This window comes from Eleutherodactylus coqui, unplaced genomic scaffold (genome assembly GCF_035609145.1).
Source record: "Eleutherodactylus coqui strain aEleCoq1 unplaced genomic scaffold, aEleCoq1.hap1 HAP1_SCAFFOLD_196, whole genome shotgun sequence".
NCBI lineage: Eukaryota > Metazoa > Chordata > Amphibia > Anura > Eleutherodactylidae > Eleutherodactylus > Eleutherodactylus coqui.
This window is the reverse complement of record NW_027101943.1, coordinates 58,003-128,860: the sequence shown is the minus strand read 5'-3', so window position 1 is coordinate 128,860 and position 70,858 is coordinate 58,003. Positions and strand designations below refer to the sequence as shown.

Sequence of the window (70,858 nt, the reverse complement as noted above, 5' to 3'; positions counted from 1 at the left end):
CTATACATTGCCCTCTATTGTCAGCATGCTGTTATCCTGACCCCCAAGTGTCAATGCATAATGCATCCCAAGTGGCAGCTTGCCCACCCATATCACGTCTTGTATCCAAGCTAGAGGCGATACAACAGGGTCTGTTTCACATTTTGTATCCAAGCTAGAGGTAGTACAACTTTAACTTTTTTCCTTCTGCTTTGCTCAGATTCATTCAAATACTGTGGGTCAAAATACGCAGCACAGCCCTAGAGGAATTCGTTAAGGGGTCTAGTTTTTTAAACAGGGTCATTTGTGGGGGTTCTCCAAAGCGCTCAAGGGCTCCACAAGTGAGCAATGGGACCTAACACACTTTCATGCAAAATAACTGTTCATGAAGCCACCGGCTGCTCCTTTCGGTTTGGGCCCCATTGTGCATACGGACACAAGATTAGGGCCACAATGGGTATATCTCTGAACACGGGACATACGGGGGGTCTCCATTTTGGGGTGCCAATCCTCATCTTCATGTGCAATATAGAAAAAAATCCCATCATTAAAATTAAAATGACATATTTGCAAAAATATGAAATTTAATTTCTTCCCCTCCAAATTGCATTAATTCTTGACAAAAACTGTGGGGTAAAAATCCTCCTGACCCCCTCAGTGAATACATTAAGGGGTGTAGTTTATACCCATGAGACTTTGCAATCTTGGCTTGGTGCAGGAAAAGAAAGTGTTCCTCAAAATGTTAAAAATCAATGTAAAATTTGTACGTCTCCAAAATATGAACCCCCAGCGATCCGCTGTAATCCAAAGAAGATCTGGCAGTAAGGCTAATGTCACACAGCGAGTGCGATACCAGGCCGTGAATCGCGGCCCGTTTTCGCGCTCGCTAACGTACGATTTTTCTGTGGATGTGAGTCATTTTTGTAATAAAACTGCCTCCCCTCCCTCCCGCTGCGGCTGTCCGCACCTAGCACGCGGTGCGATGCTGCCGCCAGCCCCATTAAAACAATGGGTGATGCAAGGCCCCGCCCAAAGATAGAACGAGCCGCGGGAAAATATTTATATTTATATTATACTATTATACTATCACATACAGGACACGATCAATGCATGCAACCCGATACCAACAAAAGCAAAATGGTGGATCATGTGAGTGGGAACCGCATACAGCGGCTCCCGGTGACAGCTCCCTGCTCTCGGCTACTCATTCTAGTCGAGAGCAGGGAATTTTTAAATTTCCCGGGCCTCCCGGCTCTCTGCGCATGCGCGTGACGTAATGCGTCTGACGCGCAGACGCCGGCGGCAGTGCCGGGGAGAAGACAGAAGGATCCGGACGCTGCGGAGGACCGGAAGTGAGTACTCTCAGCTCCCCTTACGGATCGAATCAGTATGGGGAGCTGAAACTTTAATTGTTTTTAACTTTCCATTGAGTTTAACGCGATCGCGTGACCGGGGGTGGGGTCCCGCGGCCCGGGATGACAGCTCCATGCTGTCGGCTACCTCCGGTAACCGGCAGCATGGAGCTATCACGTCCTGAGCCTGCAGGGCTGTCATTCCTAGAGGATGCATAAAACTACGTCCTCTAGGAATAAAGCCCAGCCGGCCAGGACGTAGAATCCAGATGGGGCCGTCGTTAAGGGGTTAAAGAGCCGATTCCATGGGAAAAACGCATTTTCCGTCAGCTCTGTACAGGTAAGCGGAAACATTTGTCCATTTTCATCAACAAATATTTAATTGATTTTCTAAATTATTGATTTGACAAAGTATATAAAATGCAAATCACAATAATAAAGTATATAATAAAACAAAAGAACTGTTGTGATGAGTCTATGGATGAACCTCGCCTTGTTTCTCAGTGGTAACGGGTCTAAATCATATTCCACATTATTTGAAAGATGCAAAATTGGCCAATCGTTACATTTCGTATTATTCGGTTTGCATAATTTAATTCTTAACCCCTTAGTGACTAGCCCATAGTGTTTTTACGTCCTGCCCAAGTGGGCCTTAATCCCTGAGGACGTAAAAACATGTGTCTGGGTGGATGACAGTGATCATGTAAAGTTAAAAAAAAAGTGTGAAAAAGTAAAAAAAAAAAAAAAAGTTAAAGTTTTAAAAAAGTTTAAAAAGCGTACGTTTCATCTCCCCTCACGGATCATATCCGTGAGGGTGGATGAAAGTACGCACGTAAGGCCCCCAGATTTATCCGCGGACCTTACCCCAGCTTCTGCGCACACGCCTGTCGCCAAAATGGCGGACGCATGCGCAAAAGCTGTGGATTGCCAGGATAATTTAAAATCTCCCTGCTCCTGGCTACAAAACTGAGGCAAGAACCTGGAGATTTCACGGGGGGCCCCGGTGAGTGGTTCCTGATCCCGTGTTCGCCGTTATACAATGGATAATGGCGATCACGTAAAAGTTTTTTTTTAAAAATTGAAGTTTCATCTCCCCCTCACCGATGCGATCGGTGAGAGATGAAACTTTTTACCGGAGGCCTCCGTATTTGCACCCCAACGCGATCCTCATCCGTGAACTTACCCGGATTCTGCACATGCGACCGCTGGCAAAACACCGGACACATGCGCAGGAGTCGGGGAGTCCAGGAAACGTAAAATCTCCTTGCTCCCTGGAGAGCCTGGAGCAGTGACCTTGTTGAGCGGTCCCCGGTCACGTGATAAAAAGGTAGAGATCTACCTTAGGCCGGTCTCACATGACCGGATAGGAATTACGGATTCCGCATGCGTCTGATCCGCGGTAATAAGCAGATCAATCGCATTGGATTACACAATTCCGCTCACATTAGTGGGTTGGAATTATGTAATCCACTCGCAGAAAAGAGAACGCAGCAAGTTCTATTTTACCGCGGATATCCGCAGCATAGAGCCTATTGTGCTCCGTGGTCGCGGATATACCCGCAGCCCATACGCAACGACGTTGTAAAGAGAATTCTGAAGGCACCCATTGAAACAAATATGTTTGTGTGAAGCGGCCCTTACTGTACTTTTGTTAGCATGAATCAAGCACATTTGCAAGCGCAAAAAAACACGCAACCATGCCGCCATTTATTGAAATGGGCAATTAGTGTAATTAGAATAATACATGTTCTTCCCCTGCAGAAATGCATGAGAAAATAAAGGGGACTGCTTTTTTTTTGGACAAAATGCGCATGCAAAATACACTTATGTGAAGGAACTCGCTGCAATCAGCGGGTTCTACTGACGTGTATTTAGCATGTATATTTTTCATGAGTAATATGCTGCGCAAATACATCTGTGTGAATCTGGCCAAAGAGCCCACGGTGGTATGCGTAAAACGCTGCGTCTCTGCGGTGAGAACACAATTGTGGACGTGAGCCCTAAGGCTGGAGCTCTATGGAGTCTTTCACCATGCCATGGGTCATGTGACCAAAGATCGCTGTGCAGCCCTGTGAACTTGCATTCTCAAATATATCAATGGGGTCGCGCAAGTTCCCACAACCTATAGATTGCTAAAACCTCACCGAGGTTGGATTTTTGCAATATATTGGTCGCAGCTACTTGTGAGTTGTATCGCAACTCCATTGTCTTCAGTAAGGCCAGCTGCACACAACCACTTCACATTCCGAATGCGGGATACCACAGCGGAATCTGGTCGTTACCCCAGCCGGCGACCCTGCGTTCCTGCAGAATCTGTAATGCGGATGACCGCGAGTGTGAAGGAAGTAGCAGTAGTATGTATCTTTCAATGCATGTGATTTGCTGCAGATCCTCCGTGTGGACGACAACTGCGGATTGAACAATAGGAAACCGGTGGTGTGAAGCCGGCCCGAGAGTGTGAGGTCGCAGGGCTATACAGCAATCTTGGTCGCGTAGCACTAGTCTCATTGCATGACTACGACTCCGCCGTTCATGGGAGCTCAGTGCTTGACCATCTCCGTCAGCTCGACAGAAGTGAATGGAGAAGTAGTCACACGTTTAAAGAAATCTCATCCATGTAATGTTGTCTCTATTGTATATATTGTTATTATGCTGTCTCCATATGTGTATATGTCTGTCTGTGTGTCTGTGTGTCTGTGTGTATTTTTTTTTTTCTTTTTCTTTCCTGAGGAAGCGAAGCATGCCTTGAGGCTTGTGTTCTGGATGTTTTAAAACTCTGCTAAAACCACTGATTACCAATGATCTATTGGTGGGCAATTAAAAAAAAAACAGTAATGGAGCTAAAAGTGATGTAGAAGTAGTAGCCGTGAAAAGGAGTGGAGGTTGGAGGGGTCTGTAGAGGGCCCCAAGCTAAACTTATGCACCCGAGCCCATGAGCCTCTATCTACGCCCCTGCTCTGGGTAATATGCAAATAAGGGAGCTGGCATGAATCCTCCTTAGGGAGAGCAACTACAAACTGAGTAAGCAGATGCACCTGGCCATGCACGCTCCTCTGGGTAATATGCAAATAAGGGAGCTGGCATAAATCCTCCTTAGGGAGAGCAAGTACAAATTGAGTAAGTAGACGCACCTGGCTGTGCACGCTCCTCTGGGTAATATGCAAATGAAGGAGCTGGCATGAATCCTCCTTAGGGAGAGCACCTACAAACTGAGTAAGGAGACGAACCTGGCCATGCACGCTCCTCTGGGTAATATGCAAATAAGGGAACTGGCATGAATCCTCCTTAGGGAGAGCATATACAAATTGAGTAAGTAGATGCACCTGGCCATGCACGCTCCTCTGGGTAATATGCAAATAAGGAAGCTGGCATGAATCCTCCTTAGGGAGAGCAAGTACAAATTGAGTAAGTAGACGCACCTGGCCGTGCACGCTCCTCTGGGTAATATGCAAATGAAGGAGCTGGCATGAATCCTCCTTAGGGAGAGCACCTACAAACTGAGTAAGGAGACGAACCTGGCCATGCACGCTCCTCTGGGTAATATACAAATAAGGGAACTGTCATGAATCCCCCTAACGGAGAGCAACTGCAAACTGAGTAAGTAGACGCACCTGGCCATGCACGCTCCTCTGGGTAATATGCAAATGAGGGAGCTGGCTGCGTAATTGCGCAGGAGAGGAACACACCCAGAACTCGTTAGACTAATTTCAATAGCTGGGATCAGCGGTGGGTATCTTTCTGAATGCACAAAAGCCAGCAAAATATCTGCAGATGCGAATACACATACGCGGGCAAGCGCAATATCGCTACAAGAAAATCAGACTGATATCGCACTCATAAAGCTGCTTTCATACAAATGTTTTCTCGCAGATAAATGTCGCCCACAAATCGTCGCCATGTAAAGCATTGGACTCCAATGCATTCATTCACACGGGCGATTATTACCCCCCCTCCCCTCCCGCACAGCATCAAAATATGAGCCATGACCTATTTTTTGACAAAAACCGCAGAGAGGGGGAGGGAGTTTACCGGCACTTGTTGCAGAAGACAGCGGGCTTCTATTTAGCTATTAAGGCTTAACAAAAGCCATTCTGCCGACCGCGGCAGCGGAGTCCATTCACGCGATGCAGCCCTGTGAATGGACGAGACAGCGCTAATTCCAAAAGGGATTAGATTGCAGCAATGCTGCGCTGCCGCAATTCTTCCACGCGATGCCTTTGCGTGTGAATGCAACGCTTGTATGAAAGAGGCCTAAAGCTGCGGGGTTTTTTTCTCCCCCCTTCCCCCAATGCACAGAATTAGGGGCTTATTCACACGGGCATATTTTTCATCAGTATTTTGTGAGCCAAAACCAGAAGTGTAGAGAAAGTCTAATTGGGAAGATTTTCATTTCTTCCGTATTTTGCGCCCGTTCCTGGTTTGGCTCACAAAATACTGATGTATAATTCGTCATGTGAATAAGGCCTAAGGCTTATTCAGACTGGCACAGGCGAAACTACGCTCGGCAGCACGGGCAAATCATGCGCAGAAATCACAGGCAGGAAAGGAGGTGGTGAAAACGAAACCACTGAAATCCCATAGAGATCCGCGGTTTCGTTTTTTTTCCCTTTTTATATGCTTGTGATTATAAGGGGACTAAAGTACATTCGTGTGAAGGAGCCCTCGGCGCAATTTTATGCATATGAGAGCGCATTTGCTTACCCCCTTAGACTCTAATGGAATATCGGGAGCGCAAATGCACGTAAAAATCATTGCGGTTTCTGCGACCGCTTTTCTGCTAAATTTAGCACGCCGTGTGAAAGAGGCCCTAGGGCTTCGGCAGACGAATGTACACGCCAAGACTATTGTCGCAGTGGAGCGTATTTGTGCAGAAACAAGGTTTACAGTAATCGGGTTGCGCTTGAAATGCCAGTTCACACGCGCGTTCACCCCTTTCCGTGGCATACAGTGGCGATGGTCATCTTCTGCCTGCGACGGCCGCCGGGTCACAACCCTTGCCTGTCATTTTTGTATGTAAAACGCAGAAAGATGAGGTGAGAAACACCCTTAGGGTCAGGGGCGTACCTAAAGGCTCAAGGGCCCGGGTGCAAAAGTTCAGCTCAGGGCCCCCCCTTCCCTTTCTCACCGCTTACCCATACCTAAATCATGCTGCATACAGCTGCAAAACGAATTTCCATACATGAATTAGCCCTATTAACGCGTTTCCTGCACTAGATGGAAATCACACGCCTGCGGGAGCCATCCCCACGGGAGACCCGCGCCTGAATGGAGCATGTCCGGATTTTTTCCTGCACACGGGACCCGCGCCTGCAGGAAAAAATGACATCCGCAGATATTTTACTACCTGCGGGTGTCTAATGCATCCCTATGGGGCGCGGATCCGCGTGCAGGAAAACCGCTGCGGATTTAAAATCCGAATTTGCCCGTGGACATGAGGCCTAAGGCGGATTTTAACTCTTCTCCTGCCCGCGGATCCGCATCCCCTAGGGATGCATTGATCTCCCGCGGGTAGATAAATACCCGCGGATGGTCAATAAAAGTGATTTTTTAAAAAATTGAGCATGAAAAAATCTGGACCGTGCTCCATTTTCATGCGGGAGACCAAAATCGGAATTTACTCACCTGCTCCAGATCTTCCCTTCGCCGCGGCTGGCTGTATAACATATCCAGTCGTGTGAGACCGGCCTTCGGTAGATCACTACCTTTTTATCACGTGACCAGGGACAGCTCAACGAGACCACCGATTACTGCTCCAGGCTCTCGGTGACCTTTGTTAGCCGGGAGCACAGAGATTTAAAATTTTCCGGGCTCCCCAGCTGCTGCGCATGTGTCTGGCATTTTAAGGCAGGTTCATGCGCAGAAGCCGGAGAAGGTCCACGGAGGAGGATCACATCGAGGTTCAAATACGGAGGCCTCCGGTAAGAATTTTCATCTCCTCTCACCGATCAAAGAGGGGAGGTTAAACTTCAACTTTTTCTTAACTTTTACATGATCGCCGTTATCCAACCGAGGATAAGGATCCCATCGGGGGACATCGCCGGAGGCCTTAGGGAAGAATTTTCACCTTCCCTTACGGATTGGATTCGTGACAGGAGGTGAAGCTGTAACTCTTTTACTTTTACATGATCGCCGTTATCCATTGGCTAATGGCAATCACGTGACTGGGGACCACGTACTGCGGCCCACCATGAAATCTCCAGGCTCTCGGCTATGTTTGGTAGCCAGGAGCAGGGATATCTTAAATTACTCAGGCAATCTTCGGCTCTTGCATCGGCCAACGTTGACGACGGGCGCGTGCGCAGAAGCCGAGGTGAGGTCCAAGGGTAAATCCGGGGGCCTTAGGTATGTAATTGTATCTCCCCTCACGAATATGAGCGAAGATTACATTTTACCATTTTTTAACTTTCTGTTTACTTTTAAGGGTGACTGGTGGTCGTGCCAACAGCAGGGAGCATCCTATGGGATGCGGATCCGCGGGCAGGAGAAGAGTTAAAATCCGCCTTAGGCCTCATGTCCACGGGCAAATGCGGATTTTAAATCTGCAGCGTTTTTCCTGCACGCGGATCCGCGCCCCATAGGGATGCATTAGACACCCGCAGGTAGTAAAATATCTGCGGATGTCATTTTTTCCTGCAGGCGCGGGTCCCGTGTGCAGGAAAAAATCCGGCCATGCTCCATTCAGGCGCGGGTCTCCCGCGGGGATGGCTCCCGCAGGCTTCTATTGAGGCCTATGGAAGCCGTCCGGATCCGCAGGAGACCCGCGCCTGAATTAAACTCACCTGCTCCGGGCAATGCAGGTCTTCCTTCCTTCGCGGCCGGAAACTTCTTTCTTCGGCCCGGCGGATGTGACCGGCGCATGCGAACGGCACGCAGCCGACATGCCAAGCACATCCGCTGGGCTGAAGAAAGAAGTTCCGTTCGTGATGGAAGGAAGACACGCACGGACCGCTGCAGGTGAGTTTATTCCTATTTCTTAGCATCATGTCCGCGGGGCAGGCGGGACCAGCTACGGATTCTCCATGGAGAATCCGTAGCGGGCCTGATTTTCCCCGTGGCCCTGGGGCCTTAGGCCTCATGTCCACGGGGAAAATCATGCCCGCCGCAGATTCTTCATGCAGAATCCCGCAGCGGCTCCCTCCTTTCCCGCGGTCATGACGCTGCGCTATTTGCAATGGGAAGAGGTGGGGGCGGGGCTAAGTTCCGAGAATTAGCCCCGCCCCCGTCCCACCTCTCCCCATTACAAATAGTGCAGAGGGGCGGAGAGGAGGCAGAGAGGGGGACAGGAGCTCAGTTCCTGCTCCTGGCTCTTCCCCCCCCCCCTTCCCCTGCACACGAGGACAACGTATATCTGTGCATGGGGGAAGAGGGGAGAAAAAAAAACCCGCAGCTTTATGCCTCTTTCATACAAGCGTTGCATTCACCCGCACCCGGCTTAGGTAGTTAACCATGTGCTGCCTGCTTCCTGGAGGAGAACCCCTCTGTCTGCTGGGAGTCCCCCAAACTATTGCAGATTTACATGCAGTTCAACCAACATCCCTCCATCTGTAACCTGCATTCGCCCGCAGTTAACTCCTTCATGACTGACCTGGTTTAAGCACTAATGAGCATAGGCCAGTGATGGCGAACCTTTTAGAGATCGAGTGCCCAAACCGCAACCTAAAACCCACTTATTTATCACAAAGTGCCAACACGTCGGGGGCGGGGTTTATCACGGCGTATGATTTTACCCCCGTCGTTCCAAAAAGGACCAGCCGCTTCAAAATTGACAGCATGCAGATTTTGACTGCTTTTAGATGCGGAAATGTTGCAGAACGTCCTCAGCGGAAATTTCTGTGGAAAATTCTGCAGCATTTCCGCATCCAAAAAGTAGTCAAAATTTGCACCCTATTTTGAAACAGCCCTGCCCATTTCCGCCACATGTAAACATACCCCAGCGGTAATAGTGACCCACCCCCAGCAGCCCCAGCAGTAATAGTGACCCTTGCATCACAGCGGCCCCAGCGGTAATAGTGACCTCCCACAGCGATAATAGTGACCCCGACCACACAGCAGCCCCAGCGGTAATAGTGACCCCCACCCTACAGCTGCCCCAGCGGTAATAGTGACCCCCCACAGCGATAATAGTGACCTCCACCACACAATAGCCCCAGCGGTAATAGTGACCCCCCACAGCGATAATAGTGAGCCCCACCACACAGCAGCCCCAGCGGTAATAGTGACCCCCACCCCCCAGCGGTAATAGTGACCCCTCCCCCCCCAGCACCCCCAGCGATAATAGGGAACCCCCACCCAGCAGTAATAGTGACCCCCACATCACAGCGGCCCCAGCGGTAATAGTGACCCCCACAGCGGCGATAGTGACCCCCCCCAGCGGGCCCCCAGTGCATTAGGGACACCCCCCAGCGGGCCCCCAGTGGAACAATGACACCCCCCAGCGCAACAATGACACCCCCCAGCGGCCCCCCAGTGCAACAATGACACCCCCCAGCGGCCGCCCAGTGCAACAATGACACCCCCCAGCGGCCCCCCAGTGCAACAATGACACCCCCCAGCGGCCCCCCAGTGCAACAATGACAACCCACAGCGGCCCCCCAGTGCAACAATGACACCCCACAGCGGCCCCCCAGTGCAACAATGACACCCCACAGCGGCCCCCCAGTGCAACAATGACACCCCACAGTGGCCCCAAAGTGCAGTAGTGACACCCCACAGCGGCCCCCCAGTGCAGTAGCGACACCCCACAGCGGCCCCCCCAGTGCAGTAGCGACACCCGCCAGCGGCCCCCCGAGTGCAGTAGCGACACCCGCCAGCGGCCCCCCAGTGCAGTAGCGACACCCGCCAGTGGCCCCCCAGTGCAATAGTGACACCCCCCCAGCGGCCCCCCAGTGCAATAGCGACACCCCCCCCCCAGCGGCCCCCCAGTGCAATAGCGACACCCCCCCCCAGCGCAATAGCGACACCCCCCCCCAGCGGCCCCCCAGTGCAATAGTGACACCCCCCCCAGCGCAATAGTGACACCCCCCCCAGCGGCCCCCCAGTGCAATAGTGACACCCCCCCCCACCTCGCAGCGGCCCCCCAGTGCAATAGTGACACCCTCCCCCAGCGGCCCTCCACTGCAATAGTGACACACCCTCCCCCAGCGGCCCCCCACTGCAATAGTGACACCCCCCCCAGCGCAATAGTGTCACCCCCCCCCCCCAGCGGCCCCCCAGTGCAATAGTGACACCCTCCCCCAGCGGCCCCCCACTGCAATAGTGACACACCCTCCCCCAGCGGCCCCCCACTGCAATAGTGACACACACCCCCCCAGCGCTATAGTGTCACCCCCCCAGCGGCCCCCCAGTCCAATAGTGACACCCTCCCCCAGCGGCCCCCCACTGCAATAGTGACACCCCCCCCCAGCGGCCCCCCAGCGCAATATTGACACCCCCCCAGCGGCTCCCCAGTGCAATAGTGACGGCTCCCCAGTGCAATAGTGACACCCCCCCAGTGCAATAGTGACACCCCCCCCCCCAGTGCATATACCCGGCCCTTGAGCTGAGGGGGCCCGGGGGATCGACGCTGTCGGCCGCATGATGGCTGAGGAGAGAGGAGAGAGAAGAGAGGAGAGAGAAGAGAGGAGAGAGAAGAGAGGAGAGAGAAGAGAGGAGAGAGAAGAGAGACGGGAGGCAGCGCCGCAGGTCCGCAAGAGCAGAGGGGAGGGCTGTTACACGTGGAGCCGGCAGCTAATTACAGGCTGCAGACTCCCACGGCGCGGCCCTCCAACTGATAGACTGCAGCTGTGACCACTCACAGCTGCAGTCTATCAGTCTCTGCCGGCTAGCGATTACCAGGGGGAGGGGCTACTGCGGCTCTACTCACCTCCGGAGCGCTGTATGCACAGGACCTGTGGCTGCAGATCACATGACCAGGCTCTGGTCATGTGATCAAAAGACGGGGAACTTTCCATTACAGGCTGCCCAGAGACTGCTGCAGAGGTGAGTAGAGAAGGAATTATAATTATATATGTATAGCTGGTATAAGTTATATCAGCTGTATATATATAATTATACACAGGTTACACACACACACACACACACACACACACACACACACACACACACACATATAAACATATACACATACACATACACATACACACACACACACACACACGGCTCTCACCCTGCAGCTGCTCCTCCTCAGCCATGCTCTCCTTGCTGCAGAGATCATGTTCTCTGCACTCCCCTTCCCTCCTCCGCAGCTGTTGTCAGTCTGCTATCGGCACTCCTCTATTACTGTCTGCATTAGACAGAACAAGCCGAGAGCAGACTGCCTACTGACAGCAGCACAGAGGAGTGAGGGAAGTTACTGCATAGGCGGCGGGCCGGATTCGGCCCGCGGGCATTGTTTGACACCTGTGCTCTAGATCATACAAACTTCTAGGCTGTGGGAGTTGCCGTCCTAAATGCGCAGACCGGTGCCAGCGGCCGGCGAGTGACGTTTCTGTGCGGGGCTCTGCGATCCCCGCACAGAAATAGAGCATGCCGCGGTTTGTTTTCCACGTGTGATTTCGCGCGGACAAACCGCGGCCGTCTGCCTAGGATTGCGTTTTCTAACGCAATCCTATGGCAGCTTCCATGGGTGGAAATTCTGTGGGAAATCCGGCAGCGGAATTTCCGCCCGTGTGCATGGGGCCTAAGGCTGCTCTAAGACGTGCATTCAGAAAACACAGCTTAAAATCGTGGGTTTTTTACCTCAATTTTTAGCAGCACTTTTGAACGCATGGTAAAGCGGTTTTAATGCACCCCACAATTGTGATGGGTGGGGAGGTGCGTTAGAAAACGCAAATACAGGACAGAGTGCTTAAAAATCACCGCTTCCGAGCTCACGTCTGAGTAATCGCATTCAAATCAATGGAAGCAGTATACCGCAATAAAAAGCACCAAGGGGCTAGATCATGTTTGTAAATTAGCACGGTTTAGGTATAGGTACGGGTACAGATGGAGGGGGGCCCAGCTGAACTTTTGCACCCGGGCCCCTTAGGCTTTATGAGCAACCAGTTTTTCAGTCTTTATTTTTGTGCATTCCTGGGATCACTTTGTTTTTTAAAATCTCCCATGTAATCCTATGGAGGCTGCGTTTTATCGCATCACAAGGCGACAAATATGCGCTGCAATGTTAACATTGGAAAGTCCTACCGACTTGCGCGTTAAACAAAAACATGCGGTTTTTAATGTGCGCGGCAGCGATGCGATTTAATCCTCTAAAAAAAAGCATCGCTGGTGATGGTCACGGCCGTATATTGGGACAAAACTAAGCCTAAGATTTCTGTGGTTTCGTTTTCACCAGCAGTATTCTCTCCCGTTAATACTTGACCGAGAAAATATAGGACCTCCCCTATGAATACTATGTGCGTGAAAGATCAGGCGGCCGCCATATTACCACCATTTATTTTGTTTCTTACAGTTGCTCCTACAGCGGTGTGTGTGTGTTTGTTTATGTATGTGTATATATTTTACACACATACACACATCGCAATGCATTGTTCTTACAAGGCGCACTGCACTGCCAGACACACTCGCATATTTGCCATGCGAGATATTGGTTTGAGTTTCTCGGGCTGATAAAGTGCTCACTTGTGTAAAATCAGCCACAGAGAATGAATTTAACATCACCAAAGACATAAAGCTATACATTGCCCTCTATTGTCAGCATGCTGTTATCCTGACCCCCAAGTGTCAATGCATAATGCATCCCAAGTGGCAGCTTGCCCACCCATATCACGTCTTGTATCCAAGCTAGAGGCGATACAACAGGGTCTGTTTCACATTTTGTATCCAAGCTAGAGGTAGTACAACTTTAACTTTTTTCCTTCTGCTTTGCTCAGATTCATTCAAATACTGTGGGTCAAAATACGCAGCACAGCCCTAGAGGAATTCGTTAAGGGGTCTAGTTTTTTAAACAGGGTCATTTGTGGGGGTTCTCCAAAGTGCTCAAGGGCTCCACAAGTGAGCAATGGGACCTAAAACACTTTCATGCAAAATAACTGTTCACAAAGCCACCGGCTGCTCCTTTCGGTTTGGGCCCCATTGTGCATACGGACACAAGATTAGGGCCACAATGGGTATATCTCTGAACACGGGACATACAGGGGGTCTCCATTTTGGGGTGCCAATCCTCATCTTCATGTGCAATATAGAAAAAAAGCCCATCATTAAAATTAAAATGACATATTTGCAAAAATATGAAATTTAATTTCTTCCCCTCCAAATTGCATTAATTCTTGACAAAACCTGTGGGGTAAAAATCCTCCTGACCCCCTCAGTGAATACATTAAGGGGTGTAGTTTATAAAATGGGGTCATTTGTGGGGGGATCTATCATTTGGACACCCATGAGACTTTGCAATCTTGGCTTGGTGCAGGAAAAAAAAGTGTTCCTCAAAATGTTAAAAATCAATGTAAAATTTGTACGTCTCCTAAATTGTTAAAAAAAACCTGAAGTTTTTCTAATGTGCGTCCAGAATAAAGTAAACAGATGGAAATATATATCTTATCAAAGATTTGTACAGTATGTTTGCACATGTTTGAGATATTGTGGCTGAAAATAAATTACATTTTTATAAATTTTTTCTCAATTTTGACGCTTTTAATAAATATACACTAATTTTATCAGACTATTTTCACCACCTAAATGAAGTACAACATGTGGCAAAAAAACAATATCAGAATCACTTGGATATGCAGAGCCTTTAGGCCTCATGTCCACGGGGAAAAGAAGAATTAAAATCCGCAGCGGATCACCCGCACGCGGATCCGCACCCCATAGGGATGCATTGACCACCCGCGGGTAGATAAATACCCGCGGATGGTCAATAAAAGTGAATTAAGAAAAATGTGGAGCATGAAAAAAAAAATGGACATGCTCCATTTAGGTGCGGGTCTCCCGCAGGCTTCTATTGAAGCCTATGGAAGCCGTCCGGATCCGCGGGAGACCTAAAATAAGAATAACTTACCCGTAGCGGACCGGGCAGATCTTCTCTTCTTTGCGGCCCGATCTTCTTTCTTCGGCCCGGCAGATGTGCCCGGCGCACGCACGCGGCACGCCTATAACAGTTTGTCTCCTCACCAACCATATGTATCAGTGTTATGGTGGATGGTCTATATTGCATCTATTACTCCTAGTTCTAGCTGGTTGTCATCCCTTTGATGACTGTCAGGATCCAACAACCCCCCCCCCTCCCACCCATCAGGATCCACCAGCCCCCCCACCCATCAGGATCCAACAGCGCCCCACCCATCAGGATCCAGCGGCCCCCCACCCATCAGGATCCAGCGGCCCCCCACCCATCAGGATCCAGCGGCCCCCCACCCATCCTTCCACAAGACTAGATTGGAGCGGCTCCTCTCTTCAGTAGCTCCACTCTAGCCACTTCACTGATCTGCTAGCTAGAATGTATTGGCTGGCGGTAGGATCTCCCAGCAGCCAATACACTCCAGACGCACCATCCAATCAGTGAGCGGGGGCGGGGCTAGTGAGCGGCAGCTCTGGGGAGGACGCAGCAGTTCTGAACTCACGATATTTTTGTGTCTTAGTGAACTGAATATGGCCACCACCACAACTTGCCTCCAGCTTTCCTAGTCTTCTGCACAACATCATTACATGTCTACACCACTTTGTTTTCAGAAGCCGAGGCAAGTGGTGTGACGACTACCGAGCGAGGCTCTGTTCGTGTCAGCGGTAGGGGGCTCCATGATGGTCATCAGGTTACCAACAGTTCTGTCACCCAGCTTTCCTAGTCCCTGAATGGCCAGTCAGCCTCCTTTTGTCATATCACTGTAGGGCAGTGACTCCCACCTCCAGTCCTCGGGACCCCACAGGTCATGTTTTCAGGACTTCCTCAGTGTTGTACAGGTGATGTAATTATCATCGGTACCTCAGACATTGCCACAGGTGTTCTTACTATACGAGATCCTGTACATGACCTGTTGGGGGCGCTGAGGGGCGGAGGTGGGGAGCACTGCTCTAGAGGGTTCTAGGAAAGCTGGGAGATCCATTGTGTTGGCATTAGGTTAGCTGAACCCCCAGCGATCCGCTGTAATCCAAGGAAGATCTGGCAGTAAGGCTAATGTCACACAGTGAGTGCGATACCAGGCCGTGAATCGCGGCCCGTTTTCGCGCTCGCTAACGTACGATTTTTCTGTGGATGTGAGTCATTTTTGTAATAAAACTGCCTCCCCTCCCTCCCGCTGCGGCTGTCCGCTCCTAGCACGCGGTGCGATGCTGCCGCCAGCCCCATTAAAACAATGGGTGATGCAAGGCCCCGCCCAAAGATAGAACGAGCCGCGGTTCATATACGTGCAATATTTGCTCTGCCACGTGAAAAAGGCCGAAGTGTTCAATTCCCCTGCAACGCCCCCGCAGGAGAAATTAAGTATTACGCCGTCCTTCTGCCATATGATGAACAGACATGTTGGCTGCACCATATGGTAAACTGGAGTCGGGTAATAGTGAAACGCTCAAACGTGGGAATACAACCGTTTATGTTCCATCTGAATATTGGCGCATTTACGGTTGGCGTTCGGAGGCAGAACACGTCTTAAGCAGGATTTTCACACAATGAACACAGAAACAGCAAACCTGCTGTGAAGTCGAGGAGCGTCCGACACGTTCGCAGCAATACTTACAAATCTGCCGCAGGACACCGACAGCGGAGATTATTAGCACCACGTGGTCCAGCAAGCTACAAACATGGCCTAAATGTTAGGAGGCTCGTATATATTAGGGAGTCCCCTAATACTCAGGCCGCGTTTACATGAGCGACAAAGTCACACTGCGACAAATCACGTGTTTGTTCGGCCTATGCTTTCCAATGGGGCAATTCACATGTTTTGGAGGGTGCGACATCCCGATATGCCCGCGACTCGTGAGGTTTCGTGGCCCATGTTATCCTATGGAGCCTTCCTCTCTGTTGCATCGCATGAAAGCGTAATTTTTGTGCGGTGCGATGCAACTTTGACAGGAGGAAATCCTATCATCACAGCCATAACCTAAGGCCTATATATATACACACACATCACCTAGGAGCGCTGCCCGGCGCTGCTGCAGCTTCCTCCCAGTATATATATATATATATATATATATATATATATATATATATATATATATATACACACACACACACTGGGAGCTGTCCAAATCCGCAGCTATGGTTGTGGTTTACACGGAGAGACGACAAGGAGCCGTTCATGTTTAGCCCATGTAAAGGACGCCATCAGCCAACAAATGAGCATTTCCTCGTTAGTCCGCTCATCGCTGCCATGTTCACACGAGGTAATGAGCGGGCACCAGTCAGTGGCCACGAACCTTCGGCCACTGCAGATATTGGCGCGGACTTCCCTTTTACGGGAACCCGTGGCCAGCTGTTAGCCCAGTAAACCAATCCCACGGGTACAATGGTGTCGCATCTGTAAGAAGTCCCCGCGCCGCACGCAAATGGCGCAGAGCGGTGCAGTTGGGGCCGCACCGTCTCCGCTAGGTGCTGTTATACACCCGCCCCTCCAGCCTCCTGTGCGACGACAGCCACGCATGAAGACTTGGCCTGCGCTGTGCAGCTGCTTCTGTTGTGCACATAAACCTCTCCATTTATGACCCCACCAGTCCCAGCGAAGACTAGAGAGCCCCCCCCCAATTACCCACAATGCCCCAGCGGAGACTATGGCCCCGCCCATTACCCACAATGCCCTGGTTAAAGCAGCTGTAAACACTAATGCCCACTAGAGATATGATGGCCTCACCTGCTGGATGTGCAGCTCTGCCTGCAGGAACTGAAGCCCGGCCACCGCACCCACCCCAGAAGACATGGAGTTCAGAACTGCTGCGTCCTCCCCAGAGCTGCCGCTCACTAGCCCTGCTCCCCGCTCACTGATTGGATGGTGCGTCTGGAGTGTAGTGGCTGCTGGGAGATCCTACCACTAGCCAATACATTCTATCCAGCAGATCAGTGAAGTGGCTAGAGTGGAGCTACTGAAGAGAGGAGCATTTTAGTATTCCCTAAAATAACGTAAACTGCGTTTTATGTCCGACGGCGGGGGTAATTACAGAGGCTGGTTGGGATGGGCACATGGGGCAAGAAAACCAGGTTTCCCCCCTCCTCTAATGCTTTTTGGGGTATTTCTTGACCTCAGCGACGGGTATGGGTTGTAAAAAGTGGCGCTCTGTGAAGCTGGCCATTCAGGAACTAGGAAAGCTGGGTGACAGAACATGTTGGTAACCTGATGACCATCATGGAGCTCCCTACCAGTGACACGAACAGAGCCTCGCTCGGTAGTCGTCACCCCACTTGCCTCGGCTCCTGAAAACAAAGTGGTGTAGACATGTAATGATGTTGTGCAGAAGACTAGGAAAGCTGGAGGCAAGTTGTGGTGGCGGCCATATTCAGTTCACTTAGATACAAAAATATCGGATTAGTCATCTTAGTGACTTGGCGGAAGATGATGATTGGGATTTGTTCCCGCCAGGAACTTTTGTTCTAAAAGGAAGAATCCCATGGCCCCTTCAGCAGCACTCTGCGCTCTCACACTAACCTGCTATAGTGTGAGTGCAGAGCGCTGCTGAAGGGGCAGCTTTAAAATCCACCCCACAGGTCAATTTAAACTGTAGATTGTTTTTCCGCATTATATGGATGAGATTTCTTTAAACGTGTGACTACTTCTCCATTCACTTCTGTGGAGCTGACGGAGATGGTCAAGCACAGAGCTCCCATGAACGGCGGAGTCGTAGTCATGCAATGAGACTAGTGCTACGCGACCAAGATTGCTGTATAGCCCTGCGACCTCACACTCTCGGGCCGGCTTCACACCACCGGTTTCCTATTGTTCAATCCGCAGTCGTCGTCCACACGGAGGATCCGCAGCAAATCACACGCATTGAAAGATACATACTACTGCTACTTCGTTCACTCTCGCGGTCATCCGCATTGCAGATTCTGCAGGAACGCAGGGTCACCGTCTGGGTTAACGGCCAGATTCCGCAGTGGTATCCCGCATTCGGAATGTGAAGCGGTCGTGTGCAACCAGCCTTACTGAAGACAATGGAGTTGCGATACAACTCACAAGTAGCTGCGACCAATATATTGCAAAAATCCAACCTCGTAGCGGAAGATAGCGTGAAAAAACGCTTCCCCGCCTACCGCCGCGCGTCATATGACGCGGCCGGCGCGTCACGTGACACGGCCGGCCGCGTCATGTGACGCGGTGGGCGTGTCACATGACGCGACGGCGGTGGGCAGGGAAGCGTCTTCACGCGATCTTCCGCTGGTAAGTATGGGGTCTCTGGGGGGCGCCGTGACGGGCTTCTCTGCGTAATATTACGCGGCGGAGCCCGTCACGCTCGTGGGAAGGAGGCCTTAGGGGCCTCGTTGCTCTTTCTAATGGGCAAGGATTGGCTTTGTTTAGTGCTTTGAGAAAGGGATGAGAAGAGGTTCAGGTCCTGGTTATCTCTGTTTTGGCCACTAGATGGTGCTGTGGTGCATTGATATTTGAATTGCACTATACTTTAATGGAGCCTGCTGTCGGTCTGAGAGCTCCGGGGAGAGGACCTCCGTTCCCCCGCTGCACGTCAGAAATAGTGAGTACTGCTTTAAACTTTGCCTGGTGTTGATGTGCTGGGAGGATCACAGTATCCTCTCTTTTTTACTTTTCTGCTCTGGTCTGGCTAGTATGCCAAGCAGCCTGCTCGACTCAGGGGGGAGGGGGGGCGAGATGGCCGCTGCCTCACAGGGAGCTAGAGACTAGGTGCAGATCTTCCGGTGTGCCCGCCCGTGCTGATTGTCGGCTCTGGGGAGCAGGAGGGGGAAAACCACCAGCGTGGGGATTAGTCCAGCGGGGGATCACCCTGATGATTGTATGTGCCGCCGAGTTGCAGGTTGGTGGCCACGGCGGTATATTCAGAGGGAGGGAGCCGCGGCTGTGTATTTGCAAGGCGCTGCGGTGAGAGCGCGGGCACTGAGGGTGACAGAGCCTCCCCTCCAAGTCGGCAGGGGTTACCTTGTGCCATAGTCCTCTGCTTGGGGCTCCGTGAGCGGTCCTCGCCGGGTGTTTCTGAGCGCGGTACTTGTCGGGTTAGGGCGCGGGCCGCTGTGCAGGGCCGCGGCTCTTCGGCTTCTTTTTGGCGGCTGGAGATCACCAGGTGAGCCTTGTCCGGGCCGGTTGTGGGTTCTGGTGGGTCCCCAGGTGCTGTGCTCTTGTCTGCCTCTGTTTGGGTCACTGATTTGACCCAGAAAAGGGCTGAAAAGGGAGATTCTGTGGAGGAGCAAAACAGCGTGCGACCTCTCTCCTTGCTTGCTAAGCCACGCCCCGGGCCATAGTGTTTTTACGTCCTCCCGAAGTGGGCTTTATTCTCTGAGGAAGTAAAAACATGTGTCCTGCAGAGAATAAAGCCCCTCGGGCACCTGGACGTGACAGCTCCATGCTGTCGGTGTCCGCAGCATGGAGCTGTCATCCCGGGCTGTTCGGACCCCCCCACCCCCGACATTGCGATCGGCGCTATGCAATGGATATGGATGCATTAGACACCTGCAGGTAGTAAAATACCTGCGGATGTCATTTTTCCCTGCAGGCGCGGGTCCCGCGTGCAGGAAAAAATCCGGACATGCTCCATTCAGGCGCGGGTCTCCCGCGGGGACGGCTCACCCTGGTTGAGAAGGCGTTGGGCGGGGCTATGCAAAGGTCTTCCGGCTCCCTCAGTGCATTGTGGGTGTGCCCGGAGTGCTGGCTGAGCGTGTTGCATCTGATACGTCCCCTATCTGGGGATCATATATTAAATGGATTTTTAGAACAGGGAGCTGGAAAAAGTGCTTGCTCTGTCCACTCCGCACATTGACCTGGTATTGCAGTACCTCCAGTACTGGTGCACCCCCTTTCCTACAGCAGTTTCCAAAAGCAGGAAAAAAAACTGATGAGCAAGAGGTGCAGCGCAGCTGCGGCTGCTAACAACCAAGCACTTAGATTTAGGCCTCATGTCCACGTGATACATGGCGGAAGTATCGCATGATACTTGTGCGACGGCTCGTGTTTTTGCGTGATGTCCTGTAGTTTTTATTTGTACCATTTTGGAGTTTATAAGACTTTATCGCTGTTTATTATAACTTTTTTTGGAGATAGGAATCGGTTACGTGCACACTTCCCATAGACTTGTACAGGGACCCTTGGTGCGCAAATGTGCACAAAAATAGAGCATGGTGAGGTTTTGCACGCATGCGAAATGTGTGAGTAAAGAGAATTCTGAAGGCATCCATTGAAACAAATATGTTTGTGTGAAGGGGCCCTTACTGTACTTTTGTTAGCACGAATCAAGCACATTTGCAAGCGCAAAAAAACACGCAACCATGCCGCCATTTATTGAAATGGGCTCTCTTGGAGCGTTAAGGATATGGGGGCGTGGTCAGACCATGATATTGTTCCAATATCCGCCTGTAAAACCCCCTCGAGGCCTGCCCGCGGCAGCAGGAACATATCTATCCTAGAATAAGATGCATGTGGCGCGGAGAGAAACGTGTAGTCCCTCTATGATCCATGCATGCACCTCCACACGTCGTATAATTCTTCTGAGTGTATGATTGGGACAATGGGTGACATGCCCCTGCCGCTCGCGGTGGAGTCCAAGGTAGGGTCCACCACTGAGTTTAGATCTCCTCCGATCACCAAATTCCCCTCTCGAATTTTAGCCACTTCGGAAAGAACATGTTTGAAGAATTTGGCCTGCCTTTTAAATGGGAAGTAGACATTTACTAGAGTGTAGGTGGTGGCGTTAATTACGCAGACTAATATTAGAAATCGCCCGCCTGGGTCCACGTATACGTTTTTTTGGGAAAATGTAACGTTCCGGCTAATGGCTATCATTACGCCTTTCTTTTTTTTCCCTTCATTTGATGCCAGGAAAATGTTTGGAAATTTAGGGTGGTTGCAGGGGGGGTGTTTATCTCTCAGGAAGTGTGTCTCTTGGGCGAGGAAGATGTCTGAGTGGGACTTAAGAGCCTGTCTCCAAAGCATGCTACGTTTATAGGGGCTGTTCAGGCCTTTTACATTTAGGGATGTGATGCTAATGGGCATAACTGGTAGGTGGTTTATACGCTGGGGAGTCGTTGTGTTTTTTCATATTAAGTATGGTGGGGGGGGGTAGGGAAGTGGCCTCCTACTGAACCTTTTATAACTATATTTGACATAAGGAAAAAAAACATCATTAACAGTTAACAAAATCAAAATATTGTTCATCCAGCGCCTATCTGCACTGGATGAATGAACCTTAGGTAGGGGTGGCATTTTAAACCATCCACTTTAGGCTCCGTAAAGGAGAAATATAACTATGGGTTCAAGACCCTTTACAACATCAATTTATGCGTGTCTGCCATGCTTATCTGATGTTTTCCAGTCTTGTTCGATTCTTGTAGGAGATTCTACCGCCGTCCTCAGAGGTTTCTGAAGGATAGGGATCCCCCATTGTTTCAGGAACGAGACGCCTTCTTCTGGTGAGGTGGCAACCTGGATGGTTCCATTTTTTGAGATCAGTAGTTTGGTTGGGAATCCCCATCTATACTTGATGTGCGCCTCTCGTAGTGCTGCTGTAACTTCTGTAAACTTTCTCCGAGACTGCAGAGTGGCGGCTGAAAGATCTGGAAATATTTGTATGTCTTCATATGGAGTCGGTAGTGTGCCTCTACGCCTTCCAACTGCCAAGACTTCCTCTTTTATTTTATGGAAGTGTATTCTTGCTAAGATTTCTCTGGGGGCTGACTCAGGGACAGAGCGTGCTTTTGGAATTCTGTGGGCTCTGTCAACTGCATATTCGATCTCGGGAAGGTCCGGGAGGAGCGTTTGGAGTAATTTGAGTATATATTGTGGAATGTCAGGGGGGGTCACAGTCTCTGGAACTCCCCTAAATTTGAGATTGTTTCTTCTGGATCGGTCTTCCAAGTCTATGACCTTCTCTCTCAAATATGCGACTTCTTCCATACTGCCATGCGCATCTACCAACTCGTTGTGGGCTTTGGTAAATTCTCCCATTTTCCGTTCAAGGTGGTCAGTTCTGGTAGCTAGGTGGTCGATGTTAGATTGTAATTGACCAGAGAGGCTCTGTATATCTTTAGAAATGTCCTTTTGCAGCGAGATTAGCATAGTCTTCAGAGCGTTTATAGTTAAGGGGCTTTCAGAGTCGGGATAAGCTTGGAGATTGTTGATAGGATCTGTCTGCGGGGGAGTTTCTTGTGGATTGTTATTTTGGCTCTTTTTTGCCGCCGGTCCTTTTGGGGAGGGGGAGGCTGGTAGGGGGTCCTGAACATTCCTTTTCCCTCCGCTTCCAGGGGAGGTGTTGGGATTGGCTGGGGTAGGCGGGAGAGATCCTGTGGAGGAGTATGGAGACAGAGCCGCAGGGCTGTGGGTGTTGGGTATTTCTTCGGTTACGGGGATGTTTGAATGAGATGTGGCGGGTTTGTTTTTGTTGCTCTGTGTGCCAGGCGGGAAGTACTCTGAGAGTCTCCTGGGGGCCGTTGCTTTAATATGTCGCTTAACCATCCTGAATAGTTAATTCTTGGATATGCGCTGTGGATTGGTCGCTATTTGTTGTATAGTGGTCTACTGGGTGGCGTATTCTTTATGGAGGCGTTGGAAGGCGTAGTTGTTTGTTAAAAGTTCCTTTAGAAGCTCATTGATGTTGAGTGGTCCTGTTATGTGTTGCTGAGGAGCCTCATGTGGCGGGTGGAGTTAGAACATAGAGTCCTGCTATTCCATCTTGAGTGCCTTAGGTAGCGCTCCTGTAGAGTTTTGAAGATTTGTTAAGTGTGGCTTTGCCTGATAAGAGTCCTTTCTTTTTTTAGAACTATCAGTATTTGCTGAGAAGAAAGTGTTTGGGATTGAGGAGTCCGCTGGGTCGCACCGGGAATTTGATATTTGCGTCTGCGAGGCGCGCGATGTATTGCTTCCTTGGGTGTTGCGGGGGCTGGGACTTGCTTCCAGGCTATTTTGTAATGCTGAGGAGGCTATATAGTGTTTTTCTGTCAGTACCCTTTGGCACAGGGTCTGTCTTTGTGGGTTGCTGACAGTTTCTATATAGCAGTCTGGCTATGCAGATATTCCTCCACAGATCACTTGGCAGTAAGGTGGGGAGGTATTCTCCTTGTAGTTAACTGTGGGTCCCTCTTCTCAACACACTTAGGCCTCATGTCCACGGGGAAAATCAGATCCGCTGCAGATTCTCCATGTAGAATCTGCAGCGGGTCCCTCCTGCCCCGCGGACATGAGCGCTGAAAATGGGAATAAATGAGAATAAACTCACCTCCCATCCGCTCCGTTTCTTCTCTTCGCGGCGGCGTCATCTTCTCTCGTCGCGGCCGGATCTTCATTCTTCGGCTCGGCGGATGTGCATGATGACGTCGGTGACGTGCCTCGCGCATGCGCCGGGCCGAAGCAAAATGATCCGGCCGCGACTGAGAGAAGATGGCGCGGCGCCGAAGAGAAGAACCGGAGCGTGTAAGTAAAATATGATTTTTGTGTCCCGCGGATCCGGACGGCTTCCATAGGCTTCAATAGAAGCCCGCGGGAGCCGTCCCCGCGGGAGACCCGCATGAAAATGGAGCATGGTCCAGATTTTTTTCATGCTCCATTTTTTTTAAAATCACTTTTATTGACGATCCGCGGGTATTTATCTACCCGCGGGTGGTCAATGCATCCCTATGGGGTGCGGATCCGCGCGCGGGAGAAGAGTTAAAATCCGCTGCGGATTTTAATTCTTATTTTCCCCGTGGACATGAGGCCTTAGGCCTCCTTCCCACGAACGGATTTACGCCGCGTAAATCCGCGGCAAAAATCCGCTGCGTTGCCCCATGCTATTAGGTTCTATTGAACCTAATAGCACAATGCACACGATGCGTAATTCCACCGCGGAATTACGCACCGTGAAATCTCCCGTTGTCACCCGCAGCATGTTCTATTTGCTGCGGGTGTACGCGCTGACGGCTTCCGTTCACGCTATCTCCCGCTGCAACCAGCGGAAGATAGCGTGAAAAAACGCTTCCCCGCCTACCGCCGCGCGTCATGTGACGCGGTGGGCGTGTCACATGACGCGACGGCGGTGTGCAGGGAAGTGTCTTCACGCGATCTTCCGCTGGTAAGTATGGGGTCTCTGGGGGGCGCCGTGACGGGCTTCACTGCGTAATATTACGCGGCGGAGCCCGTCACGCTCGTGGGAAGGAGGCCTTAGGGGCCTCGTTGCTCTTTCTAATGGGCAAGGATTGGCTTTGTTTAGTGCTTTGAGAAAGGGATGAGAAGAGGTTCAGGTCCTGGTTATCTCTGTTTTGGCCACTAGATGGTGCTGTGGTGCATTGATATTTGAATTGCACTATACTTTAATGGAGCCTGCTGTCGGTCTGAGAGCTCCGGGGAGAGGACCTCCGTTCCCCCGCTGCACGTCAGAAATAGTGAGTACTGCTTTAAACTTTGCCTGGTGTTGATGTGCTGGGAGGATCACAGTATCCTCTCTTTTTTACTTTTCTGCTCTGGTCTGGCTAGTATGCCAAGCAGCCTGCTCGACTCAGGGGGGAGAGGGGGAGGGGGGGGCGAGATGGCCGCTGCCTCACAGGGAGCTAGAGACTAGGTGCAGATCTTCCGGTGTGCCCGCCCGTGCTGATTGTCGGCTCTGGGGAGCAGGAGGGGGAAAACCACCAGCGTGGGGATTAGTCCAGTGGGGGATCACCCTGATGATTGTATGTGCCGCCGAGTTGCAGGTTGGTGGCCACGGCGGTATATTCAGAGGGAGGGAACCGCGGCTGTGTATTTGCAAGGCGCTGTGGTGAGAGCGCGGGCACTGAGGGTGACAGAGCCTCCCCTCCAAGTCGGCAGGGGTTACCTTGTGCCATAGTCCTCTGCTTGGGGCTCCGTGAGCGGTCCTCGCCGGGTGTTTCTGAGCGCGGTACTTGTCGGGTTAGGGCGCGGGCCGCTGTGCAGGGCCACGGCTCTTCGGCTTCTTTTTGGCGGCTGGAGATCACCAGGTGAGCCTTGTCCGGGCCGGTTGTGGGTTCTGGTGGGTCCCCAGGTGCTGTGCTCTTGTCTGCCTCTGTTTGGGTCACTGATTTGACCCAGAAAAGGGCTGAAAAGGGAGATTCTGTGGAGGAGCAAAACAGCGTGCGACCTCTCTCCTTGCTTGCTAAGCCACGCCCCGGGCCATAGTGTTTTTACGTCCTCCCGAAGTGGGCTTTATTCTCTGAGGAAGTAAAAACATGTGTCCTGCAGAGAATAAAGCCCCTCGGGCTCTGGACGTGACAGCTCCATGCTGTCGGTGTCCGCAGCATGGAGCTGTCATCCCGGGCTGTTCGGACCCCCCCACCCCCGACATTGCGATCGGCGCTATGCAATGGATATGGATGCATTAGACACCTGCAGGTAGTAAAATACCTGCGGATGTCATTTTTCCCTGCAGGCGCGGGTCCCGCGTGCAGGAAAAAATCCGGACATGCTCCATTCAGGCGCGGGTCTCCCGCGGGGACGGCTCACCCTGGTTGAGAAGGCGTTGGGCGGGGCTATGCAAAGGTCTTCCGGCTCCCTCAGTGCATTGTGGGTGTGCCCGGAGTGCTGGCTGAGCGTGTTGCATCTGATACGTCCCCTATCTGGGGATCATATATTAAATGGATTTTTAGAACAGGGAGCTGGAAAAAGTGCTTGCTCTGTCCACTCCGCACATTGACCTGGTATTGCAGTACCTCCAGTACTGGTGCACCCCCTTTCCTACAGCAGTTTCCAAAAGCAGGAAAAAAAACTGATGAGCAAGAGGTGCAGCGCAGCTGCGGCTGCTAACAACCAAGCACTTAGATTTAGGCCTCATGTCCACGTGATACATGGCGGAAGTATCGCATGATACTTGTGCGACGGCTCGTGTTTTTGCGTGATGTCCTGTAGTTTTTATTTGTACCATTTTGGAGTTTATAAGACTTTATCGCTGTTTATTATAACTTTTTTTGGAGATAGGAATCGGTTACGTGCACACTTCCCATAGACTTGTACAGGGACCCTTGGTGCGCAAATGTGCACAAAAATAGAGCATGGTGAGGTTTTGCACGCATGCGAAATGTGTGAGTAAAGAGAATTCTGAAGGCATCCATTGAAACAAATATGTTTGTGTGAAGCGGCCCTTACTGTACTTTTGTTAGCACGAATCAAGCACATTTGCAAGCGCAAAAAAACACGCAACCATGCCGCCATTTATTGAAATGGGCTCTCTTGGAGCGTTAAGGATATGGGGGCGTGGTCAGACCATGATATTGTTCCAATATCCGCCTGTAAAACCCCCTCGAGGCCTGCCCGCGGCAGCAGGAACATATCTATCCTAGAATAAGATGCATGTGGCGCGGAGAGAAACGTGTAGTCCCTCTACGATCCATGCATGCACCTCCACACGTCGTATAATTCTTCTGAGTGTATGATTGGGACAATGGGTGACATGCCCCTGCCGCTCGCGGTGGAGTCCAAGGTAGGGTCCACCACTGAGTTTAGATCTCCTCCGATCACCAAATTCCCCTCTCGAATTTTAGCCACTTCGGAAAGAACATGTTTGAAGAATTTGGCCTGCCTTTTAAATGGGAAGTAGACATTTACTAGAGTGTAGGTGGTGGCGTTAATTACGCAGACTAATATTAGAAATCGCCCGCCTGGGTCCACGTATACGTTTTTTTGGGAAAATGTAACGTTCCGGCTAATGGCTATCATTACGCCTTTCTTTTTTTCCCCTTCATTTGATGCCAGGAAAATGTTTGGAAATTTAGGGTGGTTGCAGGGGGGGTGTTTATCTCTCAGGAAGTGTGTCTCTTGGGCGAGGAAGATGTCTGAGTGGGACTTAAGAGCCTGTCTCCAAAGCATGCTACGTTTATAGGGGCTGTTCAGGCCTTTTACATTTAGGGATGTGATGCTAATGGGCATAACTGGTAGGTGGTTTATACGCTGGGGAGTCGTTGTGTTTTTTCATATTAAGTATGGTGGGGGGGGGGGTAGGGAAGTGGCCTCCTACTGAACCTTTTATAACTATATTTGACATAAGGAAAAAAAACATCATTAACAGTTAACAAAATCAAAATATAGTTCATCCAGCGCCTATCTGCACTGGATGAATGAACCTTAGGTAGGGGTGGCATTTTAAACCATCCACTTTAGGCTCCGTAAAGGAGAAATATAACTATGGGTTCAAGACCCTTTACAACATCAATTTATGCGTGTCTGCCATGCTTATCTGATGTTTTCCAGTCTTGTTCGATTCTTGTAGGAGATTCTACCGCTGTCCTCAGAGGCTTCTGAAGGATAGGGATCCCCCATTGTTTCAGGAACGAGACGCCTTCTTCTGGCGAGGTGGCAACCTGGATGGTTCCATTTTTTGAGATCAGTAGTTTGGTTGGGAATCCCCATCTATACTTGATGTGCGCCTCTCGTAGTGCTGCTGTAACTTCTGTAAACTTTCTCCGAGACTGCAGAGTGGCGGCTGAAAGATCTGGAAATATTTGTATGTCTTCATATGGAGTCGGTAGTGTGCCTCTACGCCTTCCAACTGCCAAGACTTCCTCTTTTATTTTATGGAAGTGTATTCTTGCTAAGATTTCTCTGGGGGCTGACTCAGGGACAGAGCGTGCTTTTGGAATTCTGTGGGCTCTGTCAACTGCATATTCGATCTCGGGAAGGTCCGGGAGGAGCGTTTGGAGTAATTTGAGTATATATTGTGGAATGTCAGGGGGGGTCACAGTCTCTGGAACTCCCCTAAATTTGAGATTGTTTCTTCTGGATCGGTCTTCCAAGTCTATGACCTTCTCTCTCAAATATGCGACTTCTTCCATACTGCCATGCGCATCTACCAACTCGTTGTGGGCTTTGGTAAATTCTCCCATTTTCCGTTCAAGGTGGTCAGTTCTGGTAGCTAGGTGGTCGATGTTAGATTGTAATTGACCAGAGAGGCTCTGTATATCTTTAGAAATGTCCTTTTGCAGCGAGATTAGCATAGTCTTCAGAGCGTTTATAGTTAAGGGGCTTTCAGAGTCGGGATAAGCTTGGAGATTGTTGATAGGATCTGTCTGCGGGGGAGTTTCTTGTGGATTGTTATTTTGGCTCTTTTTTGCCGCCGGTCCTTTTGGGGAGGGGGAGGCTGGTAGGGGGTCCTGAACATTCCTTTTCCCTCCGCTTCCAGGGGAGGTGTTGGGATTGGCTGGGGTAGGCGGGAGAGATCCTGTGGAGGAGTATGGAGACAGAGCCGCAGGGCTGTGGGTGTTGCGTATTTCTTCGGTTACGGGGATGTTTGAATGAGATGTGGCGGGTTTGTTTTTGTTGCTCTGTGTGCCAGGCGGGAAGTACTCTGAGAGTCTCCTGGGGGCCGTTGCTTTAATACGTCGCTTAACCATCCTGAATAGTTAATTCTTGGATATGCGCTGTGGATTGGTCGCTATTTGTTGTATAGTGGTCTACTGGGTGGCGTATTCTTTATGGAGGCGTTGGAAGGCGTAGTTGTTTGTTAAAAGTTCCTTTAGAAGCTCATTGATGTTGAGTGGTCCTGTTATGTGTTGCTGAGGAGCCTCATGTGGCGGGTGGAGTTAGAACATAGAGTCCTGCTATTCCATCTTGAGTGCCTTAGGTAGCGCTCCTGTAGAGTTTTGAAGATTTGTTAAGTGTGGCTTTGCCTGATAAGAGTCCTTTCTTTTTTGAGAACTATCAGTATTTGCTGAGAAGAAAGTGTTTGGGATTGAGGAGTCCGCTGGGTCGCACCGGGAATTTGATATTTGCGTCTGCGAGGCGCGCGATGTATTGCTTCCTTGGGTGTTGCGGGGGCTGGGACTTGCTTCCAGGCTATTTTGTAATGCTGAGGAGGCTATATAGTGTTTTTCTGTCAGTACCCTTTGGCACAGGGTCTGTCTTTGTGGGTTGCTGACAGTTTCTATATAGCAGTCTGGCTATGCAGATATTCCTCCACAGATCACTTGGCAGTAAGGTGGGGAGGTATTCTCCTTGTAGTTAACTGTGGGTCCCTCTTCTCAACACACTTAGGCCTCATGTCCACGGGGAAAATCAGATCCGCTGCAGATTCTCCATGTAGAATCTGCAGCGGGTCCCTCCTGCCCCGCGGACATGAGCGCTGAAAATGGGAATAAATGAGAATAAACTCACCTCCCATCCGCTCCGTTTCTTCTCTTCGCGGCGGCGTCATCTTCTCTCGTCGCGGCCGGATCTTCATTCTTCGGCTCGGCGGATGTGCATGATGACGTCGGTGACGTGCCTCGCGCATGCGCCGGGCCGAAGCAAAATGATCCGGCCGCGACTGAGAGAAGATGGCGCGGCGCCGAAGAGAAGAACCGGAGCGTGTAAGTAAAATATGATTTTTGTGTCCCGCGGATCCGGACGGCTTCCATAGGCTTCAATAGAAGCCCGCGGGAGCCGTCCCCGCGGGAGACCCGCATGAAAATGGAGCATGGTCCAGATTTTTTTCATGCTCCATTTTTTTAAAAATCACTTTTATTGACGATCCGCGGGTATTTATCTACCCGCGGGTGGTCAATGCATCCCTATGGGGTGCGGATCCGCGCGCGGGAGAAGAGTTAAAATCCGCTGCGGATTTTAATTCTTATTTTCCCCGTGGACATGAGGCCTTAGGCCTCCTTCCCACGAACGGATTTACGCCGCGTAAATCCGCGGCAAAAATCCGCTGCGTTGCCCCATGCTATTAGGTTCTATTGAACCTAATAGCACAATGCACACGATGCGTAATTCCACCGCGGAATTACGCACCGTGAAATCTCCCGTTGTCACCCGCAGCATGTTCTATTTGCTGCGGGTGTACGCGCTGACGGCTTCCGTTCACGCTATCTCCCGCTGCAACCAGCGGAAGATAGCGTGAAAAAACGCTTCCCCGCCTATCGCCGCGCGTCATATGACGCGGCCGGCGCGTCACGTGACACGGCCGGCCGCGTCATGTGACGCGGTGGGCGTGTCACATGACGCGACGGCGGTGTGCAGGGAAGTGTCTTCACGCGATCTTCCGCTGGTAAGTATGGGGTCTCTGGGGGGCGCCGTGACGGGCTTCACTGCGTAATATTACGCGGCGGAGCCCGTCACGCTCGTGGGAAGGAGGCCTTAGGGGCCTCGTTGCTCTTTCTAATGGGCAAGGATTGGCTTTGTTTAGTGCTTTGAGAAAGGGATGAGAAGAGGTTCAGGTCCTGGTTATCTCTGTTTTGGCCACTAGATGGTGCTGTGGTGCATTGATATTTGAATTGCACTACACTTTAATGGAGCCTGCTGTCGGTCTGAGAGCTCCGGGGAGAGGACCTCCGTTCCCCCGCTGCACGTCAGAAATAGTGAGTACTGCTTTAAACTTTGCCTGGTGTTGATGTGCTGGGAGGATCACAGTATCCTCTCTTTTTTACTTTTCTGCTCTGGTCTGGCTAGTATGCCAAGCAGCCTGCTCGACTCAGGGGGGAGGGGGGGCGAGATGGCCGCTGCCTCACAGGGAGCTAGAGACTAGGTGCAGATCTTCCGGTGTGCCCGCCCGTGCTGATTGTCGGCTCTGGGGAGCAGGAGGGGGAAAACCACCAGCGTGGGGATTAGTCCAGCGGGGGATCACCCTGATGATTGTATGTGCCGCCGAGTTGCAGGTTGGTGGCCACGGCGGTATATTCAGAGGGAGGGAGCCGCGGCTGTGTATTTGCAAGGCGCTGCGGTGAGAGCGCGGGCACTGAGGGTGACAGAGCCTCCCCTCCAAGTCGGCAGGGGTTACCTTGTGCCATAGTCCTCTGCTTGGGGCTCCGTGAGCGGTCCTCGCCGGGTGTTTCTGAGCGCGGTACTTGTCGGGTTAGGGCGCGGGCCGCTGTGCAGGGCCGCGGCTCTTCGGCTTCTTTTTGGCAGCTGGAGATCACCAGGTGAGCCTTGTCCGGGCCGGTTGTGGGTTCTGGTGGGTCCCCAGGTGCTGTGCTCTTGTCTGCCTCTGTTTGGGTCACTGATTTGACCCAGAAAAGGGCTGAAAAGGGAGATTCTGTGGAGAAGCAAAACAGCGTGCGACCTCTCTCCTTGCTTGCTAAGCCACGCCCTGGGCCATAGTGTTTTTACGTCCTCCCGAAGTGGGCTTTATTCTCTGAGGAAGTAAAAACATGTGTCCTGCAGAGAATAAAGCCCCTCGGGCTCTGGACGTGACAGCTCCATGCTGTCGGTGTCCGCAGCATGGAGCTGTCATCCCGGGCTGTTCGGACCCCCCCACCCCCGACATTGCGATCGGCGCTATGCAATGGATATGGATGCATTAGACACCTGCAGGTAGTAAAATACCTGCGGATGTCATTTTTCCCTGCAGGCGCGGGTCCCGGGTGCAGGAAAAAATCCGGACATGCTCCATTCAGGCGCGGGTCTCCCGCGGGGACGGCTCACCCTGGTTGAGAAGGCGTTGGGCGGGGCTATGCAAAGGTCTTCCGGCTCCCTCAGTGCATTGTGGGTGTGCCCGGAGTGCTGGCTGAGCGTGTTGCATCTGATACGTCCCCTATCTGGGGATCATATATTAAATGGATTTTTAGAACAGGGAGCTGGAAAAAGTGCTTGCTCTGTCCACTCCGCACATTGACCTGGTATTGCAGTACCTCCAGTACTGGTGCACCCCCTTTCCTACAGCAGTTTCCAAAAGCGGGAAAAAAAACTGATGAGCAAGAGGTGCAGCGCAGCTGCGGCTGCTAACAACCAAGCACTTAGATTTAGGCCTCATGTCCACGTGATACATGGCGGAAGTATCGCATGATACTTGTGCGACGGCTCGTGTTTTTGCGTGATGTCCTGTAGTTTTTATTTGTACCATTTTGGAGTTTATAAGACTTTATCGCTGTTTATTATAACTTTTTTTGGAGATAGGAATCGGTTACGTGCACACTTCCCATAGACTTGTACAGGGACCCTTGGTGCGCAAATGTGCACAAAAATAGAGCATGGTGAGGTTTTGTACGCATGCGAAATGTGTGAGTAAAGAGAATTCTGAAGGCATCCATTGAAACAAATATGTTTGTGTGAAGCGGCCCTTACTGTACTTTTGTTAGCACGAATCAAGCACATTTGCAAGCGCAAAAAAACACGCAACCATGCCGCCATTTATTGAAATGGGCTCTCTTGGAGCGTTAAGGATATGGGGGCGTGGTCAGACCATGATATTGTTCCAATATCCGCCTGTAAAACCCCCTCGAGGCCTGCCCGCGGCAGCAGGAACATATCTATCCTAGAATAAGATGCATGTGGCGCGGAGAGAAACGTGTAGTCCCTCTACGATCCATGCATGCACCTCCACACGTCGTATAATTCTTCTGAGTGTATGATTGGGACAATGGGTGACATGCCCCTGCCGCTCGCGGTGGAGTCCAAGGTAGGGTCCACCACTGAGTTTAGATCTCCTCCGATCACCAAATTCCCCTCTCGAATTTTAGCCACTTCGGAAAGAACATGTTTGAAGAATTTGGCCCTGCCTTTTAAATGGGAAGTAGACATTTACTAGAGTGTAGGTGGTGGCGTTAATTACGCAGACTAATATTAGAAATCGCCCGCCTGGGTCCACGTATACGTTTTTTTGGGAAAATGTAACGTTCCGGCTAATGGCTATCATTACGCCTTTCTTTTTTTTCCCTTCATTTGATGCCAGGAAAATGTTTGGAAATTTAGGGTGGTTGCAGGGGGGGTGTTTATCTCTCAGGAAGTGTGTCTCTTGGGCGAGGAAGATGTCTGAGTGGGACTTAAGAGCCTGTCTCCAAAGCATGCTACGTTTATAGGGGCTGTTCAGGCCTTTTACATTTAGGGATGTGATGCTAATGGGCATAACTGGTAGGTGGTTTATACGCTGGGGAGTCGTTGTGTTTTTTCATATTAAGTATGGTGGGGGGGGGGGGGGGGGTAGGGAAGTGGCCTCCTACTGAACCTTTTATAACTATATTTGACATAAGGAAAAAAAACATCATTAACAGTTAACAAAATCAAAATATTGTTCATCCAGCGCCTATCTGCACTGGATGAATGAACCTTAGGTAGGGGTGGCATTTTAAACCATCCACTTTAGGCTCCGTAAAGGAGAAATATAACTATGGGTTCAAGACCCTTTACAACATCAATTTATGCGTGTCTGCCATGCTTATCTGATGTTTTCCAGTCTTGTTCGATTCTTGTAGGAGATTCTACCGCCGTCCTCAGAGGCTTCTGAAGGATAGGGATCCCCCATTGTTTCAGGAACGAGACGCCTTCTTCTGGCGAGGTGGCAACCTGGATGGTTCCATTTTTTGAGATCAGTAGTTTGGTTGGGAATCCCCATCTATACTTGATGTGCGCCTCTCGTAGTGCTGCTGTAACTTCTGTAAACTTTCTCCGAGACTGCAGAGTGGCGGCTGAAAGATCTGGAAATATTTGTATGTCTTCATATGGAGTCGGTAGTGTGCCTCTACGCCTTCCAACTGCCAAGACTTCCTCTTTTATTTTATGGAAGTGTATTCTTGCTAAGATTTCTCTGGGGGCTGACTCAGGGACAGAGCGTGCTTTTGGAATTCTGTGGGCTCTGTCAACTGCATATTCGATCTCGGGAAGGTCCGGGAGGAGCGTTTGGAGTAATTTGAGTATATATTGTGGAATGTCAGGGGGGGTCACAGTCTCTGGAACTCCCCTAAATTTGAGATTGTTTCTTCTGGATCGGTCTTCCAAGTCTATGACCTTCTCTCTCAAATATGCGACTTCTTCCATACTGCCATGCGCATCTACCAACTCGTTGTGGGCTTTGGTAAATTCTCCCATTTTCCGTTCAAGGTGGTCAGTTCTGGTAGCTAGGTGGTCGATGTTAGATTGTAATTGACCAGAGAGGCTCTGTATATCTTTAGAAATGTCCTTTTGCAGCGAGATTAGCATAGTCTTCAGAGCGTTTATAGTTAAGGGGCTTTCAGAGTCGGGATAAGCTTGGAGATTGTTGATAGGATCTGTCTGCGGGGGAGTTTCTTGTGGATTGTTATTTTGGCTCTTTTTTGCCGCCGGTCCTTTTGGGGAGGGGGAGGCTGGTAGGGGGTCCTGAACATTCCTTTTCCCTCCGCTTCCAGGGGAGGTGTTGGGATTGGCTGGGGTAGGCGGGAGAGATCCTGTGGAGGAGTATGGAGACAGAGCCGCAGGGCTGTGGGTGTTGGGTATTTCTTCGGTTACGGGGATGTTTGAATGAGATGTGGCGGGTTTGTTTTTGTTGCTCTGTGTGCCAGGCGGGAAGTACTCTGAGAGTCTCCTGGGGGCCGTTGCTTTAATACGTCGCTTAACCATCCTGAATAGTTAATTCTTGGATATGCGCTGTGGATTGGTCGCTATTTGTTGTATAGTGGTCTACTGGGTGGCGTATTCTTTATGGAGGCGTTGGAAGGCGTAGTTGTTTGTTAAAAGTTCCTTTAGAAGCTCATTGATGTTGAGTGGTCCTGTTATGTGTTGCTGAGGAGCCTCATGTGGCGGGTGGAGTTAGAACATAGAGTCCTGCTATTCCATCTTGAGTGCCTTAGGTAGCGCTCCTGTAGAGTTTTGAAGATTTGTTAAGTGTGGCTTTGCCTGATAAGAGTCCTTTCTTTTTTTAGAACTATCAGTATTTGCTGAGAAGAAAGTGTTTGGGATTGAGGAGTCCGCTGGGTCGCACCGGGAATTTGATATTTGCGTCTGCGAGGCGCGCGATGTATTGCTTCCTTGGGTGTTGCGGGGGCTGGGACTTGCTTCCAGGCTATTTTGTAATGCTGAGGAGGCTATATAGTGTTTTTCTGTCAGTACCCTTTGGCACAGGGTCTGTCTTTGTGGGTTGCTGACAGTTTCTATATAGCAGTCTGGCTATGCAGATATTCCTCCACAGATCACTTGGCAGTAAGGTGGGGAGGTATTCTCCTTGTAGTTAACTGTGGGTCCCTCTTCTCAACACACTTAGGCCTCATGTCCACGGGGAAAATCAGATCCGCTGCAGATTCTCCATGTAGAATCTGCAGCGGGTCCCTCCTGCCCCGCGGACATGAGCGCTGAAAATGGGAATAAATGAGAATAAACTCACCTCCCATCCGCTCCGTTTCTTCTCTTCGCGGCGGCGTCATCTTCTCTCGTCGCGGCCGGATCTTCATTCTTCGGCTCGGCGGATGTGCATGATGACGTCGGTGACGTGCCTCGCGCATGCGCCGGGCCGAAGCAAAATGATCCGGCCGCGACTGAGAGAAGATGGCGCGGCGCCGAAGAGAAGAACCGGAGCGTGTAAGTAAAATATGATTTTTGTGTCCCGCGGATCCAGGCGGCTTCCATAGGCTTCAATAGAAGCCCGCGGGAGCCGTCCCCGCGGGAGACCCGCATGAAAATGGAGCATGGTCCAGATTTTTTTCATGCTCCATTTTTTTTAAAATCACTTTTATTGACGATCCGCGGGTATTTATCTACCCGCGGGTGGTCAATGCATCCCTATGGGGTGCGGATCCGCGCGCGGGAGAAGAGTTAAAATCCGCTGCGGATTTTAATTCTTATTTTCCCCGTGGACATGAGGCCTTAGGCCTCCTTCCCACGAACGGATTTACGCCGCGTAAATCCGCGGCAAAAATCCGCTGCGTTGCCCCATGCTATTAGGTTCTATTGAACCTAATAGCACAATGCACACGATGCGTAATTCCACCGCGGAATTACGCACCGTGAAATCTCCCGTTGTCACCCGCAGCATGTTCTATTTGCTGCGGGTGTACGCGCTGACGGCTTCCGTTCACGCTATCTCCCGCTGCAACCAGCGGAAGATAGCGTGAAAAAACGCTTCCCCACCTACCGTCGCGCGTCATATGACGCGGCCGGCGCGTCACGTGACACGGCCGGCCGCGTCATGTGACGCGGTGGGCGTGTCACATGACGCGACGGCGGTGTGCAGGGAAGTGTCTTCACGCGATCTTCCACTGGTAAGTATGGGGTCTCTGGGGGGCGCCGTGACGGGCTTCACTGCGTAATATTACGCGGCGGAGCCCGTCACGCTCGTGGGAAGGAGGCCTTAGGGGCCTCGTTGCTCTTTCTAATGGGCAAGGATTGGCTTTGTTTAGTGCTTTGAGAAAGGGATGAGAAGAGGTTCAGGTCCTGGTTATCTCTGTTTTGGCCACTAGATGGTGCTGTGGTGCATTGATATTTGAATTGCACTACACTTTAATGGAGCCTGCTGTCGGTCTGAGAGCTCCGGGGAGAGGACCTCCGTTCCCCCGCTGCACGTCAGAAATAGTGAGTACTGCTTTAAACTTTGCCTGGTGTTGATGTGCTGGGAGGATCACAGTATCCTCTCTTTTTTACTTTTCTGCTCTGGTCTGGCTAGTATGCCAAGCAGCCTGCTCGACTCAGGGGGGAGGGGGGGCGAGATGGCCGCTGCCTCACAGGGAGCTAGAGACTAGGTGCAGATCTTCCGGTGTGCCCGCCCGTGCTGATTGTCGGCTCTGGGGAGCAGGAGGGGGAAAACCACCAGCGTGGGGATTAGTCCAGCGGGGGATCACCCTGATGATTGTATGTGCCGCCGAGTTGCAGGTTGGTGGCCACGGCGGTATATTCAGAGGGAGGGAGCCGCGGCTGTGTATTTGCAAGGCGCTGCGGTGAGAGCGCGGGCACTGAGGGTGACAGAGCCTCCCCTCCAAGTCGGCAGGGGTTACCTTGTGCCATAGTCCTCTGCTTGGGGCTCCGTGAGCGGTCCTCGCCGGGTGTTTCTGAGCGCGGTACTTGTCGGGTTAGGGCGCGGGCCGCTGTGCAGGGCCGCGGCTCTTCGGCTTCTTTTTGGCGGCTGGAGATCACCAGGTGAGCCTTGTCCGGGCCGGTTGTGGGTTCTGGTGGGTCCCCAGGTGCTGTGCTCTTGTCTGCCTCTGTTTGGGTCACTGATTTGACCCAGAAAAGGGCTGAAAAGGGAGATTCTGTGGAGGAGCAAAACAGCGTGCGACCTCTCTCCTTGCTTGCTAAGCCACGCCCCGGGCCATAGTGTTTTTACGTCCTCCTGAAGTGGGCTTTATTCTCTGAGGAAGTAAAAACATGTGTCCTGCAGAGACTAAAGCCCCTCGGGCTCTGGACGTGACAGCTCCATGCTGTCGGTGTCCGCAGCATGGAGCTGTCATCCCGGGCTGTTCGGACCCGCCCACCCCCGACATTGCGATCGGCGCTATGCAATGGATATGGATGCATTAGACACCTGCAGGTAGTAAAATACCTGCGGATGTCATTTTTCCCTGCAGGCGCGGGTCCCGCGTGCAGGAAAAAATCCGGACATGCTCCATTCAGGCGCGGGTCTCCCGCGGGGACGGCTCACCCTGGTTGAGAAGGTGTTGGGCGGGGCTATGCAAAGGTCTTCCGGCTCCCTCAGTGCATTGTGGGTGTGCCCGGAGTGCTGGCTGAGCGTGTTGCATCTGATACGTCCCCTATCTGGGGATCATATATTAAATGGATTTTTAGAACAGGGAGCTGGAAAAAGTGCTTGCTCTGTCCACTCCGCACATTGACCTGGTATTGCAGTACCTCCAGTACTGGTGCACCCCCTTTCCTACAGCAGTTTCCAAAAGCGGGAAAAAAAACTGATGAGCAAGAGGTGCAGCACAGCTGCGGCTGCTAACAACCAAGCACTTAGATTTAGGCCTCATGTCCACGTGATACATGGCGGAAGTATCGCATGATACTTGTGCGACGGCTCGTGTTTTTGCGTGATGTCCTGTAGTTTTTATTTGTACCATTTTGGAGTTTATAAGACTTTATCGCTGTTTATTATAACTTTTTTTGGAGATAGGAATCGGTTACGTGCACACTTCCCATAGACTTGTACAGGGACCCTTGGTGCGCAAATGTGCACAAAAATAGAGCATGGTGAGGTTTTGCACGCATGCGAAATGTGTGAGTAAAGAGAATTCTGAAGGCATCCATTGAAACAAATATGTTTGTGTGAAGCGGCCCTTACTGTACTTTTGTTAGCACGAATCAAGCACATTTGCAAGCGCAAAAAAACACGCAACCATGCCGCCATTTATTGAAATGGGCTCTCTTGGAGCGTTAAGGATATGGGGGCGTGGTCAGACCATGATATTGTTCCAATATCCGCCTGTAAAACCCCCTCGAGGCCTGCCCACGGCAGCAGGAACATATCTATCCTAGAATAAGATGCATGTGGCGCGGAGAGAAACGTGTAGTCCCTCTACGATCCATGCATGCACCTCCACACGTCGTATAATTCTTCTGAGTGTATGATTGGGACAATGGGTGACATGCCCCTGCCGCTCGCGGTGGAGTCCAAGGTAGGGTCCACCACTGAGTTTAGATCTCCTCCGATCACCAAATTCCCCTCTCGAATTTTAGCCACTTCGGAAAGAACATGTTTGAAGAATTTGGCCCTGCCTTTTAAATGGGAAGTAGACATTTACTAGAGTGTAGGTGGTGGCGTTAATTACGCAGACTAATATTAGAAATCGCCCGCCTGGGTCCACGTATACGTTTTTTTGGGAAAATGTAACGTTCCGGCTAATGGCTATCATTACGCCTTTCTTTTTTTTCCCTTCATTTGATGCCAGGAAAATGTTTGGAAATTTAGGGTGGTTGCAGGGGGGGTGTTTATCTCTCAGGAAGTGTGTCTCTTGGGCGAGGAAGATGTCTGAGTGGGACTTAAGAGCCTGTCTCCAAAGCATGCTACGTTTATAGGGGCTGTTCAGGCCTTTTACATTTAGGGATGTGATGCTAATGGGCATAACTGGTAGGTGGTTTATACGCTGGGGAGTCGTTGTGTTTTTTCATATTAAGTATGGTGGGGGGGGGGGGTAGGGAAGTGGCCTCCTACTGAACCTTTTATAACTATATTTGACATAAGGAAAAAAAACATCATTAACAGTTAACAAAATCAAAATATTGTTCATCCAGCGCCTATCTGCACTGGATGAATGAACCTTAGGTAGGGGTGGCATTTTAAACCATCCACTTTAGGCTCCGTAAAGGAGAAATATAACTATGGGTTCAAGACCCTTTACAACATCAATTTATGCGTGTCTGCCATGCTTATCTGATGTTTTCCAGTCTTGTTCGATTCTTGTAGGAGATTCTACCGCCGTCCTCAGAGGCTTCTGAAGGATAGGGATCCCCCATTGTTTCAGGAACGAGACGCCTTCTTCTGGCGAGGTGGCAACCTGGATGGTTCCATTTTTTGAGATCAGTAGTTTGGTTGGGAATCCCCATCTATACTTGATGTGCGCCTCTCGTAGTGCTGCTGTAACTTCTGTAAACTTTCTCCGAGACTGCAGAGTGGCGGCTGAAAGATCTGGAAATATTTGTATGTCTTCATATGGAGTCGGTAGTGTGCCTCTACGCCTTCCAACTGCCAAGACTTCCTCTTTTATTTTATGGAAGTGTATTCTTGCTAAGATTTCTCTGGGGGCTGACTCAGGGACAGAGCGTGCTTTTGGAATTCTGTGGGCTCTGTCAACTGCATATTCGATCTCGGGAAGGTCCGGGAGGAGCGTTTGGAGTAATTTGAGTATATATTGTGGAATGTCAGGGGGGGTCACAGTCTCTGGAACTCCCCTAAATTTGAGATTGTTTCTTCTGGATCGGTCTTCCAAGTCTATGACCTTCTCTCTCAAATATGCGACTTCTTCCATACTGCCATGCGCATCTACCAACTCGTTGTGGGCTTTGGTAAATTCTCCCATTTTCCGTTCAAGGTGGTCAGTTCTGGTAGCTAGGTGGTCGATGTTAGATTGTAATTGACCAGAGAGGCTCTGTATATCTTTAGAAATGTCCTTTTGCAGCGAGATTAGCATAGTCTTCAGAGCGTTTATAGTTAAGGGGCTTTCAGAGTCGGGATAAGCTTGGAGATTGTTGATAGGATCTGTCTGCGGGGGAGTTTCTTGTGGATTGTTATTTTGGCTCTTTTTTGCCGCCGGTCCTTTTGGGGAGGGGGAGGCTGGTAGGGGGTCCTGAACATTCCTTTTCCCTCCGCTTCCAGGGGAGGTGTTGGGATTGGCTGGGGTAGGCGGGAGAGATCCTGTGGAGGAGTATGGAGACAGAGCCGCAGGGCTGTGGGTGTTGGGTATTTCTTCGGTTACGGGGATGTTTGAATGAGATGTGGCGGGTTTGTTTTTGTTGCTCTGTGTGCCAGGCGGGAAGTACTCTGAGAGTCTCCTGGGGGCCGTTGCTTTAATACGTCGCTTAACCATCCTGAATAGTTAATTCTTGGATATGCGCTGTGGATTGGTCGCTATTTGTTGTATAGTGGTCTACTGGGTGGCGTATTCTTTATGGAGGCGTTGGAAGGCGTAGTTGTTTGTTAAAAGTTCCTTTAGAAGCTCATTGATGTTGAGTGGTCCTGTTATGTGTTGCTGAGGAGCCTCATGTGGCGGGTGGAGTTAGAACATAGAGTCCTGCTATTCCATCTTGAGTGCCTTAGGTAGCGCTCCTGTAGAGTTTTGAAGATTTGTTAAGTGTGGCTTTGCCTGATAAGAGTCCTTTCTTTTTTTAGAACTATCAGTATTTGCTGAGAAGAAAGTGTTTGGGATTGAGGAGTCCGCTGGGTCGCACCGGGAATTTGATATTTGCGTCTGCGAGGCGCGCGATGTATTGCTTCCTTGGGTGTTGCGGGGGCTGGGACTTGCTTCCAGGCTATTTTGTAATGCTGAGGAGGCTATATAGTGTTTTTCTGTCAGTACCCTTTGGCACAGGGTCTGTCTTTGTGGGTTGCTGACAGTTTCTATATAGCAGTCTGGCTATGCAGATATTCCTCCACAGATCACTTGGCAGTAAGGTGGGGAGGTATTCTCCTTGTAGTTAACTGTGGGTCCCTCTTCTCAACACACTTAGGCCTCATGTCCACGGGGAAAATCAGATCCGCTGCAGATTCTCCATGTAGAATCTGCAGCGGGTCCCTCCTGCCCCGCGGACATGAGCGCTGAAAATGGGAATAAATGAGAATAAACTCACCTCCCATCCGCTCCGTTTCTTCTCTTCGCGGCGGCGTCATCTTCTCTCGTCGCGGCCGGATCTTCATTCTTCGGCTCGGCGGATGTGCATGATGACGTCGGTGACGTGCCTCGCGCATGCGCCGGGCCGAAGCAAAATGATCCGGCCGCGACTGAGAGAAGATGGCGCGGCGCCGAAGAGAAGAACCGGAGCGTGTAAGTAAAATATGATTTTTGTGTCCCGCGGATCCGGACGGCTTCCATAGGCTTCAATAGAAGCCCGCGGGAGACCCGCATGAAAATGGAGCATGGTCCAGATTTTTTTCATGCTCCATTTTTTTTAAAATCACTTTTATTGACGATCCGCGGGTATTTATCTACCCGCGGGTGGTCAATGCATCCCTATGGGGTGCGGATCCGCGCGCGGGAGAAGAGTTAAAATCCGCTGCGGATTTTAATTCTTATTTTCCCCGTGGACATGAGGCCTTAGGCCTCCTTCCCACGAACGGATTTACGCCGCGTAAATCCGCGGCAAAAATCCGCTGCGTTGCCCCATGCTATTAGGTTCTATTGAACCTAATAGCACAATGCACACGATGCGTAATTCCACCGCGGAATTACGCACCGTGAAATCTCCCGTTGTCACCCGCAGCATGTTCTATTTGCTGCGGGTGTACGCGCTGACGGCTTCCGTTCACGCTATCTCCCGCTGCAACCAGCGGAAGATAGCGTGAAAAAACGCTTCCCCACCTACCGTCGCTCGTCATATGACGCGGCCGGCGCGTCACGTGACACGGCCGGCCGCGTCATGTGACGCGGTGGGCGTGTCACATGACGCGACGGCGGTGTGCAGGGAAGTGTCTTCACGCGATCTTCCACTGGTAAGTATGGGGTCTCTGGGGGGCGCCGTGACGGGCTTCACTGCGTAATATTACGCGGCGGAGCCCGTCACGCTCGTGGGAAGGAGGCCTTAGGGGCCTCGTTGCTCTTTCTAATGGGCAAGGATTGGCTTTGTTTAGTGCTTTGAGAAAGGGATGAGAAGAGGTTCAGGTCCTGGTTATCTCTGTTTTGGCCACTAGATGGTGCTGTGGTGCATTGATATTTGAATTGCACTACACTTTAATGGAGCCTGCTGTCGGTCTGAGAGCTCCGGGGAGAGGACCTCCGTTCCCCCGCTGCACGTCAGAAATAGTGAGTACTGCTTTAAACTTTGCCTGGTGTTGATGTGCTGGGAGGATCACAGTATCCTCTCTTTTTTACTTTTCTGCTCTGGTCTGGCTAGTATGCCAAGCAGCCTGCTCGACTCAGGGGGGAGGGGGGGCGAGATGGCCGCTGCCTCACAGGGAGCTAGAGACTAGGTGCAGATCTTCCGGTGTGCCCGCCCGTGCTGATTGTCGGCTCTGGGGAGCAGGAGGGGGAAAACCACCAGCGTGGGGATTAGTCCAGCGGGGGATCACCCTGATGATTGTATGTGCCGCCGAGTTGCAGGTTGGTGGCCACGGCGGTATATTCAGAGGGAGGGAGCCGCGGCTGTGTATTTGCAAGGCGCTGCGGTGAGAGCGCGGGCACTGAGGGTGACAGAGCCTCCCCTCCAAGTCGGCAGGGGTTACCTTGTGCCATAGTCCTCTGCTTGGGGCTCCGTGAGCGGTCCTCGCCGGGTGTTTCTGAGCGCGGTACTTGTCGGGTTAGGGCGCGGGCCGCTGTGCAGGGCCGCGGCTCTTCGGCTTCTTTTTGGCGGCTGGAGATCACCAGGTGAGCCTTGTCCGGGCCGGTTGTGGGTTCTGGTGGGTCCCCAGGTGCTGTGCTCTTGTCTGCCTCTGTTTGGGTCACTGATTTGACCCAGAAAAGGGCTGAAAAGGGAGATTCTGTGGAGGAGCAAAACAGCGTGCGACCTCTCTCCTTGCTTGCTAAGCCACGCCCCGGGCCATAGTGTTTTTACGTCCTCCTGAAGTGGGCTTTATTCTCTGAGGAAGTAAAAACATGTGTCCTGCAGAGACTAAAGCCCCTCGGGCTCTGGACGTGACAGCTCCATGCTGTCGGTGTCCGCAGCATGGAGCTGTCATCCCGGGCTGTTCGGACCCGCCCACCCCCGACATTGCGATCGGCGCTATGCAATGGATATGGATGCATTAGACACCTGCAGGTAGTAAAATACCTGCGGATGTCATTTTTCCCTGCAGGCGCGGGTCCCGCGTGCAGGAAAAAATCCGGACATGCTCCATTCAGGCGCGGGTCTCCCGCGGGGACGGCTCACCCTGGTTGAGAAGGTGTTGGGCGGGGCTATGCAAAGGTCTTCCGGCTCCCTCAGTGCATTGTGGGTGTGCCCGGAGTGCTGGCTGAGCGTGTTGCATCTGATACGTCCCCTATCTGGGGATCATATATTAAATGGATTTTTAGAACAGGGAGCTGGAAAAAGTGCTTGCTCTGTCCACTCCGCACATTGACCTGGTATTGCAGTACCTCCAGTACTGGTGCACCCCCTTTCCTACAGCAGTTTCCAAAAGCGGGAAAAAAAACTGATGAGCAAGAGGTGCAGCACAGCTGCGGCTGCTAACAACCAAGCACTTAGATTTAGGCCTCATGTCCACGTGATACATGGCGGAAGTATCGCATGATACTTGTGCGACGGCTCGTGTTTTTGCGTGATGTCCTGTAGTTTTTATTTGTACCATTTTGGAGTTTATAAGACTTTATCGCTGTTTATTATAACTTTTTTTGGAGATAGGAATCGGTTACGTGCACACTTCCCATAGACTTGTACAGGGACCCTTGGTGCGCAAATGTGCACAAAAATAGAGCATGGTGAGGTTTTGCACGCATGCGAAATGTGTGAGTAAAGAGAATTCTGAAGGCATCCATTGAAACAAATATGTTTGTGTGAAGCGGCCCTTACTGTACTTTTGTTAGCACGAATCAAGCACATTTGCAAGCGCAAAAAAACACGCAACCATGCCGCCATTTATTGAAATGGGCTCTCTTGGAGCGTTAAGGATATGGGGGCGTGGTCAGACCATGATATTGTTCCAATATCCGCCTGTAAAACCCCCTCGAGGCCTGCCCACGGCAGCAGGAACATATCTATCCTAGAATAAGATGCATGTGGCGCGGAGAGAAACGTGTAGTCCCTCTACGATCCATGCATGCACCTCCACACGTCGTATAATTCTTCTGAGTGTATGATTGGGACAATGGGTGACATGCCCCTGCCGCTCGCGGTGGAGTCCAAGGTAGGGTCCACCACTGAGTTTAGATCTCCTCCGATCACCAAATTCCCCTCTCGAATTTTAGCCACTTCGGAAAGAACATGTTTGAAGAATTTGGCCCTGCCTTTTAAATGGGAAGTAGACATTTACTAGAGTGTAGGTGGTGGCGTTAATTACGCAGACTAATATTAGAAATCGCCCGCCTGGGTCCACGTATACGTTTTTTTGGGAAAATGTAACGTTCCGGCTAATGGCTATCATTACGCCTTTCTTTTTTTTCCCTTCATTTGATGCCAGGAAAATGTTTGGAAATTTAGGGTGGTTGCAGGGGGGGTGTTTATCTCTCAGGAAGTGTGTCTCTTGGGCGAGGAAGATGTCTGAGTGGGACTTAAGAGCCTGTCTCCAAAGCATGCTACGTTTATAGGGGCTGTTCAGGCCTTTTACATTTAGGGATGTGATGCTAATGGGCATAACTGGTAGGTGGTTTATACGCTGGGGAGTCGTTGTGTTTTTTCATATTAAGTATGGTGGGGGGGGGGGGGGTAGGGAAGTGGCCTCCTACTGAACCTTTTATAACTATATTTGACATAAGGAAAAAAAACATCATTAACAGTTAACAAAATCAAAATATTGTTCATCCAGCGCCTATCTGCACTGGATGAATGAACCTTAGGTAGGGGTGGCATTTTAAACCATCCACTTTAGGCTCCGTAAAGGAGAAATATAACTATGGGTTCAAGACCCTTTACAACATCAATTTATGCGTGTCTGCCATGCTTATCTGATGTTTTCCAGTCTTGTTCGATTCTTGTAGGAGATTCTACCGCCGTCCTCAGAGGCTTCTGAAGGATAGGGATCCCCCATTGTTTCAGGAACGAGACGCCTTCTTCTGGCGAGGTGGCAACCTGGATGGTTCCATTTTTTGAGATCAGTAGTTTGGTTGGGAATCCCCATCTATACTTGATGTGCGCCTCTCGTAGTGCTGCTGTAACTTCTGTAAACTTTCTCCGAGACTGCAGAGTGGCGGCTGAAAGATCTGGAAATATTTGTATGTCTTCATATGGAGTCGGTAGTGTGCCTCTACGCCTCCCAACTGCCAAGACTTCCTCTTTTATTTTATGGAAGTGTATTCTTGCTAAGATTTCTCTGGGGGCTGACTCAGGGACAGAGCGTGCTTTTGGAATTCTGTGGGCTCTGTCAACTGCATATTCGATCTCGGGAAGGTCCGGGAGGAGCGTTTGGAGTAATTTGAGTATATATTGTGGAATGTCAGGGGGGGTCACAGTCTCTGGAACTCCCCTAAATTTGAGATTGTTTCTTCTGGATCGGTCTTCCAAGTCTATGACCTTCTCTCTCAAATATGCGACTTCTTCCATACTGCCATGCGCATCTACCAACTCGTTGTGGGCTTTGGTAAATTCTCCCATTTTCCGTTCAAGGTGGTCAGTTCTGGTAGCTAGGTGGTCGATGTTAGATTGTAATTGACCAGAGAGGCTCTGTATATCTTTAGAAATGTCCTTTTGCAGCGAGATTAGCATAGTCTTCAGAGCGTTTATAGTTAAGGGGCTTTCAGAGTCGGGATAAGCTTGGAGATTGTTGATAGGATCTGTCTGCGGGGGAGTTTCTTGTGGATTGTTATTTTGGCTCTTTTTTGCCGCCGGTCCTTTTGGGGAGGGGGAGGCTGGTAGGGGGTCCTGAACATTCCTTTTCCCTCCGCTTCCAGGGGAGGTGTTGGGATTGGCTGGGGTAGGCGGGAGAGATCCTGTGGAGGAGTATGGAGACAGAGCCGCAGGGCTGTGGGTGTTGGGTATTTCTTCGGTTACGGGGATGTTTGAATGAGATGTGGCGGGTTTGTTTTTGTTGCTCTGTGTGCCAGGCGGGAAGTACTCTGAGAGTCTCCTGGGGGCCGTTGCTTTAATACGTCGCTTAACCATCCTGAATAGTTAATTCTTGGATATGCGCTGTGGATTGGTCGCTATTTGTTGTATAGTGGTCTACTGGGTGGCGTATTCTTTATGGAGGCGTTGGAAGGCGTAGTTGTTTGTTAAAAGTTCCTTTAGAAGCTCATTGATGTTGAGTGGTCCTGTTATGTGTTGCTGAGGAGCCTCATGTGGCGGGTGGAGTTAGAACATAGAGTCCTGCTATTCCATCTTGAGTGCCTTAGGTAGCGCTCCTGTAGAGTTTTGAAGATTTGTTAAGTGTGGCTTTGCCTGATAAGAGTCCTTTCTTTTTTTAGAACTATCAGTATTTGCTGAGAAGAAAGTGTTTGGGATTGAGGAGTCCGCTGGGTCGCACCGGGAATTTGATATTTGCGTCTGCGAGGCGCGCGATGTATTGCTTCCTTGGGTGTTGCGGGGGCTGGGACTTGCTTCCAGGCTATTTTGTAATGCTGAGGAGGCTATATAGTGTTTTTCTGTCAGTACCCTTTGGCACAGGGTCTGTCTTTGTGGGTTGCTGACAGTTTCTATATAGCAGTCTGGCTATGCAGATATTCCTCCACAGATCACTTGGCAGTAAGGTGGGGAGGTATTCTCCTTGTAGTTAACTGTGGGTCCCTCTTCTCAACACACTTAGGCCTCATGTCCACGGGGAAAATCAGATCCGCTGCAGATTCTCCATGTAGAATCTGCAGCGGGTCCCTCCTGCCCCGCGGACATGAGCGCTGAAAATGGGAATAAATGAGAATAAACTCACCTCCCATCCGCTCCGTTTCTTCTCTTCGCGGCGGCGTCATCTTCTCTCTTCGCGGCCGGATCTTCATTCTTCGGCTCGGCGGATGTGCATGCGCCGGGCCGAAGCAAAATGATCCGGCCGCGACTGAGAGAAGATGGCGCGGCGCCGAAGAGAAGAACCGGAGCGTGTAAGTAAAATATGATTTTTGTGTCCCGCGGATCCGGACGGCTTCCATAGGCTTCAATAGAAGCCCGCGGGAGACCCGCATGAAAATGGAGCATGGTCCAGATTTTTTTCATGCTCCATTTTTTTTAAAATCACTTTTATTGACGATCCGCGGGTATTTATCTACCCGCGGGTGGTCAATGCATCCCTATGGGGTGCGGATCCGCGCGCGGGAGAAGAGTTAAAATCCGCTGCGGATTTTAATTCTTATTTTCCCCGTGGACATGAGGCCTTAGGCCTCCTTCCCACGAACGGATTTACGCCGCGTAAATCCGCGGCAAAAATCCGCTGCGTTGCCCCATGCTATTAGGTTCTATTGAACCTAATAGCACAATGCACACGATGCGTAATTCCACCGCGGAATTACGCACCGTGAAATCTCCCGTTGTCACCCGCAGCATGTTCTATTTGCTGCGGGTGTACGCGCTGACGGCTTCCGTTCACGCTATCTCCCGCTGCAACCAGCGGAAGATAGCGTGAAAAAACGCTTCCCCACCTACCGTCGCTCGTCATATGACGCGGCCGGCGCGTCACGTGACACGGCCGGCCGCGTCATGTGACGCGGTGGGCGTGTCACATGACGCGACGGCGGTGTGCAGGGAAGTGTCTTCACGCGATCTTCCACTGGTAAGTATGGGGTCTCTGGGGGGCGCCGTGACGGGCTTCACTGCGTAATATTACGCGGCGGAGCCCGTCACGCTCGTGGGAAGGAGGCCTTAGGGGCCTCGTTGCTCTTTCTAATGGGCAAGGATTGGCTTTGTTTAGTGCTTTGAGAAAGGGATGAGAAGAGGTTCAGGTCCTGGTTATCTCTGTTTTGGCCACTAGATGGTGCTGTGGTGCATTGATATTTGAATTGCACTACACTTTAATGGAGCCTGCTGTCGGTCTGAGAGCTCCGGGGAGAGGACCTCCGTTCCCCCGCTGCACGTCAGAAATAGTGAGTACTGCTTTAAACTTTGCCTGGTGTTGATGTGCTGGGAGGATCACAGTATCCTCTCTTTTTTACTTTTCTGCTCTGGTCTGGCTAGTATGCCAAGCAGCCTGCTCGACTCAGGGGGGAGGGGGGGCGAGATGGCCGCTGCCTCACAGGGAGCTAGAGATTAAGTGCAGATCTTCCGGTGTGCCTGCCCGTGCTGATTGTCGGCTCTGGGGAGCAGGAGGGGGAAAACCACCAGCGTGGGGATTAGTCCAGCGGGGGATCACCCTGATGAGTGTATGTGCCGCCGAGTTGCAGGTTGGTGGCCACGGCGGTATATTCAGAGGGAGGGAGCCGCGGCTGTGTATTTGCAAGGCGCTGCGGTGAGAGCGCGGGCACTGAGGGTGACAGAGCCTCCCCTCCAAGTCGGCAGGGGTTACCTTGTGCCATAGTCCTCTGCTTGGGGCTCCGTGAGCGGTCCTCGCCGGGTGTTTCTGAGCGCGGTACTTGTCGGGTTAGGGCGCGGGCCGCTGTGCAGGGCCGCGGCTCTTCGGCTTCTTTTTGGCGGCTGGAGATCACCAGGTGAGCCTTGTCCGGGCCGGTTGTGGGTTCTGGTGGGTCCCCAGGTGCTGTGCTCTTGTCTGCCTCTGTTTGGGTCACTGATTTGACCCAGAAAAGGGCTGAAAAGGGAGATTCTGTGGAGGAGCAAAACAGCGTGCGACCTCTCTCCTTGCTTGCTAAGCCACGCCCCGGGCCATAGTGTTTTTACGTCCTCCTGAAGTGGGCTTTATTCTCTGAGGAAGTAAAAACATGTGTCCTGCAGAGACTAAAGCCCCTCGGGCTCTGGACGTGACAGCTCCATGCTGTCGGTGTCCGCAGCATGGAGCTGTCATCCCGGGCTGTTCGGACCCGCCCACCCCCGACATTGCGATCGGCGCTATGCAATGGATATGGATGCATTAGACACCTGCAGGTAGTAAAATACCTGCGGATGTCATTTTTCCCTGCAGGCGCGGGTCCCGCGTGCAGGAAAAAATCCGGACATGCTCCATTCAGGCGCGGGTCTCCCGCGGGGACGGCTCACCCTGGTTGAGAAGGTGTTGGGCGGGGCTATGCAAAGGTCTTCCGGCTCCCTCAGTGCATTGTGGGTGTGCCCGGAGTGCTGGCTGAGCGTGTTGCATCTGATACGTCCCCTATCTGGGGATCATATATTAAATGGATTTTTAGAACAGGGAGCTGGAAAAAGTGCTTGCTCTGTCCACTCCGCACATTGACCTGGTATTGCAGTACCTCCAGTACTGGTGCACCCCCTTTCCTACAGCAGTTTCCAAAAGCGGGAAAAAAAACTGATGAGCAAGAGGTGCAGCACAGCTGCGGCTGCTAACAACCAAGCACTTAGATTTAGGCCTCATGTCCACGTGATACATGGCGGAAGTATCGCATGATACTTGTGCGACGGCTCGTGTTTTTGCGTGATGTCCTGTAGTTTTTATTTGTACCATTTTGGAGTTTATAAGACTTTATCGCTGTTTATTATAACTTTTTTTGGAGATAGGAATCGGTTACGTGCACACTTCCCATAGACTTGTACAGGGACCCTTGGTGCGCAAATGTGCACAAAAATAGAGCATGGTGAGGTTTTGCACGCATGCGAAATGTGTGAGTAAAGAGAATTCTGAAGGCATCCATTGAAACAAATATGTTTGTGTGAAGCGGCCCTTACTGTACTTTTGTTAGCACGAATCAAGCACATTTGCAAGCGCAAAAAAACACGCAACCATACCGCCATTTATTGAAATGGGCTCTCTTGGAGCGTTAAGGATATGGGGGCGTGGTCAGACCATGATATTGTTCCAATATCCGCCTGTAAAACCCCCTCGAGGCCTGCCCACGGCAGCAGGAACATATCTATCCTAGAATAAGATGCATGTGGCGCGGAGAGAAACGTGTAGTCCCTCTACGATCCATGCATGCACCTCCACACGTCGTATAATTCTTCTGAGTGTATGATTGGGACAATGGGTGACATGCCCCTGCCGCTCGCGGTGGAGTCCAAGGTAGGGTCCACCACTGAGTTTAGATCTCCTCCGATCACCAAATTCCCCTCTCGAATTTTAGCCACTTCGGAAAGAACATGTTTGAAGAATTTGGCCCTGCCTTTTAAATGGGAAGTAGACATTTACTAGAGTGTAGGTGGTGGCGTTAATTACGCAGACTAATATTAGAAATCGCCCGCCTGGGTCCACGTATACGTTTTTTTGGGAAAATGTAACGTTCCGGCTAATGGCTATCATTACGCCTTTCTTTTTTTTCCCTTCATTTGATGCCAGGAAAATGTTTGGAAATTTAGGGTGGTTGCAGGGGGGGTGTTTATCTCTCAGGAAGTGTGTCTCTTGGGCGAGGAAGATGTCTGAGTGGGACTTAAGAGCCTGTCTCCAAAGCATGCTACGTTTATAGGGGCTGTTCAGGCCTTTTACATTTAGGGATGTGATGCTAATGGGCATAACTGGTAGGTGGTTTATACGCTGGGGAGTCGTTGTGTTTTTTCATATTAAGTATGGTGGGGGGGGGGGTAGGGAAGTGGCCTCCTACTGAACCTTTTATAACTATATTTGACATAAGGAAAAAAAACATCATTAACAGTTAACAAAATCAAAATATTGTTCATCCAGCGCCTATCTGCACTGGATGAATGAACCTTAGGTAGGGGTGGCATTTTAAACCATCCACTTTAGGCTCCGTAAAGGAGAAATATAACTATGGGTTCAAGACCCTTTACAACATCAATTTATGCGTGTCTGCCATGCTTATCTGATGTTTTCCAGTCTTGTTCGATTCTTGTAGGAGATTCTACCGCCGTCCTCAGAGGCTTCTGAAGGATAGGGATCCCCCATTGTTTCAGGAACGAGACGCCTTCTTCTGGCGAGGTGGCAACCTGGATGGTTCCATTTTTTGAGATCAGTAGTTTGGTTGGGAATCCCCATCTATACTTGATGTGCGCCTCTCGTAGTGCTGCTGTAACTTCTGTAAACTTTCTCCGAGACTGCAGAGTGGCGGCTGAAAGATCTGGAAATATTTGTATGTCTTCATATGGAGTCGGTAGTGTGCCTCTACGCCTTCCAACTGCCAAGACTTCCTCTTTTATTTTATGGAAGTGTATTCTTGCTAAGATTTCTCTGGGGGCTGACTCAGGGACAGAGCGTGCTTTTGGAATTCTGTGGGCTCTGTCAACTGCATATTCGATCTCGGGAAGGTCCGGGAGGAGCGTTTGGAGTAATTTGAGTATATATTGTGGAATGTCAGGGGGGGTCACAGTCTCTGGAACTCCCCTAAATTTGAGATTGTTTCTTCTGGATCGGTCTTCCAAGTCTATGACCTTCTCTCTCAAATATGCGACTTCTTCCATACTGCCATGCGCATCTACCAACTCGTTGTGGGCTTTGGTAAATTCTCCCATTTTCCGTTCAAGGTGGTCAGTTCTGGTAGCTAGGTGGTCGATGTTAGATTGTAATTGACCAGAGAGGCTCTGTATATCTTTAGAAATGTCCTTTTGCAGCGAGATTAGCATAGTCTTCAGAGCGTTTATAGTTAAGGGGCTTTCAGAGTCGGGATAAGCTTGGAGATTGTTGATAGGATCTGTCTGCGGGGGAGTTTCTTGTGGATTGTTATTTTGGCTCTTTTTTGCCGCCGGTCCTTTTGGGGAGGGGGAGGCTGGTAGGGGGTCCTGAACATTCCTTTTCCCTCCGCTTCCAGGGGAGGTGTTGGGATTGGCTGGGGTAGGCGGGAGAGATCCTGTGGAGGAGTATGGAGACAGAGCCGCAGGGCTGTGGGTGTTGGGTATTTCTTCGGTTACGGGGATGTTTGAATGAGATGTGGCGGGTTTGTTTTTGTTGCTCTGTGTGCCAGGCGGGAAGTACTCTGAGAGTCTCCTGGGGGCCGTTGCTTTAATACGTCGCTTAACCATCCTGAATAGTTAATTCTTGGATATGCGCTGTGGATTGGTCGCTATTTGTTGTATAGTGGTCTACTGGGTGGCGTATTCTTTATGGAGGCGTTGGAAGGCGTAGTTGTTTGTTAAAAGTTCCTTTAGAAGCTCATTGATGTTGAGTGGTCCTGTTATGTGTTGCTGAGGAGCCTCATGTGGCGGGTGGAGTTAGAACATAGAGTCCTGCTATTCCATCTTGAGTGCCTTAGGTAGCGCTCCTGTAGAGTTTTGAAGATTTGTTAAGTGTGGCTTTGCCTGATAAGAGTCCTTTCTTTTTTTAGAACTATCAGTATTTGCTGAGAAGAAAGTGTTTGGGATTGAGGAGTCCGCTGGGTCGCACCGGGAATTTGATATTTGCGTCTGCGAGGCGCGCGATGTATTGCTTCCTTGGGTGTTGCGGGGGCTGGGACTTGCTTCCAGGCTATTTTGTAATGCTGAGGAGGCTATATAGTGTTTTTCTGTCAGTACCCTTTGGCACAGGGTCTGTCTTTGTGGGTTGCTGACAGTTTCTATATAGCAGTCTGGCTATGCAGATATTCCTCCACAGATCACTTGGCAGTAAGGTGGGGAGGTATTCTCCTTGTAGTTAACTGTGGGTCCCTCTTCTCAACACACTTAGGCCTCATGTCCACGGGGAAAATCAGATCCGCTGCAGATTCTCCATGTAGAATCTGCAGCGGGTCCCTCCTGCCCCGCGGACATGAGCGCTGAAAATGGGAATAAATGAGAATAAACTCACCTCCCATCCGCTCCGTTTCTTCTCTTCGCGGCGGCGTCATCTTCTCTCGTCGCGGCCGGATCTTCATTCTTCGGCTCGGCGGATGTGCATGATGACGTCGGTGACGTGCCTCGCGCATGCGCCGGGCCGAAGCAAAATGATCCGGCCGCGACTGAGAGAAGATGGCGCGGCGCCGAAGAGAAGAACCGGAGCGTGTAAGTAAAATATGATTTTTGTGTCCCGCGGATCCGGACGGCTTCCATAGGCTTCAATAGAAGCCCGCGGGAGACCCGCATGAAAATGGAGCATGGTCCAGATTTTTTTCATGCTCCATTTTTTTTAAAATCACTTTTATTGACGATCCGCGGGTATTTATCTACCCGCGGGTGGTCAATGCATCCCTATGGGGTGCGGATCCGCGCGCGGGAGAAGAGTTAAAATCCGCTGCGGATTTTAATTCTTATTTTCCCCGTGGACATGAGGCCTTAGGCCTCCTTCCCACGAACGGATTTACGCCGCGTAAATCCGCGGCAAAAATCCGCTGCGTTGCCCCATGCTATTAGGTTCTATTGAACCTAATAGCACAATGCACACGATGCGTAATTCCACCGCGGAATTACGCACCGTGAAATCTCCCGTTGTCACCCGCAGCATGTTCTATTTGCTGCGGGTGTACGCGCTGACGGCTTCCGTTCACGCTATCTCCCGCTGCAACCAGCGGAAGATAGCGTGAAAAAACGCTTCCCCGCCTACCGCCGCACGTCATATGACGCGGCCGGCGCGTCACGTGACACGGCCGGCCGCGTCATGTGACGCGGTGGGCGTGTCACATGACGCGACGGCGGTGTGCAGGGAAGTGTCTTCACGCGATCTTCCGCTGGTAAGTATGGGGTCTCTGGGGGGCGCCGTGACGGGCTTCACTGCGTAATATTACGCGGCGGAGCCCGTCACGCTCGTGGGAAGGAGGCCTTAGGGGCCTCGTTGCTCTTTCTAATGGGCAAGGATTGGCTTTGTTTAGTGCTTTGAGAAAGGGATGAGAAGAGGTTCAGGTCCTGGTTATCTCTGTTTTGGCCACTAGATGGTGCTGTGGTGCATTGATATTTGAATTGCACTACACTTTAATGGAGCCTGCTGTCGGTCTGAGAGCTCCGGGGAGAGGACCTCCGTTCCCCCGCTGCACGTCAGAAATAGTGAGTACTGCTTTAAACTTTGCCTGGTGTTGATGTGCTGGGAGGATCACAGTATCCTCTCTTTTTTACTTTTCTGCTCTGGTCTGGCTAGTATGCCAAGCAGCCTGCTCGACTCAGGGGGGAGGGGGGGCGAGATGGCCGCTGCCTCACAGGGAGCTAGAGACTAGGTGCAGATCTTCCGGTGTGCCCGCCCGTGCTGATTGTCGGCTCTGGGGAGCAGGAGGGGGAAAACCACCAGCGTGGGGATTAGTCCAGCGGGGGATCACCCTGATGATTGTATGTGCCGCCGAGTTGCAGGTTGGTGGCCACGGCGGTATATTCAGAGGGAGGGAGCCGCGGCTGTGTATTTGCAAGGCGCTGCGGTGAGAGCGCGGGCACTGAGGGTGACAGAGCCTCCCCTCCAAGTCGGCAGGGGTTACCTTGTGCCATAGTCCTCTGCTTGGGGCTCCGTGAGCGGTCCTCGCCGGGTGTTTCTGAGCGCGGTACTTGTCGGGTTAGGGCGCGGGCCGCTGTGCAGGGCCGCGGCTCTTCGGCTTCTTTTTGGCGGCTGGAGATCACCAGGTGAGCCTTGTCCGGGCCGGTTGTGGGTTCTGGTGGGTCCCCAGGTGCTGTGCTCTTGTCTGCCTCTGTTTGGGTCACTGATTTGACCCAGAAAAGGGCTGAAAAGGGAGATTCTGTGGAGGAGCAAAACAGCGTGCGACCTCTCTCCTTGCTTGCTAAGCCACGCCCCGGGCCATAGTGTTTTTACGTCCTCCCGAAGTGGGCTTTATTCTCTGAGGAAGTAAAAACATGTGTCCTGCAGAGAATAAAGCCCCTCGGGCTCTGGACATGACAGCTCCATGCTGTCGGTGTCCGCAGCATGGAGCTGTCATCCCGGGCTGTTCGGACCCCCCCACCCCCGACATTGCGATCGGCGCTATGCAATGGATATGGATGCATTAGACACCTGCAGGTAGTAAAATACCTGCGGATGTCATTTTTCCCTGCAGGCGCGGGTCCCGCGTGCAGGAAAAAATCCGGACATGCTCCATTCAGGCGCGGGTCTCCCGCGGGGACGGCTCACCCTGGTTGAGAAGGTGTTGGGCGGGGCTATGCAAAGGTCTTCCGGCTCCCTCAGTGCATTGTGGGTGTGCCCGGAGTGCTGGCTGAGCGTGTTGCATCTGATACGTCCCCTATCTGGGGATCATATATTAAATGGATTTTTAGAACAGGGAGCTGGAAAAAGTGCTTGCTCTGTCCACTCCGCACATTGACCTGGTATTGCAGTACCTCCAGTACTGGTGCACCCCCTTTCCTACAGCAGTTTCCAAAAGCGGGAAAAAAAACTGATGAGCAAGAGGTGCAGCACAGCTGCGGCTGCTAACAACCAAGCACTTAGATTTAGGCCTCATGTCCACGTGATACATGGCGGAAGTATCGCATGATACTTGTGCGACGGCTCGTGTTTCTGCGTGATGTCCTGTAGTTTTTATTTGTACCATTTTGGAGTTTATAAGACTTTATCGCTGTTTATTATAACTTTTTTTGGAGATAGGAATCGGTTACGTGCACACTTCCCATAGACTTGTACAGGGACCCTTGGTGCGCAAATGTGCACAAAAATAGAGCATGGTGAGGTTTTGCACGCATGCGAAATGTGTGAGTAAAGAGAATTCTGAAGGCATCCATTGAAACAAATATGTTTGTGTGAAGCGGCCCTTACTGTACTTTTGTTAGCACGAATCAAGCACATTTGCAAGCGCAAAAAAACACGCAACCATGCCGCCATTTATTGAAATGGGCTCTCTTGGAGCGTTAAGGATATGGGGGCGTGGTCAGACCATGATATTGTTCCAATATCCGCCTGTAAAACCCCCTCGAGGCCTGCCCACGGCAGCAGGAACATATCTATCCTAGAATAAGATGCATGTGGCGCGGAGAGAAACGTGTAGTCCCTCTACGATCCATGCATGCACCTCCACACGTCGTATAATTCTTCTGAGTGTATGATTGGGACAATGGGTGACATGCCCCTGCCGCTCGCGGTGGAGTCCAAGGTAGGGTCCACCACTGAGTTTAGATCTCCTCCGATCACCAAATTCCCCTCTCGAATTTTAGCCACTTCGGAAAGAACATGTTTGAAGAATTTGGCCCTGCCTTTTAAATGGGAAGTAGACATTTACTAGAGTGTAGGTGGTGGCGTTAATTACGCAGACTAATATTAGAAATCGCCCGCCTGGGTCCACGTATACGTTTTTTTGGGAAAATGTAACGTTCCGGCTAATGGCTATCATTACGCCTTTCTTTTTTTTCCCTTCATTTGATGCCAGGAAAATGTTTGGAAATTTAGGGTGGTTGCAGGGGGGGTGTTTATCTCTCAGGAAGTGTGTCTCTTGGGCGAGGAAGATGTCTGAGTGGGACTTAAGAGCCTGTCTCCAAAGCATGCTACGTTTATAGGGGCTGTTCAGGCCTTTTACATTTAGGGATGTGATGCTAATGGGCATAACTGGTAGGTGGTTTATACGCTGGGGAGTCGTTGTGTTTTTTCATATTAAGTATGGTGGGGGGGGGGGGGTAGGGAAGTGGCCTCCTACTGAACCTTTTATAACTATATTTGACATAAGGAAAAAAAACATCATTAACAGTTAACAAAATCAAAATATTGTTCATCCAGCGCCTATCTGCACTGGATGAATGAACCTTAGGTAGGGGTGGCATTTTAAACCATCCACTTTAGGCTCCGTAAAGGAGAAATATAACTATGGGTTCAAGACCCTTTACAACATCAATTTATGCGTGTCTGCCATGCTTATCTGATGTTTTCCAGTCTTGTTCGATTCTTGTAGGAGATTCTACCGCCGTCCTCAGAGGCTTCTGAAGGATAGGGATCCCCCATTGTTTCAGGAACGAGACGCCTTCTTCTGGCGAGGTGGCAACCTGGATGGTTCCATTTTTTGAGATCAGTAGTTTGGTTGGGAATCCCCATCTATACTTGATGTGCGCCTCTCGTAGTGCTGCTGTAACTTCTGTAAACTTTCTCCGAGACTGCAGAGTGGCGGCTGAAAGATCTGGAAATATTTGTATGTCTTCATATGGAGTCGGTAGTGTGCCTCTACGCCTTCCAACTGCCAAGACTTCCTCTTTTATTTTATGGAAGTGTATTCTTGCTAAGATTTCTCTGGGGGCTGACTCAGGGACAGAGCGTGCTTTTGGAATTCTGTGGGCTCTGTCAACTGCATATTCGATCTCGGGAAGGTCCGGGAGGAGCGTTTGGAGTAATTTGAGTATATATTGTGGAATGTCAGGGGGGGTCACAGTCTCTGGAACTCCCCTAAATTTGAGATTGTTTCTTCTGGATCGGTCTTCCAAGTCTATGACCTTCTCTCTCAAATATGCGACTTCTTCCATACTGCCATGCGCATCTACCAACTCGTTGTGGGCTTTGGTAAATTCTCCCATTTTCCGTTCAAGGTGGTCAGTTCTGGTAGCTAGGTGGTCGATGTTAGATTGTAATTGACCAGAGAGGCTCTGTATATCTTTAGAAATGTCCTTTTGCAGCGAGATTAGCATAGTCTTCAGAGCGTTTATAGTTAAGGGGCTTTCAGAGTCGGGATAAGCTTGGAGATTGTTGATAGGATCTGTCTGCGGGGGAGTTTCTTGTGGATTGTTATTTTGGCTCTTTTTTGCCGCCGGTCCTTTTGGGGAGGGGGAGGCTGGTAGGGGGTCCTGAACATTCCTTTTCCCTCCGCTTCCAGGGGAGGTGTTGGGATTGGCTGGGGTAGGCGGGAGAGATCCTGTGGAGGAGTATGGAGACAGAGCCGCAGGGCTGTGGGTGTTGGGTATTTCTTCGGTTACGGGGATGTTTGAATGAGATGTGGCGGGTTTGTTTTTGTTGCTCTGTGTGCCAGGCGGGAAGTACTCTGAGAGTCTCCTGGGGGCCGTTGCTTTAATACGTCGCTTAACCATCCTGAATAGTTAATTCTTGGATATGCGCTGTGGATTGGTCGCTATTTGTTGTATAGTGGTCTACTGGGTGGCGTATTCTTTATGGAGGCGTTGGAAGGCGTAGTTGTTTGTTAAAAGTTCCTTTAGAAGCTCATTGATGTTGAGTGGTCCTGTTATGTGTTGCTGAGGAGCCTCATGTGGCGGGTGGAGTTAGAACATAGAGTCCTGCTATTCCATCTTGAGTGCCTTAGGTAGCGCTCCTGTAGAGTTTTGAAGATTTGTTAAGTGTGGCTTTGCCTGATAAGAGTCCTTTCTTTTTTTAGAACTATCAGTATTTGCTGAGAAGAAAGTGTTTGGGATTGAGGAGTCCGCTGGGTCGCACCGGGAATTTGATATTTGCGTCTGCGAGGCGCGCGATGTATTGCTTCCTTGGGTGTTGCGGGGGCTGGGACTTGCTTCCAGGCTATTTTGTAATGCTGAGGAGGCTATATAGTGTTTTTCTGTCAGTACCCTTTGGCACAGGGTCTGTCTTTGTGGGTTGCTGACAGTTTCTATATAGCAGTCTGGCTATGCAGATATTCCTCCACAGATCACTTGGCAGTAAGGTGGGGAGGTATTCTCCTTGTAGTTAACTGTGGGTCCCTCTTCTCAACACACTTAGGCCTCATGTCCACGGGGAAAATCAGATCCGCTGCAGATTCTCCATGTAGAATCTGCAGCGGGTCCCTCCTGCCCCGCGGACATGAGCGCTGAAAATGGGAATAAATGAGAATAAACTCACCTCCCATCCGCTCCGTTTCTTCTCTTCGCGGCGGCGTCATCTTCTCTCGTCGCGGCCGGATCTTCATTCTTCGGCTCGGCGGATGTGCATGATGACGTCGGTGACGTGCCTCGCGCATGCGCCGGGCCGAAGCAAAATGATCCGGCCGCGACTGAGAGAAGATGGCGCGGCGCCGAAGAGAAGAACCGGAGCGTGTAAGTAAAATATGATTTTTGTGTCCCGCGGATCCGGACGGCTTCCATAGGCTTCAATAGAAGCCCGCGGGAGACCCGCATGAAAATGGAGCATGGTCCAGATTTTTTTCATGCTCCATTTTTTTTAAAATCACTTTTATTGACGATCCGCGGGTATTTATCTACCCGCGGGTGGTCAATGCATCCCTATGGGGTGCGGATCCGCGCGCGGGAGAAGAGTTAAAATCCGCTGCGGATTTTAATTCTTATTTTCCCCGTGGACATGAGGCCTTAGGCCTCCTTCCCACGAACGGATTTACGCCGCGTAAATCCGCGGCAAAAATCCGCTGCGTTGCCCCATGCTATTAGGTTCTATTGAACCTAATAGCACAATGCACACGATGCGTAATTCCACCGCGGAATTACGCACCGTGAAATCTCCCGTTGTCACCCGCAGCATGTTCTATTTGCTGCGGGTGTACGCGCTGACGGCTTCCGTTCACGCTATCTCCCGCTGCAACCAGCGGAAGATAGCGTGAAAAAACGCTTCCCCACCTACCGTCGCTCGTCATATGACGCGGCCGGCGCGTCACGTGACACGGCCGGCCGCGTCATGTGACGCGGTGGGCGTGTCACATGACGCGACGGCGGTGTGCAGGGAAGTGTCTTCACGCGATCTTCCACTGGTAAGTATGGGGTCTCTGGGGGGCGCCGTGACGGGCTTCACTGCGTAATATTACGCGGCGGAGCCCGTCACGCTCGTGGGAAGGAGGCCTTAGGGGCCTCGTTGCTCTTTCTAATGGGCAAGGATTGGCTTTGTTTAGTGCTTTGAGAAAGGGATGAGAAGAGGTTCAGGTCCTGGTTATCTCTGTTTTGGCCACTAGATGGTGCTGTGGTGCATTGATATTTGAATTGCACTACACTTTAATGGAGCCTGCTGTCGGTCTGAGAGCTCCGGGGAGAGGACCTCCGTTCCCCCGCTGCACGTCAGAAATAGTGAGTACTGCTTTAAACTTTGCCTGGTGTTGATGTGCTGGGAGGATCACAGTATCCTCTCTTTTTTACTTTTCTGCTCTGGTCTGGCTAGTATGCCAAGCAGCCTGCTCGACTCAGGGGGGAGGGGGGGCGAGATGGCCGCTGCCTCACAGGGAGCTAGAGACTAGGTGCAGATCTTCCGGTGTGCCCGCCCGTGCTGATTGTCGGCTCTGGGGAGCAGGAGGGGGAAAACCACCAGCGTGGGGATTAGTCCAGCGGGGGATCACCCTGATGATTGTATGTGCCGCCGAGTTGCAGGTTGGTGGCCACGGCGGTATATTCAGAGGGAGGGAGCCGCGGCTGTGTATTTGCAAGGCGCTGCGGTGAGAGCGCGGGCACTGAGGGTGACAGAGCCTCCCCTCCAAGTCGGCAGGGGTTACCTTGTGCCATAGTCCTCTGCTTGGGGCTCCGTGAGCGGTCCTCGCCGGGTGTTTCTGAGCGCGGTACTTGTCGGGTTAGGGCGCGGGCCGCTGTGCAGGGCCGCGGCTCTTCGGCTTCTTTTTGGCGGCTGGAGATCACCAGGTGAGCCTTGTCCGGGCCGGTTGTGGGTTCTGGTGGGTCCCCAGGTGCTGTGCTCTTGTCTGCCTCTGTTTGGGTCACTGATTTGACCCAGAAAAGGGCTGAAAAGGGAGATTCTGTGGAGGAGCAAAACAGCGTGCGACCTCTCTCCTTGCTTGCTAAGCCACGCCCCGGGCCATAGTGTTTTTACGTCCTCCTGAAGTGGGCTTTATTCTCTGAGGAAGTAAAAACATGTGTCCTGCAGAGACTAAAGCCCCTCGGGCTCTGGACGTGACAGCTCCATGCTGTCGGTGTCCGCAGCATGGAGCTGTCATCCCGGGCTGTTCGGACCCGCCCACCCCCGACATTGCGATCGGCGCTATGCAATGGATATGGATGCATTAGACACCTGCAGGTAGTAAAATACCTGCGGATGTCATTTTTCCCTGCAGGCGCGGGTCCCGCGTGCAGGAAAAAATCCGGACATGCTCCATTCAGGCGCGGGTCTCCCGCGGGGACGGCTCACCCTGGTTGAGAAGGTGTTGGGCGGGGCTATGCAAAGGTCTTCCGGCTCCCTCAGTGCATTGTGGGTGTGCCCGGAGTGCTGGCTGAGCGTGTTGCATCTGATACGTCCCCTATCTGGGGATCATATATTAAATGGATTTTTAGAACAGGGAGCTGGAAAAAGTGCTTGCTCTGTCCACTCCGCACATTGACCTGGTATTGCAGTACCTCCAGTACTGGTGCACCCCCTTTCCTACAGCAGTTTCCAAAAGCGGGAAAAAAAACTGATGAGCAAGAGGTGCAGCACAGCTGCGGCTGCTAACAACCAAGCACTTAGATTTAGGCCTCATGTCCACGTGATACATGGCGGAAGTATCGCATGATACTTGTGCGACGGCTCGTGTTTTTGCGTGATGTCCTGTAGTTTTTATTTGTACCATTTTGGAGTTTATAAGACTTTATCGCTGTTTATTATAACTTTTTTTGGAGATAGGAATCGGTTACGTGCACACTTCCCATAGACTTGTACAGGGACCCTTGGTGCGCAAATGTGCACAAAAATAGAGCATGGTGAGGTTTTGCACGCATGCGAAATGTGTGAGTAAAGAGAATTCTGAAGGCATCCATTGAAACAAATATGTTTGTGTGAAGCGGCCCTTACTGTACTTTTGTTAGCACGAATCAAGCACATTTGCAAGCGCAAAAAAACACGCAACCATGCCGCCATTTATTGAAATGGGCTCTCTTGGAGCGTTAAGGATATGGGGGCGTGGTCAGACCATGATATTGTTCCAATATCCGCCTGTAAAACCCCCTCGAGGCCTGCCCACGGCAGCAGGAACATATCTATCCTAGAATAAGATGCATGTGGCGCGGAGAGAAACGTGTAGTCCCTCTACGATCCATGCATGCACCTCCACACGTCGTATAATTCTTCTGAGTGTATGATTGGGACAATGGGTGACATGCCCCTGCCGCTCGCGGTGGAGTCCAAGGTAGGGTCCACCACTGAGTTTAGATCTCCTCCGATCACCAAATTCCCCTCTCGAATTTTAGCCACTTCGGAAAGAACATGTTTGAAGAATTTGGCCCTGCCTTTTAAATGGGAAGTAGACATTTACTAGAGTGTAGGTGGTGGCGTTAATTACGCAGACTAATATTAGAAATCGCCCGCCTGGGTCCACGTATACGTTTTTTTGGGAAAATGTAACGTTCCGGCTAATGGCTATCATTACGCCTTTCTTTTTTTTCCCTTCATTTGATGCCAGGAAAATGTTTGGAAATTTAGGGTGGTTGCAGGGGGGGTGTTTATCTCTCAGGAAGTGTGTCTCTTGGGCGAGGAAGATGTCTGAGTGGGACTTAAGAGCCTGTCTCCAAAGCATGCTACGTTTATAGGGGCTGTTCAGGCCTTTTACATTTAGGGATGTGATGCTAATGGGCATAACTGGTAGGTGGTTTATACGCTGGGGAGTCGTTGTGTTTTTTCATATTAAGTATGGTGGGGGGGGGGGTAGGGAAGTGGCCTCCTACTGAACCTTTTATAACTATATTTGACATAAGGAAAAAAAACATCATTAACAGTTAACAAAATCAAAATATTGTTCATCCAGCGCCTATCTGCACTGGATGAATGAACCTTAGGTAGGGGTGGCATTTTAAACCATCCACTTTAGGCTCCGTAAAGGAGAAATATAACTATGGGTTCAAGACCCTTTACAACATCAATTTATGCGTGTCTGCCATGCTTATCTGATGTTTTCCAGTCTTGTTCGATTCTTGTAGGAGATTCTACCGCCGTCCTCAGAGGCTTCTGAAGGATAGGGATCCCCCATTGTTTCAGGAACGAGACGCCTTCTTCTGGCGAGGTGGCAACCTGGATGGTTCCATTTTTTGAGATCAGTAGTTTGGTTGGGAATCCCCATCTATACTTGATGTGCGCCTCTCGTAGTGCTGCTGTAACTTCTGTAAACTTTCTCCGAGACTGCAGAGTGGCGGCTGAAAGATCTGGAAATATTTGTATGTCTTCATATGGAGTCGGTAGTGTGCCTCTACGCCTTCCAACTGCCAAGACTTCCTCTTTTATTTTATGGAAGTGTATTCTTGCTAAGATTTCTCTGGGGGCTGACTCAGGGACAGAGCGTGCTTTTGGAATTCTGTGGGCTCTGTCAACTGCATATTCGATCTCGGGAAGGTCCGGGAGGAGCGTTTGGAGTAATTTGAGTATATATTGTGGAATGTCAGGGGGGGTCACAGTCTCTGGAACTCCCCTAAATTTGAGATTGTTTCTTCTGGATCGGTCTTCCAAGTCTATGACCTTCTCTCTCAAATATGCGACTTCTTCCATACTGCCATGCGCATCTACCAACTCGTTGTGGGCTTTGGTAAATTCTCCCATTTTCCGTTCAAGGTGGTCAGTTCTGGTAGCTAGGTGGTCGATGTTAGATTGTAATTGACCAGAGAGGCTCTGTATATCTTTAGAAATGTCCTTTTGCAGCGAGATTAGCATAGTCTTCAGAGCGTTTATAGTTAAGGGGCTTTCAGAGTCGGGATAAGCTTGGAGATTGTTGATAGGATCTGTCTGCGGGGGAGTTTCTTGTGGATTGTTATTTTGGCTCTTTTTTGCCGCCGGTCCTTTTGGGGAGGGGGAGGCTGGTAGGGGGTCCTGAACATTCCTTTTCCCTCCGCTTCCAGGGGAGGTGTTGGGATTGGCTGGGGTAGGCGGGAGAGATCCTGTGGAGGAGTATGGAGACAGAGCCGCAGGGCTGTGGGTGTTGGGTATTTCTTCGGTTACGGGGATGTTTGAATGAGATGTGGCGGGTTTGTTTTTGTTGCTCTGTGTGCCAGGCGGGAAGTACTCTGAGAGTCTCCTGGGGGCCGTTGCTTTAATACGTCGCTTAACCATCCTGAATAGTTAATTCTTGGATATGCGCTGTGGATTGGTCGCTATTTGTTGTATAGTGGTCTACTGGGTGGCGTATTCTTTATGGAGGCGTTGGAAGGCGTAGTTGTTTGTTAAAAGTTCCTTTAGAAGCTCATTGATGTTGAGTGGTCCTGTTATGTGTTGCTGAGGAGCCTCATGTGGCGGGTGGAGTTAGAACATAGAGTCCTGCTATTCCATCTTGAGTGCCTTAGGTAGCGCTCCTGTAGAGTTTTGAAGATTTGTTAAGTGTGGCTTTGCCTGATAAGAGTCCTTTCTTTTTTTAGAACTATCAGTATTTGCTGAGAAGAAAGTGTTTGGGATTGAGGAGTCCGCTGGGTCGCACCGGGAATTTGATATTTGCGTCTGCGAGGCGCGCGATGTATTGCTTCCTTGGGTGTTGCGGGGGCTGGGACTTGCTTCCAGGCTATTTTGTAATGCTGAGGAGGCTATATAGTGTTTTTCTGTCAGTACCCTTTGGCACAGGGTCTGTCTTTGTGGGTTGCTGACAGTTTCTATATAGCAGTCTGGCTATGCAGATATTCCTCCACAGATCACTTGGCAGTAAGGTGGGGAGGTATTCTCCTTGTAGTTAACTGTGGGTCCCTCTTCTCAACACACTTAGGCCTCATGTCCACGGGGAAAATCAGATCCGCTGCAGATTCTCCATGTAGAATCTGCAGCGGGTCCCTCCTGCCCCGCGGACATGAGCGCTGAAAATGGGAATAAATGAGAATAAACTCACCTCCCATCCGCTCCGTTTCTTCTCTTCGCGGCGGCGTCATCTTCTCTCTTCGCGGCCGGATCTTCATTCTTCGGCTCGGCGGATGTGCATGCGCCGGGCCGAAGCAAAATGATCCGGCCGCGACTGAGAGAAGATGGCGCGGCGCCGAAGAGAAGAACCGGAGCGTGTAAGTAAAATATGATTTTTGTGTCCCGCGGATCCGGACGGCTTCCATAGGCTTCAATAGAAGCCCGCGGGAGACCCGCATGAAAATGGAGCATGGTCCAGATTTTTTTCATGCTCCATTTTTTTTAAAATCACTTTTATTGACGATCCGCGGGTATTTATCTACCCGCGGGTGGTCAATGCATCCCTATGGGGTGCGGATCCGCGCGCGGGAGAAGAGTTAAAATCCGCTGCGGATTTTAATTCTTATTTTCCCCGTGGACATGAGGCCTTAGGCCTCCTTCCCACGAACGGATTTACGCCGCGTAAATCCGCGGCAAAAATCCGCTGCGTTGCCCCATGCTATTAGGTTCTATTGAACCTAATAGCACAATGCACACGATGCGTAATTCCACCGCGGAATTACGCACCGTGAAATCTCCCGTTGTCACCCGCAGCATGTTCTATTTGCTGCGGGTGTACGCGCTGACGGCTTCCGTTCACGCTATCTCCCGCTGCAACCAGCGGAAGATAGCGTGAAAAAACGCTTCCCCACCTACCGTCGCTCGTCATATGACGCGGCCGGCGCGTCACGTGACACGGCCGGCCGCGTCATGTGACGCGGTGGGCGTGTCACATGACGCGACGGCGGTGTGCAGGGAAGTGTCTTCACGCGATCTTCCACTGGTAAGTATGGGGTCTCTGGGGGGCGCCGTGACGGGCTTCACTGCGTAATATTACGCGGCGGAGCCCGTCACGCTCGTGGGAAGGAGGCCTTAGGGGCCTCGTTGCTCTTTCTAATGGGCAAGGATTGGCTTTGTTTAGTGCTTTGAGAAAGGGATGAGAAGAGGTTCAGGTCCTGGTTATCTCTGTTTTGGCCACTAGATGGTGCTGTGGTGCATTGATATTTGAATTGCACTACACTTTAATGGAGCCTGCTGTCGGTCTGAGAGCTCCGGGGAGAGGACCTCCGTTCCCCCGCTGCACGTCAGAAATAGTGAGTACTGCTTTAAACTTTGCCTGGTGTTGATGTGCTGGGAGGATCACAGTATCCTCTCTTTTTTACTTTTCTGCTCTGGTCTGGCTAGTATGCCAAGCAGCCTGCTCGACTCAGGGGGGAGGGGGGGCGAGATGGCCGCTGCCTCACAGGGAGCTAGAGATTAAGTGCAGATCTTCCGGTGTGCCTGCCCGTGCTGATTGTCGGCTCTGGGGAGCAGGAGGGGGAAAACCACCAGCGTGGGGATTAGTCCAGCGGGGGATCACCCTGATGAGTGTATGTGCCGCCGAGTTGCAGGTTGGTGGCCACGGCGGTATATTCAGAGGGAGGGAGCCGCGGCTGTGTATTTGCAAGGCGCTGCGGTGAGAGCGCGGGCACTGAGGGTGACAGAGCCTCCCCTCCAAGTCGGCAGGGGTTACCTTGTGCCATAGTCCTCTGCTTGGGGCTCCGTGAGCGGTCCTCGCCGGGTGTTTCTGAGCGCGGTACTTGTCGGGTTAGGGCGCGGGCCGCTGTGCAGGGCCGCGGCTCTTCGGCTTCTTTTTGGCGGCTGGAGATCACCAGGTGAGCCTTGTCCGGGCCGGTTGTGGGTTCTGGTGGGTCCCCAGGTGCTGTGCTCTTGTCTGCCTCTGTTTGGGTCACTGATTTGACCCAGAAAAGGGCTGAAAAGGGAGATTCTGTGGAGGAGCAAAACAGCGTGCGACCTCTCTCCTTGCTTGCTAAGCCACGCCCCGGGCCATAGTGTTTTTACGTCCTCCTGAAGTGGGCTTTATTCTCTGAGGAAGTAAAAACATGTGTCCTGCAGAGACTAAAGCCCCTCGGGCTCTGGACGTGACAGCTCCATGCTGTCGGTGTCCGCAGCATGGAGCTGTCATCCCGGGCTGTTCGGACCCGCCCACCCCCGACATTGCGATCGGCGCTATGCAATGGATATGGATGCATTAGACACCTGCAGGTAGTAAAATACCTGCGGATGTCATTTTTCCCTGCAGGCGCGGGTCCCGCGTGCAGGAAAAAATCCGGACATGCTCCATTCAGGCGCGGGTCTCCCGCGGGGACGGCTCACCCTGGTTGAGAAGGTGTTGGGCGGGGCTATGCAAAGGTCTTCCGGCTCCCTCAGTGCATTGTGGGTGTGCCCGGAGTGCTGGCTGAGCGTGTTGCATCTGATACGTCCCCTATCTGGGGATCATATATTAAATGGATTTTTAGAACAGGGAGCTGGAAAAAGTGCTTGCTCTGTCCACTCCGCACATTGACCTGGTATTGCAGTACCTCCAGTACTGGTGCACCCCCTTTCCTACAGCAGTTTCCAAAAGCGGGAAAAAAAACTGATGAGCAAGAGGTGCAGCACAGCTGCGGCTGCTAACAACCAAGCACTTAGATTTAGGCCTCATGTCCACGTGATACATGGCGGAAGTATCGCATGATACTTGTGCGACGGCTCGTGTTTTTGCGTGATGTCCTGTAGTTTTTATTTGTACCATTTTGGAGTTTATAAGACTTTATCGCTGTTTATTATAACTTTTTTTGGAGATAGGAATCGGTTACGTGCACACTTCCCATAGACTTGTACAGGGACCCTTGGTGCGCAAATGTGCACAAAAATAGAGCATGGTGAGGTTTTGCACGCATGCGAAATGTGTGAGTAAAGAGAATTCTGAAGGCATCCATTGAAACAAATATGTTTGTGTGAAGCGGCCCTTACTGTACTTTTGTTAGCACGAATCAAGCACATTTGCAAGCGCAAAAAAACACGCAACCATGCCGCCATTTATTGAAATGGGCTCTCTTGGAGCGTTAAGGATATGGGGGCGTGGTCAGACCATGATATTGTTCCAATATCCGCCTGTAAAACCCCCTCGAGGCCTGCCCACGGCAGCAGGAACATATCTATCCTAGAATAAGATGCATGTGGCGCGGAGAGAAACGTGTAGTCCCTCTACGATCCATGCATGCACCTCCACACGTCGTATAATTCTTCTGAGTGTATGATTGGGACAATGGGTGACATGCCCCTGCCGCTCGCGGTGGAGTCCAAGGTAGGGTCCACCACTGAGTTTAGATCTCCTCCGATCACCAAATTCCCCTCTCGAATTTTAGCCACTTCGGAAAGAACATGTTTGAAGAATTTGGCCCTGCCTTTTAAATGGGAAGTAGACATTTACTAGAGTGTAGGTGGTGGCGTTAATTACGCAGACTAATATTAGAAATCGCCCGCCTGGGTCCACGTATACGTTTTTTTGGGAAAATGTAACGTTCCGGCTAATGGCTATCATTACGCCTTTCTTTTTTTTCCCTTCATTTGATGCCAGGAAAATGTTTGGAAATTTAGGGTGGTTGCAGGGGGGGTGTTTATCTCTCAGGAAGTGTGTCTCTTGGGCGAGGAAGATGTCTGAGTGGGACTTAAGAGCCTGTCTCCAAAGCATGCTACGTTTATAGGGGCTGTTCAGGCCTTTTACATTTAGGGATGTGATGCTAATGGGCATAACTGGTAGGTGGTTTATACGCTGGGGAGTCGTTGTGTTTTTTCATATTAAGTATGGTGGGGGGGGGGGTAGGGAAGTGGCCTCCTACTGAACCTTTTATAACTATATTTGACATAAGGAAAAAAAACATCATTAACAGTTAACAAAATCAAAATATTGTTCATCCAGCGCCTATCTGCACTGGATGAATGAACCTTAGGTAGGGGTGGCATTTTAAACCATCCACTTTAGGCTCCGTAAAGGAGAAATATAACTATGGGTTCAAGACCCTTTACAACATCAATTTATGCGTGTCTGCCATGCTTATCTGATGTTTTCCAGTCTTGTTCGATTCTTGTAGGAGATTCTACCGCCGTCCTCAGAGGCTTCTGAAGGATAGGGATCCCCCATTGTTTCAGGAACGAGACGCCTTCTTCTGGCGAGGTGGCAACCTGGATGGTTCCATTTTTTGAGATCAGTAGTTTGGTTGGGAATCCCCATCTATACTTGATGTGCGCCTCTCGTAGTGCTGCTGTAACTTCTGTAAACTTTCTCCGAGACTGCAGAGTGGCGGCTGAAAGATCTGGAAATATTTGTATGTCTTCATATGGAGTCGGTAGTGTGCCTCTACGCCTTCCAACTGCCAAGACTTCCTCTTTTATTTTATGGAAGTGTATTCTTGCTAAGATTTCTCTGGGGGCTGACTCAGGGACAGAGCGTGCTTTTGGAATTCTGTGGGCTCTGTCAACTGCATATTCGATCTCGGGAAGGTCCGGGAGGAGCGTTTGGAGTAATTTGAGTATATATTGTGGAATGTCAGGGGGGGTCACAGTCTCTGGAACTCCCCTAAATTTGAGATTGTTTCTTCTGGATCGGTCTTCCAAGTCTATGACCTTCTCTCTCAAATATGCGACTTCTTCCATACTGCCATGCGCATCTACCAACTCGTTGTGGGCTTTGGTAAATTCTCCCATTTTCCGTTCAAGGTGGTCAGTTCTGGTAGCTAGGTGGTCGATGTTAGATTGTAATTGACCAGAGAGGCTCTGTATATCTTTAGAAATGTCCTTTTGCAGCGAGATTAGCATAGTCTTCAGAGCGTTTATAGTTAAGGGGCTTTCAGAGTCGGGATAAGCTTGGAGATTGTTGATAGGATCTGTCTGCGGGGGAGTTTCTTGTGGATTGTTATTTTGGCTCTTTTTTGCCGCCGGTCCTTTTGGGGAGGGGGAGGCTGGTAGGGGGTCCTGAACATTCCTTTTCCCTCCGCTTCCAGGGGAGGTGTTGGGATTGGCTGGGGTAGGCGGGAGAGATCCTGTGGAGGAGTATGGAGACAGAGCCGCAGGGCTGTGGGTGTTGGGTATTTCTTCGGTTACGGGGATGTTTGAATGAGATGTGGCGGGTTTGTTTTTGTTGCTCTGTGTGCCAGGCGGGAAGTACTCTGAGAGTCTCCTGGGGGCCGTTGCTTTAATACGTCGCTTAACCATCCTGAATAGTTAATTCTTGGATATGCGCTGTGGATTGGTCGCTATTTGTTGTATAGTGGTCTACTGGGTGGCGTATTCTTTATGGAGGCGTTGGAAGGCGTAGTTGTTTGTTAAAAGTTCCTTTAGAAGCTCATTGATGTTGAGTGGTCCTGTTATGTGTTGCTGAGGAGCCTCATGTGGCGGGTGGAGTTAGAACATAGAGTCCTGCTATTCCATCTTGAGTGCCTTAGGTAGCGCTCCTGTAGAGTTTTGAAGATTTGTTAAGTGTGGCTTTGCCTGATAAGAGTCCTTTCTTTTTTTAGAACTATCAGTATTTGCTGAGAAGAAAGTGTTTGGGATTGAGGAGTCCGCTGGGTCGCACCGGGAATTTGATATTTGCGTCTGCGAGGCGCGCGATGTATTGCTTCCTTGGGTGTTGCGGGGGCTGGGACTTGCTTCCAGGCTATTTTGTAATGCTGAGGAGGCTATATAGTGTTTTTCTGTCAGTACCCTTTGGCACAGGGTCTGTCTTTGTGGGTTGCTGACAGTTTCTATATAGCAGTCTGGCTATGCAGATATTCCTCCACAGATCACTTGGCAGTAAGGTGGGGAGGTATTCTCCTTGTAGTTAACTGTGGGTCCCTCTTCTCAACACACTTAGGCCTCATGTCCACGGGGAAAATCAGATCCGCTGCAGATTCTCCATGTAGAATCTGCAGCGGGTCCCTCCTGCCCCGCGGACATGAGCGCTGAAAATGGGAATAAATGAGAATAAACTCACCTCCCATCCGCTCCGTTTCTTCTCTTCGCGGCGGCGTCATCTTCTCTCGTCGCGGCCGGATCTTCATTCTTCGGCTCGGCGGATGTGCATGATGACGTCGGTGACGTGCCTCGCGCATGCGCCGGGCCGAAGCAAAATGATCCGGCCGCGACTGAGAGAAGATGGCGCGGCGCCGAAGAGAAGAACCGGAGCGTGTAAGTAAAATATGATTTTTGTGTCCCGCGGATCCGGACGGCTTCCATAGGCTTCAATAGAAGCCCGCGGGAGACCCGCA

At 50.9% G+C, this 70,858-nt stretch overlaps 9 pseudogenes; all 9 read left to right on the top strand.

Annotated features, from left to right (window-relative positions):
- The first annotated feature begins 20,105 nt into the window (after window positions 1–20,105).
- LOC136593696 (U2 spliceosomal RNA) lies at window positions 20,106–20,233 on the top strand (annotated as a pseudogene).
- Window positions 20,234–25,955: 5,722 nt separating this feature from the next.
- Window positions 25,956–26,083, top strand: LOC136593695 (U2 spliceosomal RNA; annotated as a pseudogene).
- A 5,758-nt stretch (window positions 26,084–31,841) lies between these two features.
- LOC136593693 (U2 spliceosomal RNA) lies at window positions 31,842–31,969 on the top strand (annotated as a pseudogene).
- Window positions 31,970–37,734: 5,765 nt separating this feature from the next.
- On the top strand, window positions 37,735–37,862 carry LOC136593692 (U2 spliceosomal RNA; annotated as a pseudogene).
- Window positions 37,863–43,607: 5,745 nt separating this feature from the next.
- Window positions 43,608–43,735, top strand: LOC136593691 (U2 spliceosomal RNA; annotated as a pseudogene).
- A 5,719-nt stretch (window positions 43,736–49,454) lies between these two features.
- On the top strand, window positions 49,455–49,582 carry LOC136593690 (U2 spliceosomal RNA; annotated as a pseudogene).
- A 5,744-nt stretch (window positions 49,583–55,326) lies between these two features.
- On the top strand, window positions 55,327–55,454 carry LOC136593708 (U2 spliceosomal RNA; annotated as a pseudogene).
- Window positions 55,455–61,200: 5,746 nt separating this feature from the next.
- Window positions 61,201–61,328, top strand: LOC136593707 (U2 spliceosomal RNA; annotated as a pseudogene).
- Window positions 61,329–67,044: 5,716 nt separating this feature from the next.
- On the top strand, window positions 67,045–67,172 carry LOC136593706 (U2 spliceosomal RNA; annotated as a pseudogene).
- The last annotated feature ends 3,686 nt before the right edge of the window (window positions 67,173–70,858 follow it).